General features: G+C 42.0%; 2 protein-coding genes across 4 annotated transcripts; one reads left to right on the forward strand and one right to left on the reverse strand.

Annotated features, from left to right (window-relative positions):
- Positions 1–3,168: 3,168 nt before the first annotated feature.
- LOC115107977 (E3 ubiquitin-protein ligase pellino homolog 2-like) lies at positions 3,169–22,825 on the forward strand. Of its 3 annotated transcripts, XM_065008894.1 has the most exons (8): positions 3,413–3,500; positions 13,904–14,033; positions 14,207–14,308; positions 14,410–14,485; positions 15,114–15,311; positions 17,237–17,422; positions 17,633–17,838; positions 18,062–22,825. In XM_065008894.1, the coding sequence occupies exons 2-8, from the start codon at positions 13,909–13,911 to the stop codon at positions 18,477–18,479; spliced, it is 1,311 nt and encodes a 436-aa protein (XP_064864966.1). In that variant the 5' UTR covers positions 3,413–3,500; positions 13,904–13,908; the 3' UTR covers positions 18,480–22,825. The 3 variants fall into 3 exon arrangements, with proteins under 3 accessions (XP_029487668.1, XP_029487669.1, XP_064864966.1); XM_029631808.2 differs by lacking the exon at positions 14,410–14,485 and having other exon boundaries at positions 3,169–3,500; XM_029631809.2 differs by lacking the exon at positions 14,410–14,485 and having other exon boundaries at positions 3,169–3,500; positions 18,080–22,825.
- A 32,480-nt stretch (positions 22,826–55,305) lies between these two features.
- On the reverse strand, positions 55,306–57,895 carry LOC115107348 (homeobox protein OTX2-like). The gene is made up of 3 exons (XM_029630745.2): positions 57,722–57,895; positions 57,091–57,242; positions 55,306–56,806 (listed from the first exon to the last, which is right to left on the reverse strand). Exons 1-3 carry the CDS (start codon positions 57,816–57,818, stop codon positions 56,189–56,191), a joined length of 867 nt encoding a protein of 288 aa, XP_029486605.1. The 5' UTR covers positions 57,819–57,895; the 3' UTR covers positions 55,306–56,188.
- Positions 57,896–72,089: the final 14,194 nt, after the last annotated feature.

Raw genomic sequence — 72,089 nt, forward strand, 5'->3', positions numbered from 1 at the left:
TTTTTACATTGATTTGATTAGGCAAGTCAGTTAAGAACATTAAGAACAAATTCGTATTTACAATGACCAGACGACGACCTAACCCAGAAGACGCAGGGCCAATTGTGCGCCACCCTATGGGACTCCCAATCCCGGGCGGTTGTGATACAGCCTGGAATCGAACCAGGGTCTGTAGTGACGCCTCCTGCACTGAGATACAGTGCCTTAGACCGCTGCACCACACACTTAAGCAGAATGGCTACCACAGCATTCTGCAGTGATACGCCATCCCATCTGGTTTTCGCCTAGTGGGACTGTTTTTCAACAGGACAATGACCAAACACATCTCCAGGCTGTGTAAAGGCTATTTGACCGAGAAGGAGAGTGGTGGAGTGCTGCATCAGATGACCTGGCCTCCACAATCACCTGACCTCAGCCCAATTGAGATGGTTTGGGATGAGTTGGATCACAGAGTGAAGGAAAAGCAGTAAACGAGTGCTCAGCATATCTGGGAACTCCTTCAAGACTGTTAGAAAAGCATTCCTCATGAAGCTGGTTGAGAGAATTCCAAGCGTATGCAATGTTGTCATCAAGGCAAAGGGTGGCTACTTTAAAGAATCTAAAATCTAAAATATATTTTGATTTGTTTCACACTTTTTTGTTTACCAATGATTCCACATGTTATTTCATAGTTGACGTCTTCACTACTTTTCTACAATGAAAAATAGTAAAGAATAAAGAAAAACCTTTGAATGAGTAGGTGTGTACAAACTTTTGACTGGAACTGTATATACAGTGCATGCGGAAAGTACTCAGACCCCTTGACTTTTTCCACATTTTGTTACATTGGATAACACATTTTTTTTCATCAATCTACACACCATACCCCATAATGACAATGCGAAAACAGGTTTTTAGAAGAAAAAAACTAACAAAAAAACACAAGTAGTCAGACCCTTTGCTATAAGACTCAAAATTGAACTCGGGTGCATCCTGTTTCCATTGATCATCCTTGAGATGTTTCTACAACTTGATTGGAGTCCATCTGTAGTAAATTCAATTGATTTGAAATGATTTGGAAAGGCACACGCCTGTCTATATAAGGTCCCACAGTTGGCGGTGCATGTTAGAGCAAAAACCAAGCCATCAGGTCGAAGGAATTGTCCATAGAGCTCTGAGACAGGATTGTGATGAGGCACAGATCTGGGGAAGAGTACCAAAACATTTCTGCTGCATTGAAAGTCACCAAGAACACAGTGGCCTCCATCATTCTGAAAGTAAATTAGTTTGGAACCACTAAGACTCTACCTAGAACTGGCCCCCAAGCAAACCTGAGCAATGGGAAGAAGGGCCTTGGTCAGGGAGGTGACCATGACCCGGTGGTCACTCTGACAGAGCTCCAGAGTTCCTCTGTGGAGATGGGAGAAACTTCCAGAAGGACAGTCATCTCTGCAATCAGGCCTTTATGGTAGAGTGGCCAGACAGAATCCACTCCTCAGTAAAGGCACATTACAACCCGCTTGGAGTTTGCCAAAAGGCACCTAAAGACTCTCAGACATGAGAAACAAGATTCTCTGGTCTGATGAAACCAAGATTGAACTATTTGTCCTGAATGCCAAGCGTCACGTCTAGAAGAAACCTGGCACCATCCCTACGGTGAAGCATGGTGATGGCAGCATCATGGTGTGGGGATATTTTTCAGCGGCAGGGACTGGGAGACTGGATCGAGAGAAAGATGAACAGAGCAAAGTACAGAAAGATCCTTGATGAAAACCTGCTCGAGAGCACTCAGGACCTCAGACTTGGGTGAAGGTTCACCTTCCAACAGGACAATGCCCCTAAGCACACAGCCAAGACAACACAGGAGTGGCTTCGGGACAAGTCTCTGAATGTCCTTGAGTGGCCCAGCCAGAGCCCGGACTTGAACCTGATCGAACATCTCTGGAGAGACCTGAAATTAGCTGTGCATCAACGCTCCCCATCCAACCTGACAGAGCATGAGAGGATCTGCAGAGAAGAATGGGAGAAACTCCCTCAATACAAGTGTGCCAAGCTTGTAGCGTCATACCCAAGAAGACTCAAGGCTGTAATCTCTGCCAAAGGTGCTTCAACAAAGTACTGAGGAAAGAGTCTGAATACTTATGTTAATGTTATATTTCTTTTTTTTTTATATATACATTTGCTAACATTCCTAAAAAACAGTTTTTGCTTTGTCATTATGGGGTATTATGTGTAGATTGATGAGGCAAAAAATAATTTTGTCAATTTTAGCTGTAACGTAACAAAATGTGGAAAAAGTCAAGGGGTCTGAATACTTTCCGAATGCACTGTATATGCCCCAATGCAAACATAGTCTAATAAATTCACATTTTATATACTGTTCATTATCAAATTAATTCATGGTCATATTTATTTATTAGTTATATAACAACATTTCAACCTTGTTTAGCATGATCTAGTCCAAATATGGCATTATTCCACTATTTGTATCAGTTTCAATGGGGGCCTTTTATTTTGAATGCGAACAGGTTTTCACACAGGTGAACTGACCCACAAAATGGGTAACTTAATTTTTTTTTTTTGAATCTGAAATCCATTACATGTCCAATATCCCTGTCTCCCAACCTATGTCAATGGGAATGAGACTGAGTGTACCGATATGCTGGGATTGGTTTAAAAAAAATAAAAGAATGGCTGTCTGACCCACTTCCAAATGAAATCTAAACAGTCAACAAGAGAAGTAGGCACGTTATAATGACTGCCACCAGAGAGACATTGCACAATTATTCAAGCTCTTCTATAAAATTACAAAAAATGTCAATCAAAAATGTGAAATATAATATGCTGAGCCTGGACTACAAAGGGATTGCATTTCCTTCAGAATTTGAAACCGCTTTATTTTATTTTACATAATAGTCACTACTAGCAAGCTGCTCATCAAGACCTCGACAATCTGCATGGTTTTCAAAGGGAGATTGTTGGTCACTGAATTGAATTTTAAGAAAGAACAAAATGATATGTCAGTGTTATTCCCACACAGTATGTCTGATTCAAAACAATACGTACGAAAAAAATCGATTGCGATCTTATGGGGAATGTATTATTCGTTTTTGTTTATTTTATTTTATTGTCCTCCCCTACAAAAGATGGGTCAGTCGACTCCCTCTGCCCGCGAGCTGTTTTTGTACACTCTGCTACAGAACAGTTTTGTGTCGCGCGGGCCTTAAATTAGTAGCTTTTTCTACATTATTTTCAAAAGATGCTCGCTCACGGAATCAAAACAATCAAACGAAGAACAAGAATTCTCAAGAAACTCTTGCCTCTAATCAAACTCGGATAGAATTCAAATCAAGAAACTTCCACGTAGTTTGAAGGGTGTATTTGTGATTTTATTTCACTACTATCGCTCTCGATCGTTTACAAGACCAAGCTCGCGCCAGTCTGATGAATTCGCCGAACCAGGACGAAGATGATGTGCCCGTTAAAGACCCGGTGAAATACGGCGAGCTGGTCATATTGGGGTGAGTAACAGTAGGCTAGACGGATAAATAGTAGTTGATCGAAACTGATCAAATAGTCGTGGTAGCGCGATTCGGTTACTACTATTATATTCGTGTACTACGAAAACAATTGAAAGGATGACTGTGTGAGTCGATTTGAGTTCGGTTGGTTTTGTTCTACACAGACAAACGTTATCCTTTATTGCTATACAGAAAATGTAAACTTATTTATATTTCGCAACAAATTTCCCCCCAACAATTTTGGGGAAATTATTGTGAAGTTGCTATAGAACGAGCGCTAAGTATAGTAACGTTGCAGTAACTTTGTAACACTGGGGACTGATTTGATACATTGTTACTTTGTAACAGCGCCCGAATATAATTGTTATAATAAGTAGTCTGCCACATCAGCATAAGCCCACACTGAAATGAGTAAGGAGGATGTAGGCTTTTTTCTTCAATAAAGATCAGTCGGTGTAAAATCAGCACTCGATTGCTCAGGCTGAAAATACCTATGATGTCATACTATTCTGGAGCTGTGATGATCGCAGAAAGTGGGACACTGGATTGAAACCAAACCAACCGGTAAAACACAGCCTAGCATATCCCACCACAATTGATGTGTGTATATATAGCCTACGTTTGTGGTTCACTTAGGGAATTAATCAACAACCACACGCAGGCCTATTGGATCATTCACAAATGGTGCCTGCATGTTGGCTAACATATTTTCCCCACACATACCAGACAGGATGTGCATAAGAGAGACAGACATTCAGCATTTCCACCTCTGCCCAGTCTATAGTCCTGAGGATCTTTGGCTTAACTACGTTCCCATGCACTCTCTCATTCTCAAACTTCCGTTGTGCTTCAAGAGCATCCTGCATACAGGCCTGTGATGCAGTGACTCCATGACACCACTCTTCCTCTCTCCACCCCTCCTGAACTAGACTACGGCGCAATCCCAAATCAACCCCTAGCCCTGATCTGGGCACAGATATGAAAATATTGGATATATATGAGCAATATAGTTATTATAGCTAGCCTACCTCTTGTCTGGAGTGTTTTGGCATGTTGCATGTACCTCCAATACACAAGTAACAATGCATAAGGGTAGGGGCTAATGGTTTATCCACAGTCTTGTGTTAACACTCCCGGCTCTGAACACACTATGCTTCTCCCTACCAAAGACCGGGGTTCAATCCCTGCATCCTCCATTTTCACACTTGACTGTCTCCCCCTCTTGTTTCAGTACTGTCTCAATAACATGCAAAAAAATATGCAAGAAGAGTGGAATTCTGACTGACACCTCAAGTGTAGTAATAGTAATGTGTTCGCAGTAGCGATCGACCGATTATGATTTTTTTAATACTGATACCAATTTTTGGAGGACCAGAAAAAGCAGATACCAATTAATTTCTCTTTAAAAAAATATGTATATTATTACAATGTCTTTTTTATATGATATATATATATATCTATATCATATAAAAAAAGACATTGTAATAATGCCAATTACAACAATACTGAATGAACACTTATTTTAACTTAATATAATGCATCAATAAAATCAATTTAGCCTCAAATAAATAATGAAACATGTTCAATTTGGTTTAAATAAAGCAAAAACAAAGTGTTGGAGAAGAAAGTAAAAGTGCAATATGTGCCATGTATAAAAGCTCATGTTTAAGTTCCTTGCTCAGAACATGAGAACATATGAAAGCTGGTGGTTCTTTTTAACATGAGTCTTCAATATTCCCAGGTAAGAAGTTTTAGGTTGTTGTTATGCAGGTGAGTGAGGACCCAAAAGCGGTTTAACAAAAACAAAGTCCTTTAATGTCAAAACACAGGGAAGACATAGATCCTCTTCAGATGTATTGAATAGCAAAATAGACAACCCGCAGAGAGGGCGACAAATAAATCATAAAGTCCTTCTGATATTACAGAAAAGTCCCCTTAGCAGCAGAGGAGAATAGCAGGGTTAGCGGCGACAGACTGCTGGTCTCTCTGGGTAGGCGCGGGTTGTAGATGACAGAGGTACCTGATCGCACGTAGCATCAGATGAACAGGCAGATTCCGACAGGACGAGACAAGGGTGAAGCAAACGTGACGATAGTTTGGTTCTGGCATGAGAAACTCAAAACGAGAATCTGACAAAGACAGAAGGATCAGAGGGAAAAAAGGGAACAGGTGGGAAAAGGGTGAAAGAGGTAGTTAGAGAAGATCAGGAACAGCTGGGGGAAGGAAAGGAAGAGAAGGTAACCTTATACGACCAGCAGGGGGAAACTAAGTGAAGAGAAAGAACAGGAACAAGACATAACATGACAATACATGACAGTTGTAGTTATTATAGGAATTATAGGACTATTTCTCTCTATACAATTTGTATTTCATATACCTTTGACTATTGGATGTTCTTCTAGGCACTTTAGTATTGCCAGTGTAACAGTATAGCTTCCGTCCCTCTCCTCGCCCCTACCTGGGCTCGAACCAGGAACACATCGACAACAGACACCCTCGAAGCATCGTTACCCATCGCTCCACAAAAGCCGCGGCCCTTGCAGAGCAAGGGGAACAACTACTCCAAGTCGCTGAGTGAGTGACGTCACTGATTGAAATGCTATTATCGCGCACCGTGCTAACTAGCTAGCCATTCCACATCAGTTACACCAGCCTAATCTCAGGAGTTGATAGGCTTGAAGTCATAAACAGCTCAATGCTTGAAGCATTGCGAAGAGCTGCTGGCAAAACGCACAAAAGTGCTGTTTGAATGAATGCGTACGAGCCTGCTGCTGCCTACTATCGCTCAGTCAGACTGCTCTATCAAATATCAAATCATAGACTTAATTATAACATAATAACACACAGAAATACGAGCCTTAGGTCATTAATATGGTCGAATCCGGAAACTATCATTTCGAAAACAAAACGTTTATTCTTTCAGTGAAATATGGAAGCGTTCCGTATTTTATCTAACGGGTGGCAACCCTAAGTCTAAATATTCCTGTTACATTGCACAACCTTCAATGTTATGTCATAATTACGTAAAATTCTGGCAAATTAGTTCGCAACGAGCCAGGTCGGCCCAAACTGTTGCATATACCCGGACTCTGCGTGAAAATGAACGCAGGAGAAGTGACACAATTTCAGTCATGCAACGATTGTGCTTTTTTCGCAAATGCGCTTTTGTTAAATCATCCCCCGTTTGGCGAAGTTGGCTGTCTTTGTTAGGAAGTCTTCACATAGTTCGCAACAAGCCAGGTGGCCCAAACTGCTGCATATACCCTGACTCTGTTGCAAGAGAAGTGACACAATTACCCTAGTTAAAATAAATTAATGTTAGCAGGCAATATTAACTAAATATGCAGGTTTAAAAATATATACTTGTGTATTGATTTTAAGAAAGGCATTGATGTTTATGGTTAGGTACACATTGGCGCAACGACAGTCCTTTTTCTTGAATGCGCACTGCATCTATTATATGCAACGCAGGACACGCTAAACTAGTAATATCATCAACCATGTGTAGTAAGGTTGCAAGATTCAATCCCCGAGCTGACAAGGTAAAAATCTGTCGTTCTGCCCCTGAATAAGGCAGTTATCCCACCGTTCCTAGGCCGTCATTGAAAATAAGAATGTGTTCTTAACTGACTTGCCTAGTTAAATAAAGGTGTTAAAAAAAGGTGTCCAAAAATACAGATTTGTTATGAAAACTTGAAATCGGCCCTTATTAATCGTCCATTACGATTAATCGGTCGACCTCTAGTTAGCAGTATGGTCAAATCTCCACCTAACCCTCGTGGCTATGCTGTCCGTATGCTGCTGACCATCATGGGCATAGTCAGGCTGCACTTGAATACTGATTAGCCGCATTCTCCCCCCTGTAGCTAAAGGACATACAGTGGCAGAGACAAAACAGCCATGCGTGACACTACAAAGCACGCAGTCCTCTGCAGAAATGCTTTTAGTATCTCCCTCTTTCCTTTGTAATTATACTGTAATGATTTAGTCATTACATGAAATCTTGTTCACACACAGACTCAATGATGTTCTAGGAAATGCTGAATGTTCTTCCCAGTTCCCTAGCTGCAGTATAACATTGAGGAAATCTTGAGAGAACCCTCTCCTCGTCGCTATCAGACATGTATATTTTGACTATAACTAGCCTATGTTAGTTTTGGGCTGGTAACCGAAAGGTTGCTGGATCGAATCCCAGAGCTAACAAGGTAAAAATATTTTTGTTCTGCCCCTGAGCAAGGCAGTTAACCCACTGTTCCCCGGGCGCCGATGACGTGGATTTCGATTAAGGCAGCCCCATGTCCCTCTCTGGTTTAGAAGGGTTGGGTTAAATGCGGAAGACCCATTTTCAGTTGAATGCATTCAGTTGTACAACTGACTGGGTATCCCCCTTTCCCTTTTATGCTGCGATGGCATGATTTGCCAGATCCACCTTAACCATCAAATGTTCGGCAGGCTCGGTCGGTATCTCAGTGCAGGGCATGTGATGTGATTGTTCTGCAGTGAGTCCCTGTCTGCTATCTGTCATTCATTATCTTAGTTAGGCTGAGTGGGCTCTGGTTCTGTGTGCTAGCCAGGGCCCGGCTCTGCAGCTCACCCCTGCCCTTCTCTCTCGCGCCCACTTCTCCTTCTCTACTTTCTATCTTTCTCTGTCTTACTCCTCCCCCAGTGCTGTTTGCTGACTCTCTGAGAGAAGCAGCCCTTAATGGCACTTCTGCCCTCCACAAAAATAAGGCTGGTGTCAGGGGGCAGAGGAAGTGAATATTTCATACTGCGTACAGCTGTTGGGCGATGTCAACCTTTTTCCTATTGTGATTATGTCCTCATAAAACATTGTGATTTGATGGTATTGGCCCCTATTTTAATAGCGCCAAATCGCGGCTACAACTGGATGAATCATGATGAAAGATAATGTTGCTGAAAGTCTGGGCAGAGTCTAAGTGCAAGCAAACATTTTATAATATACCTTTCTGGTGGAGAGTCAGCATGGAACAGGTGTGTCTCGCGCACATGATGCAGCAAAGTGACTGTCAACTAATAAGGAACGAGCGGTCATACCGTAGTGAATTAGGTTATAACTCATGGGCTGGATAAGCAAGTCTACAGTCTTCAGAACTGGATAATAATTACGTTGCCTCATCCTCGTTCTCTCTCTCATAAAGCTGTGATTGAGAATAGCCTATGCCTAGGCTTATAGACTCCAACATTTGTAGTTGTTCTTTTTGCAAGAGGAGACTTTAGGACAACGCCTTCTTAGGCAATTCGAATATTTGGGAAATAAGCTACTGTTTGTAACTTTAACTTGCCTTAAAGCTTTTGTGATAGGCCTAGTAGGAGGACAGGTTATTGGCCGTTTGGTTTTTGACCTCGCATGGAGGGATTTTTCCGCCCCGCGTGGGTCACTTCTTTCATAATAAGCTTGAACTTATCATTCAATTTTTCTATAGGCTATTGATAATGTTTGTTCTCTCTCATTATTAGTCCCCTGGCTACCTTAAATTTGTATGCTATTCAAACAACCTTTTGAGGTGGAACTCCATTAGATTAATATATTGTTTGATCAGGAGAGAAACCATGCATGTGTAAAACGATGAAAGCCCAAAGTCATATTCCATATCGAATGGAGAAACGAGGGAATATGGCCTACGTTTTTTGAAACCGCTAGACGAACAAATACTGAACAAAAATATAAACACAACATATCAACTGTTGGTCCCATGTTTCATGAGCTGAAATAAAAGATACCGGAAATGTTCTATACTCGTAAAAAAAATGCTTATTTCTCTCAAATTTGTGCACAAATTTAGTTAGTGAGAATTTCTCCTTCACCAAGATAATCCTGACAGGTGTGGCATATCAACAAGCTGATTAAACCTGATTAATAAACACAGGTGCACCGTGTGCTGGGGACAATAAGTAATGTTGACTGCAGGACTGCCCTTTTGTTGGGAAAAATTCATTCTGAGTGACTGGGCCTGGCTCTCCCCAGTGGCTGGGCCTGGCTCGCCCCAGTGGCTGAGCGTATGCCCTCCCAGGCCCACCCATGACTGCTCCCCTGCCCAGTCACGTGTAATCCACAGATTACCGTAATTTCCGGACTATAAACCGCTACTTTATTCCCAGGCTTTGAACCTCGCGGTTTATACAATGACACGGCTAATTTATGGATTTTTCCCGCTTTCAAAAAAACTGAGCACCGTCACATAATGCCGTGTTTCGTTAAAGCCTATTTATTTTTGTTTACAAGCCATGTTTCGTTTAAAGGCTGTGTAAAGTTCATTTGTTTCAATGTACCGGTAGGCACCTGCGGCTTATAGACATGTGCGGCTTATTTATGTACAAAATACATATTTTTTAATAATTCAGTGGTTGCGGTTTATATTCAGGTGCGCTTAATAGTCCAGAAATTACGCTAAGGCCTAATGAATTTATTTAAATTAACTGATTTCCTTCTATGTACTGTAACTCAGTAAAATCTTTGAAATTGTTGCATTTATATTTTTGATCAGTATAGTTAAGGAATGTCTTATATATATTTTTTAATGAATAGGTTTAGGCTTTAAGGTGTGTGTGTGTGTGTGTGTGTTTTCTGACTGGACATTTTGCGCCTCTTTGGTGGAATTCTCCGCTCTGTCTAGTCTACATTCCTCTCTTGCGTTCTGTAGGCCTATATAACACAGGCTATAGCAAATGGAAAGGAATAGGCAGATTACTCTGAATGTCACACGTGTGCTGCCCTGCCGTCCACTGGCCAACTCCATTCTTTTCTGCGCAGCGCCAGTCAAGTTCAAATAGGCAAACCATCGCCTGTCACATTACGATGTCGTCACCATTGACCATAGCTGTCAGTCATTGTTGATCGACAATACTATTGTAATATCGCCAAACCCTACTGTTTTGCCTGGCCAGTTCTGGTCCATCTGCTTCCCGCATCTCGGCCCTTTCATCACTTTCTGTATCCCTCTCTTCCTGACCTCTGCCCTGCTCTACTCCTGCTCTCTCCCTCATGTTTACCCCCTTTCTCTCTGCCCTCTCTCCCTTTATTTATCTGCCTTGTCTTTCTTTCTGGTCTACCTCTCCTCAATGCCCTCTTTCCCCTTACACCCCCCCCCCTCCCTCCTGCCTGTTCAGCTCTGTCCTGATGTGACACAGGGTCATTGTACAGGTAGCAGTGGGTTCCCTTCAGATCTCCTCTCCTTAGATCTCATGACCGGGCTTCACTACTGCACTCTGTTCCACCACTGTGGAAAGGGAAATATCTTGGCTTGTCTGGTCTGGACTAACATTGTGAAAGGGAAAGATCTTGGCTTAGGTCTCGTTTAGAACTGTGGAATGATGCTGATCGTCCAGGAAGAGCAGCTGCAGCTTGGCATAGAGAGGCATAGCTTTGTTAAAAGAGGAGAGCGAGGGCTGGGAGAAAGGAGGAAGGACTAGAGAGGGAGAGAGGAGAGGAATAATTTGATTTGAAAGCAGGGTTGATGTCCCCTCAAAGGGCTCTGTGTCCACTGGGCATCATCTGAATAGTGTTTAATAGGTACCATGCCCAGCTGATTAGCTGAAAGCAGGCCTCACCATGAACTCTTAGCGTGACAGTGCAGTTCTTCTCAGTTGCCCAGCAAACTAGAGACAAGAAAGAGTTTAGGTTTGAACAATCAGCTGAGATGACCACACAGTTCCACTTAGGCTAACGCTTACTCGTTCTTTCTCTTTTTCTCTTCCGTGTCTCTCGCGGTCTCTTTCGATGCTGACACACACTAACAAAGATATATATATCACACACACACACACACACAGAGAAAAGTGCCCAGAGGAGAGGTTAAGAAGGAGTTGAACCTACAAGTATTCAGAGCCCCATATTAATTCAACCATTGTTATTCAGGCATTTGCTGAATACAGTTTAATTGGCGTTTCAGTGTAAAGAGGGTTCGCCCAGTAAGCGCGCTATTCTGAGGTTTCAAGTGGCCTGTCAGTGAATCGGACTCAAGTGGTACTTATCCGTATCTATGAGCGGGTAGTTGTACATTAGTTGTCTGTGAGGAATGAGTGGTGGAGGTGATAGGCCAGCATTTATGAAAGGGATGTTTCATTCTGTAGCAAAGTAGGCCCACAGAAACCAACACCGACGGGAGACCGTCAATTTGGAAGAGCCAAATGATCAGCAGGGATTTGCGACATCTCCAAAGATCAAATGAGGTGAATAGGTCGACCGATTAGTCGGAATGGCCGATTAATTAGGGCCGATTTCAAGTTTTCATATAACAATCGGAAATCGGTATTTTTGGGCGCCGATTTCCGATTATTGAAAAAAAATATATATATATATATTTGTATACCTTTTTATTTAACTAGGCAAGTCAGTTAAGAACACATCTAACCATTGCACTCCACGAGTAGCCTGCCTGTTACGCGAATGCAGTAGAAGCCAAGGTAAATTGCTAGCTAGCATTAAACTTATCTTATAAAAAACAATCAATCATAATCACTAGTTATAACTACTAATCCAATTTAGAAGGCAATATTAACCAGGTGAAATTGTGTCATTTCTCTTGCGTTCATTGCACGCAGAGTCAGGGTATATGCAACAGTTTGGGCAGCCTGACTCATTGCGAACTAATTTGCCAGAATTTTACGTAATTATGACATACATTGAAGGTTGTGCAATATAACGAGAATATTTAGATTTAGGGATGCCACCCGTTAGATAAAATACCGAACGGTTCCGTATTTCACTGAAATACTAAACGTTTTGTTTTCGAAATGATAGTTTTCGGATTCGATCATATTAATGACCAAAGGCTCTTATTTCTGTGTGTTATTATGTTATAATTAAGTCTGAATTGATAGAGCAGTCTGACTGAGCAGCAGCAGGCCCGTAATCATTCATTCAAACAACACTTTCGTACGTTTTGCCAGCAGCTCTTCGCAAGCACAGCGCTGTTTATGACTTCAAGCCTATCAGCCTAATGGCTGGTGTAACCAATGTGAAATGGCTAGCTAGTTAGCTGGGTGTGCGCTAATACTGTTTCAAACGTCACTCGCTTTTAGATTTGGAGTAGTTATTCCCCTTGCGCTGCATCGCTGTGGAGCGATGGGTAACGATGCTTCGAGTGTGACTGTTGTCGATGTGTTCCTGGTTCGAGCCCAGGTAGGGGCGGGGAGGGGGACGGAAGCTATACTGTTACACTGGCAATACTATAGTGCCTATAAGAACATCCAATAGTCAAAGGTATATGAAATACAAATGGCATAGAGAGAAATAGTCCTATAAATACTATATTAACTACAACCTAAAACCTCTTACCTTGGAATATTGAAGCCTCATGTTAAAAGGAACCACCAACTTTCATATGTTCTCATGTTCTGAGCGAGGAACTTAAACGTTAGCTTGTTTACATGGCACATATTTTACATGGCACATGTTACTTTCTTCTCCAACACTTTGTTTTTGCATTATTTAAACCAAATTGAACATGTTTCATTATTTATTTGAGGCTAAATTGATTTGATTTATGTTTTATATTAAGTTAAAATAAGTGTTAATTCAGTATTGTTGTAATTGTCATTATTACAAATTTAAAGAATCGGCCGGTATCGGCTTTTTTGGTCCTCCAATAATCGCTTTTGGCGTTGAAAAATCCTAAATCGGTCGACCTCTACTACATGGCGTATTCTCTTTCTTATTTATTTTCAGATGTTGTTATTTAAAGCAGGCAGACCGGCATCAAGGAATTCAGTTACTGTTCGATTGAACGAGTGGGCAAAATTAGTGACCTAAGTGACTTTGAGCATGGTATGATCGTCGGTGGTTCCAGTATGTCAGAAACAAAACATCGAGTCAGTGGCAGTCCTGTGGACGAAAACTGTTTGTTTATTAGTGGTCGAAGGAGAATGGCAAGCCAAAAACGGGCAAATAACGGCACAGTAGTGGTGTGCAGAATGTCATCTGATAGGTCCTTGTCACAGATGGGCTATTGCAGCAGAGGATCACTCCTATCAGCTAAAAACAAAAAGAAGTGGCTCCAATGTGCACACGATCACCAACTCTGGACAATTGAGGAGTGGAAAAACATTGCCCGGTCCGACGAATCCCGGTTCCTGTTGCGTCATGCTGATGGCTGAGTCAGGATTTGGCGTGAGCAGCATGAGTCCATGGCCCCAACCTGCCTGGTGTCAACAGTACAGGCTGGTGGCAGTGGTGTAATGGTGTGGGAATGTTTTCCTGGCACGTGCGTGTTAGGTCCCTTGATACCAATTGAGCAAGCTTTCCATTCCCTGAAGAATTCAGGCTGTTCTGGAGGCAAAGGGGTGGGGTTTGACCAAGTACTAGATGGGTGAAAAACATTTAGCATGTAATTTATTTAATGTAGAATCTAATGAATTGAATGTTATGTGTTTGCGTTCTCTAGGTACAATGGCTCTCTGCCCAGTGGAGACCGGGGGAGGAGGAAGAGCCGCTTCGCTCTGTACCGGAGGACCAAGGCCAACGGAGTCAAACCCAGCACTGTTCACATCCTCAACACACCACAGGACAGCAAGGTGTGTGCGTGAGAATGTGATGTTGCCGCAGTCTTCCTATAGTGGGAAATGCTGTCCTCATGGTAGGCCTACAGTAACGGAGTGTGTGTGAGAGGATATCGCAGCAATATGAGGATGTAAAGGTCTACCCTAAACTCTCCTCTCCTGTGGTGGTGGTGTTGTTGTGATTGCAGGCAGTCCACAGCAGGGGGCAGCACAGCATCTCCTTCACTCTGTCCCGCAACCAGACAGTGGTGGTGGAGTACTGCCACGACAACGACACTGACATGTTTCAGGTAAACAACACAGCAATGTTTTTTTTTTTTTTGGCTAAACACAAAAATAATGCCTGCCTGCATATCTAGGTAATACTGAGTTCTTTGTCTTCCAAAAACAGGAAGAACAGAAAGAGGATAGCGACTGAACACCCAGGTGTTGCTACCACTTTTTCCCTTTTTGGACGCTTTTGCTGTGTGTGTATACACCCTCCTCCAGAGTTTGTTTAACGGATGCTTTATTTTGGCTCATGCGGGGAATACTCTCCACCGTGTGTGTGTGCCACTGAAATAACAATTCAATCAGCCAATCCCACACCAAACCCCTACTGTATTGTATGAGTAAGAACCACACCAGCAACCTTCCACAACATCTGGGGGACGGGATGAATATTCAATCAGTTCTGAAATAGATGTCTGGTGGCCAGCTTAGAACAGGATCCCGGATACATTCAAAGCACGAAGAGCATTGTAGAACTATGAAATGTATCTTAAGTGGGTTATCACAGGTGGTTAATTTACCGTGAGTAACTGCACACAGCCTGAAATGAAATGTAGCCAGATGTTACTGCTATTTGTGTGTGAACGATGATACAATTGTGGCAAGTAATAAGCACAGCAGGATCCCTCAAGTCCTGGCCTAATTAACAAGCTAAAGAAAAGCTCAAATCATCACCATCCATCAATAAAACCAAATCATGGCCTGACATAAATATGACTTTAAAGGGAGCAAAGGACCTTAAAAATTATTTTCCCATCGAACCCTGTTCTGAACACAAGACCGTACCCATGTAATGTTTGTCTCTCTCACTCGTTTCCCCTGCAGATTGGGCGCTCCACAGAGTGTCCAATAGACTTTGTCGTGACGGACACATCAGGAGAGGGGAAGGAGTGCGAGGACCCCTCAGTGGCCCCCAGCACCATCTCCCGCTTCGCCTGCAGGGTGGTGTGTGAACGCAACCCCCCCTACACTGCACGCATCTACGCCGCTGGCTTTGACTCCTCCAAGAACATCTTTCTAGGGGTGAGTGTGTAGCACGGGCTCTGTAGAGAGACCAAATGGAGAGCTCTAAATGGATGTCCGTTGAAGAGTCACACTTCATTAGGCACAAACGGAAGACAACAGTGTGTCCTTATAGGACATGTTCAGGTAGTACCCACTAGAGGTCGACCGATTAATTAGGGCCGATTTCAAGTTTACCTAACAATCGGAAATCTGTATTTTTGGATGCCGATTTAAAAAATATATATATATATATATTTTTTTTTACAACTTCATTTAACGAGGCAAGTCTGTTAAGAACACATTCTTATTTTCAATGACGGCCTAGGAACGGTTGGTTAACTGCCTTGTTCAGGGGCAGAACGACAGATTTTTATCTTGTCAGCTCAGGGATTCAATCTTGCAAACTTACGGTTAACTAGTCCAACGCTCTAACCACCTGCCTCACGAGGAGCCTGTCTGTTACGCGAATGCAGTAAGAAGCCAAGGTAAGTTGCTAGCTAGCATTAACTTACCTTATAAAAAAACTATCAATCAATCATAATCACTAGTTAACTACACATGGTTGATGATATTACTAGTTTATCTAGCATGTCCTGCCATTGCATATAATCGATGCGGTGCGCATTCGCGAAAAAGGACTGTCGTTGCTCCAACGTGTACCTAACCATAAACAAAAGAAAGGTTAGTAGGCAATATTAACCAGGTGAAATTGTGTCACTTCTCTTGCGTTCATTGCATGCAGAGTCAGGGTATATGCAACAGTTTGGGCCAACTGGCTTATTGCGAACTAATTTGCCAGAATTTTACGTAATTATGTCGTAACATTGAAGGTTGTGCAATGTAACAGCAATATTTAGAGTTAGGGTTGCCATCCGTTAGATAAAATACGGAACAGTTCCATATTTCACTGAAAGAATAAACGTTTTGTTTTCGAAATGATCGTTTCCAGATTTGACCATATTAATGACCAAAGGCTCGTATTTCTGTGTGTTATTATGTTATAATTAACTCTATGATTTGATAGAGCAGTCTGACTGAGCGATGGTAGGCACCAGCATGCTCGTAAGCATTCATTCAAACGGCACTTTCGTGCATTTTGCCAGCAGCAGCTCTTCGCAATTTTTCAAGCATTTGTGCTGTTAATGACTTCAAACCTATCAACTCCCGAGATTAGGCTGGTGCAACCGATGTGAAATGGCTAGCTAGCGGGGTGCGCGCTAATAGCATTTCAAATGTCACACGCTCTGAGACTTGGAGTAGCTGTTCCCCTTGCTCTGCATGGGTAACGCTACTTTGAGGGTGGCTGTTGTCGATGTGTTCCTGTTTTACTAAAGTGCCTATAAGAACATCCAATAGTCAAAGGTATATGAAATACAAATCGTATAGAGAGAAATAGTCCTATAATTCCTATAATAATTACAACCTAAAACTTCTTACCTGGGAATATTGAAGACTCATGTTAAAAAGAACCACCAGCTTTCATATGTTCTCATGTTCTGAGCAAGGAACTTAAACATGAGCTTTTATACATGGCACATATTGCACTTTTACTTTCTTCTCCAACACTTTGTTTTTGCTTTATTTAAACCAAATTGAACATGTTTCATTATTTATTTGAGGCTAAATTGATTTTATTGATGCATTATATTAAGTTAAAATAAGTGTTCATTCAGTATTGTTGTAATTGGGATTACAAATTTAAAAAGATTACACTTTTTTTTTTAAATAAAACGGCCGATTAATCAGTATCGGCTTATTTTGGTCCTCCAATAAATCGGTATCGGAGTTGAAAAATCATAATTGGTCGACCTCTAGTACCCACCTACATTTTCTCCCATTGGGTGGCTACTAAACACAACCAATCCTAGACGTGAGTAACCAAGCTTCGGTTCTTTCTTGGTTTTCTTATTCTATTTCATCTTCTTCATCACCTCCTCTTCCAGGAGAAAGCCACTAAGTGGAAGAACCCGGACGGCCACATGGATGGCTTGACCACCAACGGGGTGCTGGTGATGCACCCTGAGGGTTTCCCAGAGGACAACAGACAGGGCCTGTGGAGGGAGATTTCTGTTTGTGGGGACGTCTATGCCCTCCGAGAGACACGCTCTGGACCCAGCCGAGGCAAACTGGTCAGTACCGTAGGCTACAAGAGGCACAACCAGGGCACCCTATTCCCTATGGGCCCTTGTCAAAAGTAGTGCACTATATAGGGAATAGACACCTGTATGTATTTGTGACGTTTCATTTTCTCAGATTTTGTTCTTTGTGTGCATATGTACTCGTGTGTATTAGTCTGATGTCCTCCCTGTGTGTGTGTGTGTGTGTCTCCTGGTCTGTAGGCGGAGGGAGAAAGCAGTGCCTTGCGGGATGGTTCTCTGGTGGACCTGTGTGGAGCCACTCTGCTGTGGCGTACTGGGGAGGGCCTGCTCCACGCTCCCACCCTCCGCCACCTGGAGGCACTGCGACAGGAGCTCAACGCTGCCCGGCCACAGTGTCCTGTAGGCCTCAGTACTCTGGCATTCCCTAGCCTGCCACGCAGCCACAGGTGGGTAGCTACTACACAGTGACCGACAAGGAGCTACACCACAAGGAGGTAGTATACATGAGTTGCCCCTATCTACTTGGACAGTGGTCGGGGAAAATTCAACATGCCTCGATTACAACTGTTTTTATCCCTTGTAGTCTATTTAAAAGCTATTTTACAATACAACTACTACCAACAAAATAAATGGTGCTTTGAGTTTGAGGTAAAACTTAAAACCTAGTAGTTTTCCTTTTCTCCCCAGTCTGGAGGAGCGCCAGCCCTGGGTTTACCTCACCTGCGGACACGTGCACGGCCGCCACGACTGGGGCCAGCGCCCCGAGCGCCGGGAGGCGAGAGGAGGAGAGGGGGAAGGAGGGATCTCCACAGTCCGCCGGGAGTGCCCTCTATGCAGGAGCGTGGGGCCCTACGTACCCCTGTGGCTGGGGTGTGAGCCCGCCGTGTACGTGGATGCTGGAGCACCTACGTACGCGTTTGTACCCTGCGGCCACGTGTGTTCAGAGAGGACAGCCAAGTACTGGGCGGATACCCCGCTGCCCCATGGGACCCACGCCTTCCGGCCCACCTGTCCCTTCTGCTCTGCCCCTCTCAGCAGCACCCCACAGGGCTGGACACGCCTCATCTTCCAGGGCCCCATCGACTAGCCAGGGCCTCCACGGATGCATTCCACAACTATTACGCAACAGTGGAACCAACAAAGTCACTAAACCAAAGGCCCAATCCTAACTTGAGATAATTGTGTATAACTAATATGAATATTTCTCCAATTTACACTACATCCATGGTGATGTTAGACAAGTGTGTGTATCTCAAACATTTGTGTAATAATGTGTTAACGTCATTTTAGGATCTGTGCTGTAGTTTGCATTAGGCACATTTCTCTCAAGTTAAGATTTGGCCATAACAGAATCTCCCTTCAAAAGCAATAAGAACATTTACATTACATTTACATTTAAGTCATTTAGCAGACGCTCACCACTATAGCGAAGCATAGTTTTTAGATAACCTAGTTTTTTGGCTAGTCATCCATGTCTCCAATTCTGTCTCTCTTCAGACATGGCTGAATGTTGTCTGCAGCTCAAGGGCTAAACCTGAGGTGTGTTGAAGTCACTGGATGTTCATGATTGCTGGTTTCCTGACAAAATCATCTCAGCCCAATTTTGAACCAATAATGTAATGATGCTACTTCAGTGTTTGAGTGAATATTCCCTTTGACATATATGAATTATCTGGAAAACATAACATTGTAATATTTTGCGAAGCGGTTCAACCCCACAGTACCAGTAACTTACTCTACAGTTGCAAATATAAGTGATGTTGGTGAACATTCTGCAGGTTGACCACACCTCAGGTTTGTGACCAAACAGACAGACAGGGTCCGTGTCATGAGACATAGCAGAAAGGTCAGAAAGCAACCTCATAAAACATTTTTTTCAAAGAAAATATAACTATTTTATAAAAATGGGTGGTGTTTGGGGTGGGATGGGTTGGGATTTCATTTAGATGTTGAGTGTTAAGACAACTATTTTTCTATCTTGAGTATTTAGTTAAATGTGATTTCTCAATGTATGCGTTTTCTGTAAGTGTATGATGTATTATGTGTGTTCGATGAAACGAGGAGATTGAGAAAAAATTGCCAACACTGTGTCACATGTTACACGACCATAAACAATTGCCCAGACAATGAATGTAGCCAAATACTCAGGCTATACTAGCTTAGCCTGCCCAGGTGCTTGTATTGAATTGCTCTATATTATGCTACTACTATTTTTTTATCTGAACGTTGTGATATACAGTACCAGTTGACACATCTACTCATTCAAGGGTTTTTCTTAATATTTTACTATTTTCTACATTGTAGAATAATAGTGAAGACAACTATGAAATAACACATATGGAGTCATGTAGTAACCAAAAAAATGTATTTTATATTTGAGATTCTTCAAAGTAGCCACCCTTTGCCTTGATGATAGCTTTGCCCATTCTTGGCATTCTCTCAACCAGCTTCACCTGGAATGCTTTTCCAAAAGTCTTGAAGGAGTTCCCACATGCTGAGCACTTGTTGGTTGCTTTTCCAGGTGACTACCTCATGAAGCTGGTTGAGAGAATGCCAAGCGTGTGCAAAGCTGTCATCAAGGCAAAGTGGCTACTTTGAAGAATCTCAAATATAAATATGTTGATTTGTTTAACACTTTTTTTGGTTACTACATGATTCCATGTGTTATTTCATAGTTTTGATGCCTTCACATTTATTCTACGATGTAGAAAATAGTAAAAATAAAGAAAACCCCTGGAATGAGTAGGTGTGTCCAAACTTGACTGATACTGTAGCTTGAAAATGTCCAATTGTTGCAGGAAGATGAACACATTACACCCACATGTGTAACATGAACATACACTCACGTCTTGCACTGTGGATTGCCAAACCGTGCATTTGTGCTTAATTGTGCACCGTGTGGCATGTTAATTATACAGCCCTAAATGCCTCAAATGAAAAGAAATGTCAGCAAAATGAGCAGTCCAACACAAATCTACAATTTAAAATCTTTCCATATAAGAAAAATACACGCGTACTCAAGCTTCTAATTAGGGGCCAGAGAGCAATATTTCTTATTCTGGAGGGTGCAACATTACAGAACGTTCAGATAGAAATGTTTGGAGTAGAACTGAGAATGTCTCTATTTTACATTTCTATGCCCCAGATGCATTAACTACTTCAGGTTTACAGCCGTTAGGCCTCTACACAGTGCCATGCTGTATTTCATATAATGGGTAATGTTACCAATGGGTAAATATAAAACCACTTCAGGATGTCTTCCAAGTCCCCAGTTCAGTTAGAAGAGCAACCTTATCTTCCTCAGTACCAGTGTTTTCACCAAACCAATTGTCTATTAGCTCAGGTTTAGAATACTCAGAGTTTGCCCCGAGGGTAGCACAGGACACTGAGCTGCAGTAAGCTTGTAGTAAAATATTTTAGATGGTCATTCATTTCATGGCCGCACTTAAGGAGTTGCATCGTTACAGAACATTCGGATAAGAATGTTTTTTAGAACCAACATGATTTTCTCTCATGGAAAATATTGAGTCATGTCAGCTCTAAAGTCATTTTCAATCTGAAACATTCTGTAACATTGTTACCTCTTAATAGGCCCCACCCAGCTAGCACATAATGTTCGGTGAACCATATGTTTCTGAGAGCGTGGTTGTCCTATTGTTATTTTGCATGCAACCTCCTGGGAATGGTGCAGGATAGCTGCTTTGCTTTGGAACATTCTCAGCACATTTAAGGAACTTGACAAAAAAACTTTGTTGAAGTAATGAAATGGCAAGAAAATAATCTTTTCCTAATAGTTCTAATATGGTTACATGTAATTTCAATTTTAATAATGCTCTAGGAACATTCTCCAACTTTTTTTTACATTTGTTGACATCAAATAGTTCAGAGAGCGTTAAGAAACAACGTTCTTCTGTGGGAAATGTTTCCTAATTGTTCTATTTAAAGGCATGTTCTCAAATTGTTCCAAGAATGTTAAGAACTTTCCATAAAAAACAAAAAACGTTTAGCATTTTAAGGCTAAAACATTTACATTCTCTTTTCAGCATCAACAAAACTCTTATCCTCTATCTTGTTAGTGTGTTCAGGGGTGTTGGCTGCGCCCACTGATTGGCCACACCTGGTCTTAATGAGTGCTTGTTTCCTTTTAAATGGGGTCTGTTTGAATAGACTAAAATGAAAAGGTTTGTATGCGTAAAAAAAACATGGCATGCTAGCTCCATCCTGGTGGTGCAGTGGACTAATTCCACAGATACACAACAGAAAATGATAGGTTTGAATCTCACTGATGTTGTGTCACAACAAAAAGTTTGCATGATTAAGCCTACGGACCCCCATTTCCATGTTTCCTAGCTGTGCTTGAAGTTCAAAAAATGTACCCAAAAATAAGCTAGCATTGTTATTAAAAGTCTTACTGAAACGTTCAGTGAAGGTTTTAAGGAATTTATTTAAAAACCTCCAAATAATCGGAGCGTTAATAAAACCACCCAGGAAAACTTTCAAGGAACCAGAGTAAAATGTTCTCAGGTCTTCCCAGGCAACCTAAAGATAAAATGTTCCCATAACAGGCAAAATGTTCACTTCTGTTCTCAGAAAATTACATTTTTTTCTCTGTTTTACCACAGGAAATGTATGGCTTCGTTCCCACAACCAATGTAAAACCATGAAACTTCGTTCCCACAACTTCCAAGGAACCAAAATGTGCTAGCTGGACTGTACCATTCAGTATTCCCCAAGTCCTCAGTACCTCAGCCAGATTAGCTCAGAGCAGGTCTGAGATCAGTTTGATGACACACTCCTCCATATACAGTTTGTAGTATAGTTGCCAAGTCCCTCGGGTTGGGGTGGAACTAGTCAGGTTCAAACACAGTACAGAGTTTTTTTAAACATTTCAGTAACATTTCTGTTACCTACCCCATTACGACAGCCAAAATCCCCACTGGTCCAATCCATGGGATATCCTGCTATTGAACATGCCAATTCTAAAATGTATTATGATATAGCAGGTGAAATGAAATGATGTTTGCCAAATTGTTTGGCTCATTTAGTTTTTTATATTCTTTGTTGTTTTGGACCTTTTATCTGTTTCGTTTTTATCCTGTAATTTATTCTCCCATTGAGTCGGTAGAAGTTGCCCCTAACCACTGATTCAGAGTCAGAAATAGTTTCATTCCGTCTAATGGTTAAGGTTAGAATTGGGTGAATGTAATCTGATCCTACTATAGATCTGTGGTTAGGAGGAACTTCTACTTAAACCATTATTTTATCCGGTTGACTCCCACATCACAGCTGACCTCTGACTTGTAATAACCTCACAGCAATCACATTCCTCTGGAGCGACCAAAACGCTAAACGCTGATTGTTTCTCACCTTTCTGTAATCCTGGGGTGCACAGACAATCACTGTACACACATCAATAAACCTGTTTTAAAACTAGCCTCTTTGTCTGTTCACTGGCTGGAAGGGGATGGGATTGGATGAAGGTTTGGAAATAGCTGTTTTCCCCTACTTTTAATTTACATTTGATTTATTTAGCACATTTGAAAAGCATTCTTTGTTTTAGTCTCTTCTCACATGGGGCGGAGCGAGACTGTCTTTATATTAATGTTTTTTTAATTGAATATTAAAACATACTATTTACTTTCAGTAAAGCGGCTCAACATTTATTTACATTACATTGTCATCTAACAGACTCCCATTCAGAACGACCCAAAGAAGCAACCTGGGTCAATGCCCTGCCAAGGGAATGTTGATAGATCTCCCACAAGGTCAAAACAGGGCCCCGAAGCAGTGACCTATCAGCCACCGGCCCAAGCTCCCAATCGCCAGGCCACCAGCTCTCCAAGACACCCCCTCCCCCCCCACACACACACACAGTTCCCCGAGAGCTGCCCCTCAACCATCCAAGAACCCCGCCCCCAGAAAAAATAAGAATAATTCCATTACCCACCCCGAAGTGCCCCCCCAAGCCCACTTGCACCAACAACCAACAAAATGAAGAACAGAGAAAAACGAAGGAAAACAGAAAACAATGCAAAAACAAAAGACATCAAGGACAACAAATACATTTTGAGTGCATGTATGGCACTATTTACATGTGCGTGAGTGTGTGAATATGCATGTGTACACGTAAAAACACCTGCACGGCGTCAGCCTAAGGCAAACAGGCATTAGATGTAACAACGTTGCCCATCAGTGTCATTCCAACTAACTAACTTGTCTCCAATTCCACATCCCAACCCTCAACTTCCCTCAGCCCATCCCAGCTATCTGCTGGCCACCCTCTTCAGATTTCTACGCGCCATATATCTTTCAACTATCCTAGTTTCCTGGGACTTTAATGCAGGTAAACTTAAATCAGTTTTACCAAATGTTTACCAGCATGTCACATGTGTAACCAGAGGGGAAAACAACTCTAGACCACCTTTACTCCACACACAGAGATGCATACAAAGCTCTCCCCCGCCCTCCATTTGGCAAATCTGACCATAATTCTATCCTCCCGATTCCTGCTTACAGGCAAACACTAAAGCAGGAGGCACCAGTGACTCTCTCAATACTACATAAGTGATTAGACTTAATATAAAACTTGTGTAATCGGCATACATGTACACCTTTCTTTATAGGCCTTGGATTTCTAATCCTTGAATGTTGTTATTTGATCGGATTTTAAAAGCTAGCATTTCGATAGCCGTAACGAATAGATATGGTGACAGTGGACACCCTTGTTTAACTCCACTTGACATTTCAAAAATCTCTGAGAAGTAGGCGCTGTCTACTATTTTAGACCTGGGGTTGCTATACATTACTTTTACCCATTTTATAAGGGACTCCAGGCATTTATTTTTAAAATCAAAGGCCTTTTCAAAATCCACAAAAAATACCAGGCCTGGCTTCTTAGACGTTTCATGTTGTTCTATTATTTCTAGGTGTATAATATCTGCAGTGTATCGTCCATGTAAAAAACCTCTCTGATCATGATGAACAATACATAGTAAAATATTTTTAATTCTAAGTGCTATTCATTTCGCTAGTATTTTTGCATCACAACATTAAAGTGTAAGAGGCCTCCAGTTTTTTAGATGGACTGGATCTTTTTTTATTTGCCATTTGGGTCTTGTTTTAATAATAGTGAAATCAGACCTTCCTTCTGAGTACCTGACAGACTACCATTTATAGAGGAGTAGTTAATAATAATAATGTAGCTTTGAGTATATCAAAAAATGCTTTTAAATTTAACCAGGCAAGTCAGTTAAGAACAAATTCTTATTTACAATGACGGTCTACACCGGCCAAACCGGACGACGCTGGGCCAATTGTGTGCCGCCCTATGGGACTCCCAATCATGGCCGGTTGTGATACAGCCTGAATTCAAACCAGGGTGTCTGTAGTGATGCCTCTAGCACTGAGATGCAGTGCCTTAGACCACTGTGCCACTCAGGAAGCTTGATATACCTCTAATGTTATGCCATCAAGCCCTGGGGGGTTTTCGAGACTGAAAGGATTTAATAGCCTCAAAAAGTTATTCCTCATCGCACTGATCTTTTTGTACATTTGGTAATTTTCAACAACAAAAAAAATATTTGGAAAGAATTCCTTACGGTAATCCTCATTCAGAGGGTGAGGATGAGATGGAAAAGAAAACAAATATATGCTTAAAATATTTGGCTTCCTCTTTTAAAATATAATTTTCCTATCTTTGTCTGCACTGATTATATTGATTAGGGAAATGGGAGGAGATTTCTAGAATAAAACTATGTAAATGTGAGTTGACTATTAAGAAAATATTTTATGATTTGAATCAAGTTTGTGCTTGATACATACAGTGAGGGAAAAAAGTATTTGATCCCCTGCTGATTTTGTACATTTGCTCACTGACAAACAAATGATCCGTCTATAATTTTAAACAGTGAGACAGAATAACAACAAAAAAAATCAAGAAAAACACATCACGTCAAAATATGTATTTGCATTTTAATGAGGGAAATAAGTATTTGACCCCCTCTCAATCAGAAAGATTTCTGTCTCCTAGGTGTCTTTTATACAGGTAACGAGCTGAGATTAGGAGCACACTCTTAAAGGGAGTGCTCCTAATCTCAGTTTGTTACCTGTATAAACACATCTGTCCACAGAAGCAATCAATCAATCAGATTCCAAACTCTCCACCATGGCCAAGACCAAAGAGCTCTCCAAGGATGTCAGGGACAAGATTGTAGACCTATGCAAGGCTGGAATGGGCTACAAGACCATCGCCAAGCAGCTTGGTGAGAAGGTGACAACAGTTGGTGTGATTATTCGCAAATGTAAGAAACACAAAAGAACTGTCAATCTCTCTCGGCCTGGGGCTCCATGCAAGATCTCACCTTGTGGAGTTGCAATGATCATGAGAACGGTGAGGAATCAGCACAGAACTACACGGGAGGATCTTGTCAATGATCTCAAGGCAGCTGGGACCATAGTCACCAAGAAAACAATTTCTAACACACTACGCCGTGAAGGACTGAAATCCTGCAGCGCCCACAAGGTCCCCCTGCTCAAGAAAGCACATATACATGCCCGTCTGAAGTTTGCCAATGAACATCTGAATGATTCAGAGGACTGGGTGAAAGTGTTGTGGTCAGATGAGAACAAAATTGAGCTCTTTGACATCAACTCAACTCGCCGTGTTTGGAGGAGGAGGAATGCTGCCTATGACCCCATGAACACCATCCCCACCGTCAAACATGGAGGTGGAAACATTATGCTTTGGGGGTGTTTTTCTGCTAAGGGGATAGGACAACTTCACCGCATCAAAGGGACGATGGACGGGGCCATGTTCTGTCAAATCTTGGGTGAAAACCTCCTTCCCTCAGCCAAGGCATTGAAAAATGGGTCGTGGATTGGTATTCCAGCATGACAATGACCCAATACGCACGGCCAAGGCAACAAAGGAGTGGCTCAAGAAGAAGCACATTAAGGTCCTGGAGTGGCCTAGCCAGTCTCCAGACCTTAATCCCATAGAAAATCTGTGGAGGGAGCTGAAGGTTCGAGTTGCCAAACGTCAGCCTCAAAACCTTAATGACTTGGAAAAGATCTGCAAAGAGGAGTGGGACAAAATCCCTCCTGAGATGTGTACAAACCTGGTGGCCAACTACAAGAAACGTCTGACCTCTGTGATTGCCAACAAGGGTTTTGCCACCAAGTACTAAGTCATGTTTTGCAGAAGGGGTCAAATACTTATTTCCCTCTTTATCAATTTATCAAATCAATTATTACTTTATCAAATCAATTTATAACATTTTTGACATGCGTTTTTCTGGATTTTTTGGTTGTTATTCTGTTGTGATTCTGTTCAAATAAACCTACCATTCAAATTATAGACTGATCATTTCTTTGTCAGTGGGCAAACTTACAAAATCAGCAGGGGATCAAATACTTTTTTCCCTCACTGTACACATCAAATTGTGGCCCTAGAGTGTGGTTTCCTCCTAGCCCACCAGGGGGCAGCCTCTGCTAATTTAGACCAAGGCTAGCACATCATCTCTATCATATCAGGGGTTGCTCTCATGTTGCATCACCTCTTCAACTAATTTCACTGATTAGAATGAGTCATTCTGGCTGCCTTGAAAGTACGCAACCCAAACCAAGATAAGATGCTACGCTACATTTCTCGTAATAATAGAACTACCCGAGATTAAGAAAAGGGTTTGGGAAGAGTTGAGACGGTTGCTTCTCTGCAAAGTTCTCAAGATGTCAAAAGACTCAGAAAGAAAACCTGCTGACTGCAGTGTTATTTAAAAGTTTGTTCAGAAATTATTTCACTCTACAACTGAAGAAGAGAGAGGTTTTTTTCTCAAAGAGATTATGAAGCCTATTTCATGGATATCTTAGTGACACAGAGTATTTAATCTCTTCCTCCAGAGAGAGAGAAAGAGAGCGAGAGAGAGTGAGAGGAAACGAGAAAGCGGCTGTATCTGTGAGACCCAAAAGAGCTCTTCAGAGTTTGTTGGTGAGACATTCAGTGGGAAATGATAGAAGCAGCATGAGTACACACTAACAACGACTATAGTCTATTAGGCAATAGAGAAAATGGTCACACAGACACTCATGCACAGTCACACCCACTGCCTGAAATTCAGATAAATGGTACAGTATTTGTAAGTATCAAACAATGTATATAAAGCAACGACTGTAAATTCCCAATATGAACTCAAGTCAAAACATTCCAGGAGAGGGCCATCTTCCCTTGTCACTGTGTCTATAAGCATTGTTTAACTGAACTGAGCTGAGAGAGCAGTAGGGTCTAACATTTTATTAATACTGTAATACAAAGTGCAAATACAGACTCAACTCATTTTATTGTATAACAGTAACAATATATAATTGCACAGTAATTACCTTAATTTTTCATGAAAAGTATTGATGGTGAGAAATTAACAGACTGTGTGTATGCCAGTAATTGTCAGTAATTCCTTGCATGTGTGTCCCCGTCTGTTTACACAGTATCTGTGTTTGTATATGTGTGTGTGTGTGTGTGTGTGTGTGTGTGTGTGTGTGTCAGGGGAGCAGGGGTAGATGATGGAGGAAGGGCTTAGTGAAACAGTTTAAACTCTGAGGAGGGATTTGCAGGTTTTGATCCTGGCTAATTAACGTGGAGCCCTCGATGGGACGACTGGGTATTTGTGACAGGGAAGTTTGAAGGGGACTCTTGTGTGTGTGTGTGTGTGTGTGTGTGTGTGTGTGTGTGTGTGTGTGTGTGTGTGTGTGTGTGTGTGTGTGTACATCAGCGTGTGTGTTTGTGTGTGTGTGTGTCTCAGTGATAATCACTTGGTTCTATAATCATCTCTTCCTCTCTGTGTGTCCCTATGGTGAGATGATCAGAGGAGCGGAGGGCATCCACTCTATTGTTCAATCAATTCACTCATTAACTCACAACATTAGGAAACTTTAATTAAGCATGGGGCCTGCCACGATTAATTAACTTTGAGACTACTTCCTTTTTTCTTTCCCGTACACTTATTTTACTAAGTCAGGGAAGCTACAGAATGCACTAATTTAGCCACACAATTTACAAATCCAATTAAAGTCAATATTAAGGCTTCACAAGCTGTCCCATGCATAGTCTTAGCTATAATACTATCCTCTTTTGTGGTTAGAACAGCCAGGGTGTGTATGTGTAAGCCGGAGAATAATGTATTAAATAGGGTTAGCAGTTATAATAAGTTTGGTTATTGAAAAGAGTTTATTATGCTGTGTTATCCTGTTAGGGAGGTGGTGTTGTGGCACTTTATTGGTAATCCTGAGTCTCCCATCGCTCTGAGTGGTCTCTTTTACCCCCACCCTGTTCCAGTGTCTGTGTGCTTTCCCTTTTCTCAAAAGATCAGTGTCCTCTGTAGACCTACCCGATTGACAAGACCTACATATGTGACTGGTCACATCTAACTGGGCACAAGTCCATTTTTTGTTGATTTTCATATTATGACGATAGTAGGACTAAAGTGAGGTACACATATTACTTTCAACAATACAGAAATGACACTTGACATTAGTATAGGCAACCACTTGAACACAGTTCTCTCAAACTTGGCAACAATTAGCCTAGAAGACTAACTCTGCGTTTACACTAGGAAGCGGCTTCGCTCAGTGAAACATCGGAAGCCACTCACTTTCAATGAAAGGAAAGCGAGAGAAGCGGGAGACCATTGAGGCGGGGGGACCGTTGAGCGATGCGAGTATGGGCGAGGGAGCTGAACAGGGCGGGACTAAAGTTGGTAAAAGCTGAACTTGGTTCAAATCCTCCGCCATATCGAGACGTGAGGGATCAATCGATGCTCAACATAGCTTCCAACCCCTACTGGATTGGCTGTCAATGGCAGTTGACACGTAACACTACCCAGCGTGCTTAGCACCCACATGAGGGCGAGGCTAGAGTGGCTAGGCGAGTCAAAACAAATAACGTTTTATTTGTCACATGGTTCATAAACAACAAGTGTAGACGAACAGTGAAATGCCCTTCCCAACAATGCAGAAAGAAAGAAAATAGATAATAGAAAAGTAAAACACATAAGAGCGTCTGCTAAATGACTTAAATGTAAATGTAAACTCACCCCATTCCGTACAAATGTGCGCAACCGCAACATTCAAACGAGGCTACAAAGAAAACTAATGGGACTGTGTTGACTTCAAAATCGGGTGTGTGAACTAGGTTTCTGTTCAAGCGTTGATCGACATGGTAAATGGCTCTATAGTATTGGAGAAAAGTTTAAAAAACGGACCCTCCGTTACATCTAGACGTGTCATGTCGTAAAGTATAGCAGGCATACAGCAACTATTTCTGTCTTACAATCTCTCTCCACCAGGTGTAGCACTTCTCTCATCCTTTAAAAACAAGAAATGGACAGTGACGGAGTAAAGGGGGATACCTAGTCATTTTTTGCGATCATCATTCTCAAAGTCGCTGTTTAGCACCGCCCTAGAAAACAGATTCAAATTCGACACAAACCTTCAAATAGGTACGTAATGACACATTATATAAACTCTTTATAGTGTTTTATTTACATTTTAGAGGCGATAAGCTGATAAGTTGGACAGATAGAGTGAAAAAAAGCAATTTCCCCAAACGACATCTCCCCTTCTCACTATCACGCATTAGTTTCGCTTCCCCACCAATATTTTTTAAAAGACCCGATGGGGCTCATTGCCTGCTTGAATTATGCAGAAACGGGCAGCGTTTAGGTAATGTAATTGATTATGTTAGAAAGGGGAGAAATTGTGCTTTACAATGGTATTGACATTACAGTTGATCTGGAAGTATTACATTTTTGGGGCGCAAAAATGAGGGCAATTGTACGGACCAAGGCGATGTACGTGAGTTTACGTTGATAATAAAAGTAATACTAAATACACGATGAGTAATGATACCTTGTACCGCTACACAAGTTAATTGAGGTAGATATTGTATGTACATATTACTATGAATAAAGTGACATAATAAAACAGTAGCAGCAGTGTATGTGATGAGTCAAAAAAAGTTAGCGCAAAAGGGGTAAATGCAGATAGTTAAACAATTATCTACCCAGACTATTTAACTAATTATTTAGCAGCTCTTATGGCTTGGGGGGGCAGAAGCTGTTCAGGGTCCTGTTGGTTCTAGACTTGGTGCATCAGTGCCTCTTGCCATGTGGTAGCAGAAAGAACATTCTATGACTTGGGTGGCTGGAGTCTAACCATTTTTTCGGTCTTCCTCTGACACCGCCTGGTATAGAGGTCCTGGATTGCAGGGAGCTCGGCCCCAGTGATGTACTGGGCCATACGCACTACCCTCTGTAGCGCCTTGTGGTTAGATGTCAAGCACTTGCCATGCCAAGTAGTGATGCAGCCTGTCAAGATTCAATGGTATAGCTGTATAATGTTTTGAGAATCTGAGGGCCCATGACAAATCTTTTCAGCCTCCTGAAGAGGTAGAGGCATGGCCGTGCCCTCTTCACGACTGCATTTGTGTGTGTGTGTGGGCCATGATATATCCTTAGTGATGTGGACTCTGAGAAGAGCGTCTGCTAAATGACTTAAATGTAATGTAAATGTAAAGCTCTCGACCCGTTCTATTACAGCCCTGTCTATGTGGGTGACTGTGTGCTCGGCCCTCCTTTTCCTGTAGTCCACGATCAGCTCCTTTTTCTTGTTGATGTTAAGGAAGAGGTCGTTGTCCTGGCACCACACTGCCAGTTCTCTGACCTCCTTCCTATAGATTGTCTCATCGCCGTCGGTGATCAGTCCTACCACCGTCGTGTTGTCGGAAAATGTAATGATGGTTTTGGTGTCATGCGTGGCCACACAGTCGTGGGTGAACAGGAAGTACAGGAGGGGGCGGACCCGTAAGGGGTCCACGTGTTGAGGGTCAGCATGGCGGTTGTGTTGTTGTCCACCCTCACCACCTGGGGGGCGGTCCGTCAGGAAGTCCAGAATCCAGTTGCAGAGGGAGGTGTTCAGTCCCAGGGTCCATAGCTTACTGTTGAGCTTGGAGGGCACTATGGTGTTGAACGCTGACCTGTAGTCAATGAACAGCATGCTCATGTACAGTAGGTGTTCCTCTTGTCCAGGTGGGAAAGGGCAGTGTGGAGTGCAATAGAGATTGCATGATCTGTGGATCTGTTGGGGCGGTATGTGAATTGGAGTGGGTCCATGGTGTCTGGGATGATGGTGTTGATGTGGTCCATGACCAGCCTTTCAAAGTATTTCATGACTACAGATGTGAGTCCTACAGGGCGATAGTCATTTAGAAAGGTTACCTTCGCATTCTTGGGCACAGGGACTATGGTGGTCTGCTTGAAACGTAGGTATTAGAGAGTGGGTCAAGGAGAGGTTGAAAATATCAGTAAAACACTTGCTAGCTGGTCAGCTCATGCTCTGAGTATGCGTCCTGGTAATTTGTTTGACCCTGCGGCCTTGTGAACGTTAACCTGTTTAAAGGTCTTACTCACATCGGCTACGGAGAGCGTGATCACACAGTCGTCCAGAACAGCTGGTGCTCTCATGTATGGTTCAATGTTGCTTCTCTCAAAGCAAGCATAGAAAGCATGTAGCTTGTCTGGTAGGCTCGCATCACTGGGCAGCTGGGGGCTAGGTTTCCGATTGTAATCCGTGATAGTTTACAAGCCCTACCACATCCGACGAGCGTCAGAGCTGGTGTAATAGGATTTGATCTTAGTCCTGTATTGACTCTTTTCCTGTTTGATGGTTCATCGGAGGGCGTCGTCCAGATTAGTGTCCCACTCTTTGAAAGAAGCAGCTCTAACCTTTAGCTCAGTGTGGATGTTGCCTTTATTAATACATGGCTTCTGATTGGGATATGTACATGCTGTAACTGTGGGAACAAAGTCGTTGATGCACTTATTAATGAAGCCGTTGACTCATGTGGTAAACTCCTCACGCTCAACCACCCAAAGTCGGGAAGCAAGTTCAGGGAGTAGTGAGTGTTTTAATAAATAAATGAAACATAATACAAAACAAGAAAACACGAACAACGCACAGACTATTAACAGGAACAGAAACAATAACGCCTGGGGAAGGAACCAAAGGGAGTGACATAAATAGGGCAGGTAATCAAGGAGGTGATGGAGTCCAGGTGAGTGTCATAATGCGCTGATGCTCGTAACGATGGTGACAGGTGTGCGCCATAACGAGCAGCCTGGTGACCTAGAGGCCGGAGAGGGAGCACACGTGACAGCGGTTTATGTACTCGCCAAAGTAGTTTAGTCAGGGTGCCCGCACATTGCTGATATAGTTTCAATGGCCAGTATGAGAGATTATATTCAAAATAAAGTACAAATTAAGATGGTGGACCTTATAAGCGTAATAACAACCATCTTTTATTCCCCACCATCTCCACAACACAGTGTTTTGTAGCATGACCGATACAGCCCTCAGGGACCACACCATAATACACAGTAAATGACACCCAATTAAAATGTTCGTCATTAGTGTGTGTGTGTAAGTGTGTGCAGATGCTAAGCACATGTGTGTGCGTGCGAGTGTGTTGCGCGCACGCCGCACCCACCACAAACTTAACTCGGCCGCGGGCCAAGATTCGCTCCACTTGTGTTAAATATTTCATCTCTCCTCCCTTTCTTTTTGACTCTCCTTCTTTGTTGAGCCCTGCTTCAGAATAGGTCAAAGATAGTGTCGTCCCCAGAGAAGATATTGGCACTCTGCAGTGAGGTGAGGCATCAGCTACAGGCTCAATGAGCATATTAGACAGGTCGGCGTCCTAGGCCTATGAGTCATTTGAAAACATTTCTCATTACACCTTATCATGGCAGCACTGGAGGGTTACAAGAGGGAAATGAGAGTGTCTTAGAAAGAGAGAGAGGGGGAAGGGACATCAAAGTGGTGGTCTATTTAAATTGACTGATCTTTTGTGAAAGAACTCCCAACATAAAAGATTACTCCCCCCCCCTTCCTCCATACCTAATATCACATACTGCATACCCTTGGATTACGTGTCAAGGGTTAATAACTATACGGATGAGGATATTGGGAGGGGGGGGGGGCAATTGTGTGTGTGTGTGTGTGTGTGAGAGAGAGAGAGAGAAAGAGATAATGAGAGAGACTAGAAAGACAGAGAGAGAGAGGAGAGACTCCAACCTCTTGACTGACACATTACAAATCCCCTGACAATCCCATATCACTGTCCCAACTGGCAGAGTGAAAAGCCAAGGTTGGTGAATGGGGAGAGAAAATAAGACGGTTACAGGAAATAGGAAAGTGTGTGTGTGTGTGTATGCGCGAGTGCGTTTCATCACTCTTTCCTTTATATGGCATTTTGGTCACACTTTATTTGGATAGTCCGGATAGTCCATCTGTAGATGCTCTACAGATAGTCATGCAATCTGCTTGCTAAGGTTACAATTAGGGTTAGGTTTAGAATAAGGGTTAGGGTAAGAGTTAAGGTTAGGGCTAGAGTTAGGGTAAGGGTTAAGTTTAGGGTTAGGATAAGGGTTAGGGTTAGGGCAAGGGTTAAGTTTAGGGTTAGGATAAGGTTTAAGTTTAGGGTTAGGATAAGGGTTAAGGTTAGGGCAAGGGTTAAGTTTAGGGTTAGGATAAGGGTTAAGGTTAGGGCAAGGGTTAAGTTTAGGGTTAGGACAAGGGTTAAGGTTAGGGCTAGGTTAAGGGTAAGTACTTTTTCTCTCCCTGGATGTCTCCATCTTAACACAGCTCCTTTTGTGGCAACCAGGGCGGGAAATTATTTTGGTGTGTGCGTTCTTCCATCCCACCCGCCAGATTAATGACGTCATCGGTTACCACTCTCTCTCTCTCTCCCGCTCCCTCTCTGATAACAGCCCTGTGCGCTTGCCTCCTGCCTGCCGCTCGCTGCTCCTCGCACTCAATTTCAGATAACACTAATGGAATCTGTCCCGCGCGATTGTAATGAGAGCGAGACTCATTTGCCACGGAGCTTGGAGTTGTCAGCTTGGCGGGCTGTGGGGGGGCGAGAAGAGAGGAAAGGGTGAAGGAAAGAAAGCTAGGAGATGGGGGTAGATGAGGACTGAGGAGAGGGAGAGGGGTTTAATAAAGAAGAAGAGAGGAGTGTGTGGAGTAGGGTTGGTTGTATATTGCTGGGGCAGGCGGGAGCTAGCACCAGTGTTGTTTTGGCCCATAGTGTGTATCAGGAGTGTGTGAATAGACCAGGCCTTCTCTCCTCTCCTCCCTGCCTGTCAGTGAACTGATAGTCTGCAGAGGACTCTCTAAGCTCCATCACACAATAGAGAGAGCTCTCTGCCTCGGCACACACTGCATAGACACACCATTCAAAACACACACACACACCCACACACTTATGCACACAGCCACGCAAAACAAACAACAAAGGCTTTGGGATACTCACGCTGTCTGGTCACATGAGAAGAGTAAATAAATAAACAGGTACATACTTTAGGATTGTTTAGATGCTTCTCTCTTGAGGTCATCAGTTCCCCAACTGGTGACCAGGTGGTTTTATTTAGCCCCCCCATTCTACAAATTATTAGTAATTATGTTTATATTTTACATTTGAGTTATTTAGTAGAAGCTCTTATCCAGAACGACTTACATGAGTAATTAGAGTCAAGTGCCTTGCTCAAGATGTTTCACCTAGTTGGCTTGGGGATTCGGACCAGTGATTTTTCCAACACTCCTAACCGCTATGCTAACTGCAGACCCTGCCTGTTCCAGCCCCCCGACCGTCCGCTCAAGAACAAATTAGCCCGCGGCTGAATCTAGTTAATGATCCCTGCTGTAGGCCTTATACCAGTGTCCTGCAGAGGGCAGTATATGCTTGGAGAACTATCCACTGCAACCAGAGGACCACACTGACCCCAGACAACCACACAAGGATTATAGTTTGGGGTGCATGCATGAGGGTTATGAATTACGTCTTGGAGGTGTTGAGGGGTTGGTTGAGAATGAACATGGGAATTGAATGGAAAGTAACAGAGTAAGACAATGCATCACTTCTCTCTCTCTATTTATTTTCTGTCTAATCCCCCTCTACCTTTTTATGTCTATAAATCTGCATGTCTCTTTCTTTGTTTTTCCTCTCTTTCTCCCTCTATTTCTCTCTCTCCCTCCCTCTCTCTCTGTTCAGATTGAGGGGTAAAGGAAAGCCTATGTTTTGGCTGAGGGACAGGCCAGGGATTACAGTGGTGCTAGCATTTAATCTGGGACAGATTGTCCCAGACTGTGTGTCTGCACTTAAAACAGCCCAACTGACTATCCTGTGTGTGTGTGTGTGTGTGTGTGTGTGTTGTTTTTGTGCCCTGCCCAAACCCAGCCTCGTCCCACCGTGTTAAACTAAACACTGCTCGGGCTGATTAGGCTCTTTTTAAACTGGGTCCAAAGCTCATATTAAGGGCTTTATGGTCAGCCAGACACCCCATTAACACCACTCTACCCCCCTGGGTGGTGTTCAGACTGTACATACTGTACCCTCTCAGGGCATAGCCAGAACCATAGGACATCTATGTAATGTAACATGCTACATCATATCTACGTGTCTGTTTTTGGATGGTGATACCCAAACACAATTGGCCACATTGGGATGCTTAGACAGACAATCATGCAGACAGACTGGTCTAGCAGAGCAGGCTTATAGGCCCCTATAGGCTTTCCTAGTGCTGGCGAGTGAGACTTCACTGTCACATGCACAGACGTAGAAGTACAATCAAAACAAAGGGCTCATATTTACACATGCACGTACACCCACGCGTAAACCCGAGAGGAGGCGAAAGAATGAGAGTGAGAGACAGGGACAGAGAGAGAAATCTAGTGCATATGCTTAATCACCACTGGAGTCTCCCAGGAACTCAACAAGCCTCTGTGGATTAAAACCCTCAGAGCAGAACATTAGAGAAGTGCACAGTTCGGCTCCCACTGAAAAGGCAAATGATTATCTTTCCTCAGAGAGAAAGAGAGAGAGACAGTGTTAGAGAGCAAGTGAAGGGGGAGAGAACGACAGAGGTTGAGGAAGCCACAGAAGGATGCAGAGGGTGAGAAAAATGGGGAGACAGGCGAGATAAACAGAGAGAAAAAGAGCGATATACAGAAAAAGGAGAGCGAGAAAAAGGGGGCCACAAATTGGTGAAGAAAAAGTCAGCCTCACTCTGCTTTGCATTTCATTTACATGCCTGGCCGTATCGGCCAATCGGATTGCAGAGCAGAGCCCGCGGCTTAGGAAAGGGAATAAAGACTCCAAATGCCTTCACTGCTCTCATCCCTCTCTCATAATACCCTGTCTGCCTTTCTTTTCTCTCTCTCCCTCTCTTTCTCTCCCCACTGTCATAATACCCATTCTCTACCCATTCTCTCCATGCTGGGGCACTGCTATAAGTAGACCCTGGCCGATGTGATAGAGGCAGGAGAAGGATGGAAGAAGGGAGCGGGGAGCGGGGGAAGGAAGGAGAAGGGGAGGGGGGAGCTGCAAATATGACTTTAGTTGCTACCCGCCAAGTGTGAAAAGGGTGTGTGTGTGCCTCTCTAAGTGTGTGTGTGTGTGTGTGTGTGTGTGTGTAAGTGAGAGGGCAAGTGAATGAACTTGACTCATTTCTAAAAGCCTCTTACCTGTCTTGGGTCCCAGTGGTGCCAACCTTCAAGCATGGAGTATTTGTAAGTTAACACCATAGGGGTATCTGTTTAGCTGAGAAAACCCTCACATGTACCAGGAAGACTGGTACTACGGTGAGGCTGTGCCACAACTCAAGATCAGGACTTTGAAACCTTTTAACCAGGATGCACGAAGCCAAATGACCTCTTACCTCTCCTTCCATCGAATTTGTTCCTCTTCCTCTCTTCCTCCCGCCTCCTCTTGCTTCTCCTCTTTCTCGCCTCTTCATCCTTCTGCTCTACTTCTATAATGGGAAAAGCGTCTGCTCAGTGCCCACCATCGACACTTTTTTGACACACTATGATGCACTTGAACATTTGCAGTCTCGCTCCTAATGCACACACTTAGATCTATCTACAGCTCTGTGATCAAATCTCACATGTTGTGTGGAGCACCACTGCGTGAGCATCTCAATTGAATGTGTGAGAGAAGGCTAGTCAATGCACGTGCACACACACTTTCTGATGGGCGATAACCACAGCGTGACTTCCTCTCTGATGTCATGGGCAGCACATTTCCTTGCTGACACGCGACACACACACATTACATTCAGTACACTATCACTCCCTCTCTCTCTCGCATACAACACACAGCCTAGATTCATTTGAATAATGGACTGTAAACACACACATTAGGCACCGTCATGGACAGCCACAGGCATTTCTAACAGGGGTTCCACACACACACATATATACAGCAAGGTCCATAAACACACAATAATATTTATTTCACAAGAAAATGGGCTGCAGGGGGAATGTTCCGGTTTGCCATATTTTATAAATATTCCTGGTTGCTAGAGTGGATGTTTCTCCCGGTCAACGTGGAGCTCCTCTCAACACCTCAGGAGGGTCATTTTGTGCCACATTAGATGATATAGCTACACTCCATTCAGAGCAGTTTCATCATTCTCCTTCGTCCTACCTTATATTATAGTGTCATATGGAAGGAATGAATATACAGTGGGGCAAAAAAGTATTTAGTCAGCCACTAATTGTGCAAGTTCTCCCACTTAAAAAGATGAGAGAGGCCTGTAATTTTCATCATAGGTACACTTCAACTATGACAGACAAAATGAGAAAAAAAATCCAGAAAATCACATTGTAGGATTTTTAATTAATTTATTTGCAAATTATGGTGGAAAATAAGTATTTGGTCACCGACAAACAAGCAAGATTTTTGGCTCTCACAGACCTGTAACTTCTTCTTTAAGAGGCTCCTCTGTCCTCCACTCTGTATTAATGGCACCTGTTTGAACTTGTTATCAGTATAAAAGACACCTGTCCACAACCTCAAACAGTCACACTCCAAACTCCACTATGGCCAAGACCAAAGAGCTTTCAAAGGACACCAGAAACAAAATTGTAGACCTGCACCAGGCTGGGAAGACTGAATCTGCAATAGGTAAGCAGCTTGGTTTGAAGAAATCAACTGTGGGAGCAATTATTAGGAAATGGAAGACATACAAGACCACTGATAATCTCCCTCGATCTGGGGCTCCACGCAAGATCTCACCCCATGGGGTCAAAATGATCACAAGAACGGTGAGCAAAAATCCCAGAACCACACGGGGGGACCTAGTGAATGACCTGCAGAGAGCTGGGACCAAAGTAACAAAGCCTACCATCAGTAACACACTACGCAGCCAGGGACTCAAATCCTGCAGTGCCAGACGTGTCCCCCTGCTTAAGCCAGTACATGTCCAGGCCCATCTGAAGTTTGCTAGAGAGCATTTGGATAATCCAGAAGAAGATTGGGAGAATGTCATATGGGGCGGCAGGGTAGTCTAGTGGTTAGAGCGTTGGACTAGTAACCCGAAAGGTTGCAAGTTCGAATCCCCGAGCTGACAATGTACAAATCTGTCGTTCTGCCCCTGAACAGGCAGTTAACCCACTGTTCCTAGGCCGTCATTGAAAATAAGAATTTGTTCTTAACTGACTTGCCTAGTAAAATAAAGGTAAAAAAATATGGTCAGATGAAACCAAAATATAACTTTTTGGTCAAATCTCAACTCTTCGTGTTTGGAGGACAAAGAATGCTGAGTTGCATCCAAAGAACACCATACCTACTGTGAAGCATGGGGGTGGAAACATCATGCTTTGGGGCTGTTTTTCTGTAAAGGGACCAGGACGACTGATCCGTGTAAAGGAAAGAATGAATGGGGCCATGTATCGTGAGATTTTGAGTGAAAACCTCCTTCCATCAGCAAGGGCATTGAAGATGAAACGTGGCTGGGTCTTTCAGCATGACAATGATCCCAAACCCACCGCCCTGGCAACGAAGGAGTGGCTTCGTAAGAAGCATTTCAAGGTCCTGGAGTGGCCTAGCCAGTCTCCAGATCTCAACCCCATAGAAAATCTTTGGAGGGAATTGAAAGTCTGTGTTGCCCAGCAACAGCCCCAAAACATCACTGCTCTAGAGGAGATCTGCATGGAGGAATGGGCCAAAATACCAGCAACAGTGTGTGAAAACCTTGTGAAGACTTACAGAAAACGTTTGACCTCTGTCATTGCCAACAAAGGGTATATAACAAAGTATTGAGATAAACTTTTGTTTTTGAACAAATACTTACTTGCAAATAAATTCATTAAAAATCCTACAATGTGATTTTCTGGATTTTTTTTCTCATTTTGTCTGTCATAGTTGAAGTGTACCTATGATGAAAATTACAGGCCTCTCTCATCTTTTTAAGTGGGAGAACTTGCACAATTGGTGGCTGACTAAATATTTTTTTGCCCCACTGTAATAGACAATGTATGCATATAATAGACAATTATATGGATTGTCCCAGAAGTAGACGTATCATCCTTCAATTGTACATACATAATTTGCTGTTTGGCATTCTACTTCATTATCATCATCGTCGTCGTCATCGTGATCATCAGCATCATCGTCGTTGTCATCTCCATCATCATTATCGTCATCTAATATTTCTTAAATGCGCTGATGATGTTGATATAGTTGCTCAGTAAGGTCATTAGCTAAACAAAACTACTAATAAAGTAAAGTTACCTCCCATTCTCCTCCTTCCCCCTCAGTCACACACCTCCTTCCCCACTCCCCCAAACATTTCCCGTGTCATCACCAACCCCATGCAACAGGACCCAAAAGGGGGAGAGAGATACTCCCCGCGGCTATGCCGTCATCATGAGCCACCAGCCCTTACTTTATGCATTAATTCAGTACGCTCCTCCTCTCAGGGGAATTGTCTTGTCATTATAATCCAAATTTGCCTTGGCTCAATACAGTGTCAAGTTACTTTTCAATGAGTTCCCCAAAATCCGACTTTGTCATCCACACAAGTAGCACACGCACACAGTTAAAACAACATTATAGCTGTGCGCAGTCAAAAGATAACCATCCCAGCTAACTTGGTTAGAACTAAGTATATCATTTATTAGGTGGCTCTGAAAAGAGCCTTTGGGTGTGTGGAGTGACAATGCAAGTGGCGGTGAGTGTGGTGGCGTGTACGACTGTGTGCGTATTGCTAGAACAGCGGAGGGACCATCTCTCAGACTCTCAAGGGAGAAAGAGGTCATTGCCCTCATCCGTGAGATGCACGCCATCCATACAGTACTGCCCAGGGACACAGTGCTTTATGGCGGATTGTGGCATACGCCTGTCACAGAGAAATGCAAGCTAGCCCGTGTGGAACTGACCATTTACTTATGCCAATTCAAATGCATGCAGTACTTAGCACACTATCAAGACTTAAGATGTATATTCTGTTCCATATCTGTGAGCACTCCCAGTCCCACCTGTTTTAATATTTATAACTTAAGACATGTGCTCTTTTACTGGAGTTGCTTGAAGTTTTGTATTGAAGGATTTAACTGTTCTGCCTGTGATTATTATTATTTGACCATGCTGGTCATTTATGAACATTTGAACATCTTGGCCATTCTCTGTTATAATCTCCACCCGGCACAGCCAGAAGAGGACTGGCCACCCCTCAGAGTCTGGTTCCTCTCTAGGTTTCTTCCTAGGTTTTGGCCTTTCTAGGGAGTTTTTCCTAGCCACCGTGCTTCTACACCTGCATTGCTTGCTGTTTGGGGTTTTAGGCTGGGTTTCTGTACAGCACTTTGAGATATCAGCTGATGTACGAAGGGCTATATAAATAAATAAATACATTTGAAAAAAATCTATTTGATTAAGAGCACCTATCCAATTTCCGATATGTAAATATGTCTATAGTTTTTCTTAAGAATATTGTACTTTTCTGATGATTATTTTTAAGGGTGTTTCTCAGCAGTTTGTTATTTGTTGCAGTGTTTGTATCCATTACTCTTGATGATCCACTGCGTCATGCAGGCTTCTCTGTTCAATCCCAGTGCTGCCACACCGGATTCTACAACTCAGCTGTTCACCGAGACCATGAATAGTAGAATCCGGTGTGGTAGAACTGGGGCTTGAACACAAAAGCCAGCTTAAACCTATAGCTTGTCAAAAGATATCGTGGCCAACCCTGAATAGTATTTACAAAGTTGACTGTATCCGATGAATGCACATTTGGTTGTAAATGTTATAGTTAGTGATAACTCACATTTGTTTACAGGTAATGTAGTACTAGGCCTTTCTTCAGTAGACTATAAGGTACATTTTCATGTAAATAGTTCATGCGTACACGATTGTGTGTATTTTCCAGGAGCTTGCTCGATTGTCTTGAGAGATCAGGGAAAACATTTCCAGTTTCCTCTATATTGACTTAAAATGGGTTTCTGGTTTTTCATTTCCCTCTGGAAAAAAAAAATCAGCTGTTAATATTAAATAAATACTAACTACATTATTTCAATTGCCATTTATCAAGTTTACTTTTGCGGTAAAATAATATGGCATAATCACCGTCCGGCGTAAAACCCATGGATATTTAAAACTAAAAACAGTTAAGTGAGAATAGGCATTGGTCTGAAGCTGAAAAATAAAGGACATTCACATGAGCACCACAATGCCTATTCCACCCATGCTCTACCAAGGTTTTCCAGTACACAGCTTTGACCTACTACAGTAGCTATGTTGGTATTGTTCTTCAAAGTATGTGTAGGCAGATTGTTTAGGATTCAAACCTTCTCAAACAGCCTAATTCTATAAGGGCACAAGGCAAGACCCAGATGCAGATAGTTTGAGTCTTGATATTTATTAAACAATCCAAAAGGGGTGGGCAAGAGAATGGTCGTGGACAGGCAAAAGGTCAAAACCAGTTCAGAGTCCAGGAGGTACAGAGTGGCAGGCAGGTTCAAGGTCAGGAAGGCAGGTATGGAGTCCAGAAAACAGGCAAGGGTCAAAAACCAGGAGGACTAGCAAAAGAGAATAGAAGCAGGCGTACGGGGAAAACCGCTGGTTGACTTGAAAATAATACATGACACCTGGGATAATAAGCGACACCTGGGGGGGTGGAGACAATCACAAGACAGGTGAAACCAATCAGGGTGTGACAAATTCATACTTTTCAGAGGGATAATGGACTTTACAGTGTCCTGCTATTCAAATGATATATATATATATTGATTGTACAAAACATTAAGGACACCTGCTCTTTCCATGACATAGACTGACTGAGTTAAACCAGGTGAAAGCTATGATCCCTTATTGATGTCACTTGTTAAATTCACTTCAATCAGTGCAGATGAAGGGGAGGAGACAGGGCAAAGAAGGATATGTTAGCCATGAAACAACAGACATGGATAGGGCAAGAGGGTGAATCGGCAAGACAAATATTTAAGTGCCTTTGAACGGGGTATGGTTGTAGGTGCCAGGCGCACTGGTTTGTGTCAAGAACTGCAATGCTGGTGGGTTTTTCACGTTAAACAGTTTCCAGTGTGTACCAAGAAAGGTCCACCACCCAAAGGATATCCAGTCAACTTGACACTGTGGGAACGCTTTCAACACCTTGTTACTTAATATTAAGGTGGTGTCCTTAACGTAATTTGGCAGTATGTATTTTTTAGATATTAGGTCTACTGTAAATGTGTATTATTGTTGCGTCACCATCTTTATTGCAAAAAATAAATACAAGTACAAACATTACTTTAAGCTACACATTATTTTGACAGAGGTAATGAACTGTCCATTGATCCGCACAGCAATTGATAAAACAGGACCCTGTTTGAAACACAAAAGGTTCTGAGTTGAATTGAATATCACACGGGGAAGCTAACAGTTCCAGCAATCAGTAATGCAGACATGCTCTATCTGAGCGACTGTGTGCAACACACCACCACCCGTTGTTATGTTGGGCACCTACTGATGTGCTAAACTAAAGGCTGCAGTAAATACAGGCATGTGCCACATTACTACAAGACAAAACAGCTCAGGCCTGATGTTCTCTTAAGTAGAAAAACAAAGCTTGCTTTCATTTAATAATAAAAAAAGCTTGAGAAGGTAGCGTAATGGCATTATGTCTTACTGTGGTGCGTGAAGAATCCAATACTTTACCTTGTATGTGCAACAAATCACATTATCGTGGAAGCACCTCCTCCAAGAGTATGAACGAGGCTGTTTGAAAGTATTTGAATCCTAAGCAACCTAACTACACAGTGTGAAGTACCATACCAACATAGCTTCTGTAGTCGGTCAAAGCTGTGTGATGGAAACATTGGTAGAGCATAGGTGGAATAGGCATTGTGGTGCTCATGTGAATGTTATTTTTTTGGGGGGCTTCAGACCAATGCTTATTCTTGCATAAAACACTTTTATTTTATTTTATACATATATATAAATAAATATCTGTCTACTGAGTGAAGAGCCACATGCATCACTGCTTTCTTGTCATCTCTGGTCTCTAGACCTCTCATCGCCACAGAGAGGGCCCATGGAGGACATCCTGGGTGGGCATGGGATGAGGTTAGGATGACCCTTGCCATTACATGATAGTGGCGCATGAGGGACACGACATCACAGTAGGCTAGCTCGGCCTACTCATTGTCCATAACAAGTGCTCTGTAGGATCGACACACACTGCACATGGCTGATCAAAGGTGTCGTTCAAATCACTTGTCATTGCTGCTTATTGTGTGGTTGCTGTTGTCTTTTTCTATTATTGTTGTTGAGTTTATTTCTTCACTTGACCCTCTTCTCCTGGGTCCCACTAGCCTGTTGGTTCCAGGATGATGATGTCACAGTGTGTTGTTGTTGGTTAAACTAGTGGAGGCAGCGGAGTTGTAGTGGGTCCGAGTAAGTCCTCTCCTCCCTCCCCGCGCGGCAAAACATGCCCGTTGAAATACAAACACACTCCCACAAACCCATTCTCTCGCAGATAATATACCAGATCGTATAGGTTCAAAACATGACGCAAGTGCAAACACGGGATTACACAAACACAAAAACACACAACACAATAAAAAACAGAACATACGCACTCACGTTAGCCACATCTCACATGGTGACTACGAACTGTAAACAACGTCATGCTATTGAATACAATCCACAAGTGCTATCCTCACACAAATACATTGGGTCAACACTAGCACAGGGGAGAGTGGTACGTTGGGCAATTGTTTCTACATTCAGCATCACTCTGTCAAGGGAAATATAGCATTCTTTCTAACACGGTATGTACATATATTTCAGGTTGCTGTGGAAATAATCAGAATTCATATGAACGTTACAGATTTGAAAGCGTAGCTTGTCCAAAAAAAGTGGTCTCTTGGCACAACTTACCCTGGGTATGGGCTACGTTGAGCCGCGGGACAGGGTAAGTTATGCCGACTACAAATGTCTGTAGTCAATTAAATATTACCACTACCCTTAAAACCATGTCTATCTTTATTTCCCAAACGTAGTCAATTAAATATTACCACTACCCTTAAAACCATGTCTATCTTTATTTCCCAAACACAATTCAACACAATCACAATCACTTTTTTGTATTTTAATCATTTTCATGGTAGACTCAGCAAAACGACGTTGCCACGAGCAACACCGCAGATATTGCGACGAGTGAGATGTAACGACTTTGTCTCTCACACAGGTCACACACAGTATCGGCGCATGTGCACAGGTTCACTTTACGCTGTTCACAGTGTGGTAGCCAGGGCACCAAAACAGCAGAGAAGTTGGGCCTCACGCTTCAACACTCTTAGTTGTTGCGAAGGTTGACGCACTGTGCTGTTTACTTTCTGTACGTACGTCATATCGCGGTCTACCTTCAAGCATCTTTTAACACAGGCTTAACACCTAACAAACACTTTGTACTTTTTTTTAACACTGTCAACATAGGCCAGGCTCTGTTGTTACCACATATCCCAGAGATAATGCCTTGCATTACACCTGGGAAGAAAACATTTGCATGGCTCAACGATTGGCTCAATTTACCAAATGGCCATTTGCTCAAGGCAAACATTTTTACTATCAGCCCACACAGCAACAAGGATAAACATATTAGGACCTCATACAGAGACCCCAACTGATGCATAGAACCATCTTAAAATGATCTACTTTGTTTTAGATGCAAGCATCATGAAACCACTAACAAACACCTTGGTGAACTTGTTACCACTTCCTCCATGTGGTTTCTTCCTTCACAAGGTCCATGAAATGATGACCTCTTCCTAAATATTTGTCAACTATCCATTCTGCTCAACTTACCCCACTCTCCCCCACAGTATCTAATGTCAAACGTTGGCAGTATATGCTATTGTTGTACTTATGTGCTCAAGAATCTTCTCTCCAGTTCAATACAATAGACCAGTGAATTGTCTCCTTATTTAAAACTAATGACAATGCTCAAAGCTATAGTTGTTGTGGGGTTATGTTGACAGGCGGTGCTGTGTGTCCTTTGTTGTGCGGGTGGTGTGGGGTGTATTTGTGTTAGTGTATCTCCATTGTGGCGCGTGTAATCCACATGCTCCCTAATCCACGAGCAGGTGGCCAGACTGGTCAGGTGGCCTTGACTGATGAAAGCTATAGTGTTCTGGTAGAGTGTTAAAACACTTAGAATCATTGATGCGAGCTGAGAGATGGTCTACAGGTCATCATTGTGACCAGTTACGTTTGGAATGAGATGTCCCTTTGTGTCTCTTTGTGGACTCAGGGTGAGATGGTCCCAGTTGTCCAGTACAGAGAGGGATGCTATGTAAGGTTGATTGGACCATATCTAGTGGATGGGGGACATTACAGTACTGAGGTGGATGAGCCTCCAAGTCCCTGCGCTGTCTGATTCAGTCTTACAGTAGTTAGCTAGGACGCCAGGAGGTAGCTGACAGCTGGGGTGGCCACCTGACCACTAACCTTCACTCTGGAGAATGATTAAAACATAGTTTTTGGCCCTTAGACACTGATCTAAATGGCATCTACACAGTAACGGAAAACTATAATTATCAACAGTAAAATACTCTGAAACATTTTACTGCGGCATACTGTAAATGATGGTGCGTTGTGGAAAAATGTTGTGGGCGGGGAAAAATGCAACGATCTACAAGACTTCAAAGAGGACCAGCCCACATTGTGATACAGAATGAAATGATGTGTAATGAACCTATCACCCATAATAAAGCACAATGGACTCTCCCGAGTTGTGCAGTGGTCTAAGGCACTGCATCTCAGTGCTAGAGGCGTCACTACAGGCCCTGGTTCGATCCCGGGCTGTATCACAACCGGCCGTGATCGCGAGTCCCATAGGGCGGCACACAATTGGCCCAGCGTCGTCCGGGTTAGGGGAGGGTTTAGCCGGGTTTGCATTCATATCGACAATATGGCCATAGTCTATAACCAGAATGAATGTTGACTGAATCATTTGTTTTCTGCTATTTAATGAAAGATAGGACTCGTTCCTATAGAAGAAGCCTATTTCAATTCTTAATTTCTTAACTAACTCATCAACATGCTTTATGAAAGATAGCTTTTCGTCAAGCCCGATGCCCAGATATTTATAAGCGGGGACACGATCAATGAGGGCACCATCCATAGCATGTATGCATAAATCATCAGATTCATATTTATGTGATTTGGAAAATAACATGTACTTGGTTGTACCTGCAGTATTAAGTACAAATTCAAGTTCAACAAAGGCTTTCTGCTGGGCAATAAAGGCAGATTGAAGCTCTGACAGAGCCTGGTCAGCTGTGGGACAATAGCATATACCAAAGTGTCATCTGCATAGAGGTAAAAGTATATATTTTTTGTACAGATAAACCAATATTGTTCATGTAAATAGTGAAAAAAAATGACCAAGAATCGATCCCTGTGGGACACCCATTGTTATGTCCAGAAAACCTGATTTAACACCATCAGTAAATGCACACTGTGTTCTGTCCTTTAAATAATTGTCTAACCAGCGTGTAGCTGGTTAGACAAAATGATGAAAGCCTCTTCATAAGAAATTAGTGATCCACAGTGTAGAATGCTTTAGACAGGTCAAACAAAAGGTCCGGACTGTGTTTCTTCTTATCCAAACAATTAAGAACATAATTTAAAAGCAAAGAAGTAGCCAAAATGGTGCTATGACCTGCTCTGAAACCTGACTGCTGTTATGTATTAAATTTGAGTATTTATCAAGGATTCTGTTAAGGCCTCTAGAAGTAAGTCGCTCTGGATAAGAGCGTCTGCTAAATGACTTAAATGTAAATGTAAGTACAAGTGATTTAAAACACCAAATATTCATTAATATGCTCTACTGTGGAAATACTTTACTTAGCAGCCAACCTGCTTGCACCAATCCCTTGTAATTACGGTAAAATACTGTGAAATACAAACCCCTCTCCTAAATTAATTTAATTCAGATTATGGTAGCGTTTACTTTTTTTTTTTTTTTGTATAATACAGTCAGTTTTACGGTATTGTACTTTTTGTCATTACACAGTACTTGCCTTGATACAGTATTTATATTACAATAGGTATACTGTAATATGAAATACAAAATTTCACTTGCCACTGAGGCAGTAAGTTACTGTAAAATTCTCTGCAACCCTTTTACAGTGTACCCATAATGATACAAACACTAGTCAGAGTCAAGGGCCTCCTGACTTCTGTCTTCTCTCTGTCTCTTAGTACTCATTGTAGTTGTGTGAACAAAGAAACTGCTGCGTGAACAAATAAACTGTTTGCGACTCGCTCAATTTTTCCATCTCTTGCTGTCTCTTTCTCTCTGATTGCGTCCCAAATGGCAACCTATTCCTGATATAGTGAGCTACTTTTAACCAGGGCCCTAAAGAGAATATGATGCCATTTGAGACACAGCCCACTCTCAACTGAGTCAGGTGACATCCTGTTGTATTATAAGTGACATCGTCACACTCAAACACCTGACCGGTGGGCCAAAGAGGTTCCATCACATGTCCCAGTCACCATAGAGAGATGTTCCACCCTTCTAGGGACATTGTGCCTGACAACACACCACCAGTCTACCAGCCATTTCAAATTCCATTCCAAATGCTTTTAGCCTCACAAAAAGCTTATGAAGGCTTGCAAATTGTGCCATTAGATGCATGTAATCTGTTATTAATGCATCTCCATGTTGCTCTTAAGGAGATTTGAGATTTTTTTTAATACTAATGGTGTCGTTGGTATAAAGACCGGGGTGTTTTGTTGGCTAGCTGTACTGCAGTCTGTCTGTATAATCCACGTTGAAAGGTCTCCAAGCTAAATGGACGCTGCATTTGAAAAAATAACTAGGCATTAACATGCAGAAAGCCCTGATACTCAAATGTCTTTTAACATTTATTTATTTTTTATTTTTACATATGTCAGAATATTAAAAACCTGTTAATCAGCTTTCAGCTTTGTGAGGTTTTTTCTCTCTGGAATAAAGAAGACAATGTTGATATATTTGGCTGACATTTGTAACCCCATCAATATGGTTAAAAAAGCCATGCAAACCTAATTCTAAACAACTAAACCTAATTCAAACAACTAAAAAGTCCATTCAATTTACAGTCATAGTTATCTACACTTACACACTATTTACTTATATAAAGTTAATTGTTATTGGGGAGATTTATGTACAGATTACCATAACGTTTTCTAAGAATTGAGAGAAAGGCATGCCATTCTTGAGTATATTTTATTATATTTCCAAGAAAATCTATTCACTAAGGTTAGAATATTCCTTCTCTCATGTAAAAAGTGTCACCAAAACCACCACACACAAACACAAAGGTTTATTGAAAAAACAAGCATCAGTTTGACATAAAAGATTGTTTTCATTTTTTATACCTAGCATAAGTATGACATGTGAATGGTCACACATGAATCCTTGGACCACCCCTGAGTATGGTTGGCTCTAGGTTGCCTGAAATAGCACCAACAGAAGGTACACTGCTATCATTTTGAACTACACTGAGGAAGTGCATTTTGGAACTCTCGGACCCTTACAGAATATGCAGCAATATTCCATTTACAGCACCAAGTCACAGTCAAGGGGAGAAAACGTGACTGGGGAACTCCCCTGTAGTGCCAATCAAACCAAACTATGAGTGGGTTTTGTGTGTATAGCCTATCCTACCTGTTGGTTGAACTTTGTTATGGGGCCATGGAATTGTAGTTTCAGTCATGTCACACTCAAATATGACAATTGATCAGTCTCTTATACTACAGATAATGTATAGTACCTTGTTATGTCACACATATTATATTTCATCAATGAATGTGTAATGTAAAAGGCATTTCCTTCACAATTAATTACAACCAACCTAACCAATCATTCATTTTTCACTGTTTTGTGCAGTCGCTGTTTTTCTCCTAATGTTCCCTATTTTGCACTTTGTCTTATTAAAGCATCACGTCACATTCTGTCACATTAAAATAGGCATTGAATCGCATAAGTGTCTGTCTGTCTGTCTGTCTGTCTGTCTGTCTGTCTGTCTGTCTGTCTGTCTGTCTGTCTGTCTGTCTGTCTTTCTCTGTGTGTGTGTATGTGTGTGTGTGTGTGTGTGTGTTGCCTGTATCATGGTTATTAACCATTTACCATATTCCCCAACCGTCAAATAGTACGTCCCATATACAACACAGAGACACTATTGTTTAATGAAGTCAAATTAGATTCCATGTTTGTTGATGTAGATGAATGGTGTATGTTGATGTGATGCTGTCACTGCCTGTATCCCTATTGTAGGACAACATAAACAATAGTCTTTAGTTTAGTTCTCACAAACAACAAGGTTGTTCATTTATTTTTTAAAGAGGTTCTATTCTATATAAAACAACACTTGTATACATGTTTTAACAGTGTTATTGTAGACACCTGCGTTTGCTGCATGAATGGGAACTGGTAGATTTTCTAATTAAAAAGAATGTTACAATATTATGGTTTATGGGGGGGGCTATACAAACTAAATACTGATGATATCATTGATTATCAATGATTGATTTAATATTGATAGCTCACATGGGAGAAACTAGGCTAATACTTTTCCCAATTCCGATATCAGATGTCAGAATATTCCTAAACCACAGTAGTCTTTTTCACTGCATGGATGAATATCACTGCAGCAGAAAATAGAAAAATATAACACCTTTGAGATTTTTTTCACATTTTTATTGTCAAACCATGAAAAGATGCTCAAATTCACAAAACCCATAAAAGTGTTGACAAAGCTTCCTAACATAGCCTATTTTATTTTATTGCAATGCTTGTAAAATTCCCTGGACGCGCGGCTAAGTGCCTGTCTGCCTGATGTCGCTGAGGGGAAGCCCTATTTTGCTTCTCGAGGGCCGTTAGTCCAGCCAAGAGAGTTGGGCCTCGTTTCCCAGTTGAGGTGTGATTTAAGCATTACGATGATGGTACCAGTTGCATCGTTATTTACGAGTGTTTCCCAAACAAGCACATAGAGAGAAGTTAGCTAAGTGCGTCGTTGGTTAGACCATGTGTTGCTACTGACAGAATCTGTCACTCCCTGATCTGTTTCACCTGTCCTTGTGATTGTCTCCACCACCTCCAGGTGTCGCTTATTATCCCCGGTGTATTTATCCCTGTGTTTCCTGTCTCTCTGTGCCAGTTCGTCTTGTCCGTTCAAGTCAACCAGCGTGGTTTTCCCCTTGCGCCCTCTTTTTCCTATTCTATTCTATTCTATTCTCTTCTCTTGCTAATCTTCCCAGTTTTGACCCTTGCCTATTTCTGGACTCTGTACCTGCCTGCCTGACCAAACCTCGAGCCAGCCTGCCACACTGTGGTGGCTACTTTGAAGAAACCCAAATATACAATATATATTTTGATTTAACACTTTTTTTGGTTACTACAGGATTCCATGTGTTAATTAATAGTTTTGATGTCTTCACTATTATTCAACAATGTGAAAATGTAGGAAAAGCCCTGGAATGAGGTGTCACAACTTTTGACTGGTACTGTATATTTCAATCATATTGTGTTTTGTTTTGTCACTAGGCTACTGTCTGTCATTTTTGCTTCAGTATGTTCCCATGAAATAAGGACAGAGATACTCCTCCCCCTCCCACCACCCCCTCAGACGATCCCACAGGGGAAGAAACCAGATGTGGAGGTCTTGGGCTGGCGACGTTGGGAGGCTGTTTATGGTAGAAAAAATGACATCAAATTATCTGGCAACAGCTCTGAAGGACATTCCTGCATGCAATGTAAGACATCTGAGGCATTGTTGTGAGAGACACAACTGCACATTCTAGTGGCCTTTTATTGTCCCCAGCACAAGGTGTACCTGTGTAATGATCATGCTGTTTAATCAGCTTCTTGATATGCCACACCTGTCAGGTGGATGGATTATCTTGGCCAAGGAAAAATGCTCAGTAGCAGGAATGTAAAAACATGTGGACCAAATTTGTCAAATCTTTTTGTGTGTATGATTGTTTTATTTTAGCTCCTATATATATATATCCTATATTTTTGTTCAATGTAACATGTTACGTTTGGTATGGTTACTTAGTGCAAAAACTAAAGGAGGGTGGATGGGTTGGCGTATAAGGCGAACGTCTAGCTACCCAAAGGCTGCGAGTTCGAATCTCATCGCTAATTAGCAACATTTCAACTACTTAGCATGTTAGCTGACCCTAACCTTATCCCTTTAACCTCACTAGCTAACCTTAGTCACCATGCTATAATGTGTTTTGCAAATATCTAAAATATAATACAAATTGTAATTTGTAACATATCATACAAAATGGGTGATGGACATTCACAAATGAATACATACCATATGAAACATATGATATCATACTAAATGGAGTGTCTCGGATTTACATAGCCTACAGAATAATATAAAATGCTCCAAGACCAGGTTGCCCCCACTTCATCTACACTGATTGAAGTGGATGTAATAAGGGATCATAGTGTCACACCCTGATCTGGTTCACCTGTCCTTGTGATTGTCTCCACCCCCTCCAGGTGTCGCTTATTATCCCAGTGTATATATCCTTGTGTTTTGTGTCTCTCTGTGACAGTTCGTCTTGTTTGCCAAATCAACCAGTGGTTTTCCTTGCTCCTATTTCTTTCCCCAGTTGCTGTTTGTTTCTAGTCCTCCTGGTTTCGATCCTTGCGTGACCTGACTCTGAACCCGCCTGCCTGACCACTCTACCTGTTCTGCATACCAGCCTGCCTATCCCCTTGTACTGTTTTTGGACTCAGATCTGTTTCTGACCCCTGCCTGGCCTGACCTTGAGACTGCCTAGTGTCTGGTACTGTTTGGTCTCTGACCTGGTTTATGAACTCTTGCCTGACCTGCTTTCATCCGGATTCACCTGGTCAGTCTGTCACGAAAAGAGCAGGTGTTCCTAAAGTTTTGTACACTTATAGCCTATTTATCTTTAATGTAGTCATCTCGGTTTTAATCTGAAGCATCGTTTTATCTTAAAGTTATTTGTAACAATTGCAAATCGCAACTTTGTATTTGTAGTCAACTTCGTTCTGATATCTGCGGTCAGACATACCTAGAATCAAAATGTTTAGGCTATGTTTAGCAGACATCATTGTGAATAAAGTGACGCGGAAGGGCGAAACATCTAACAATGCAATTTGGCTGTGCATCTCTCAGGTGTGCGAAAGTTTTTTTAAGATCAACGTGAGTGAAAAGGCTCTGGGGAAACAGATCGGCTACTAAAGATGCATTGTAATATGGTTCTAACAATTATATTAACGGTACGAAGGCTCTGGGAAATGAGGGCCAGGTCCTCACTCCGCAGCAGGGGCCAAGGCAGGGTTTTAAAACTGAGTGCGAGGCTCTTTATTGCCATCCACAAATGCGATGAGGGGATTAATGAAGCGTCTGCCGGACCCATATGTCCATTCATGCCGCGTGGAGCTTAATTAAAACCAAAAGCCTAGGAATGGCATGTTGCCGGAATTATAGGTCCCTCGTCCTGGGATCCTGGCCTGGTCAAAGGAAGTGACTTGCTAGCTTAGCTACACGGTTTTAAAACATCAAATAAATCCGATGTCATTTCTGAGATGTATTGTTTCATTGTTGACAGATGGTTTTTAATATTTTTCGGATATAGTAAGCCTAGCCAAATTGATTGCTGCAAAAACATGTGGTGTAGTAACATGACGACAAAAAAAAGATGGGTCATTCATTAGAATAGTTCTACAATAATTTGAATTATGAATTATAGCATTGACAATTAGTTTGATATTTTTTTCATAATCAAAGCTGTTCATTCTGCTGTCTACTAATCTTGCCAGTAGTCTCACCAAAGTTCAACATTCAGTTGAAATTCTAACTTGCTGCACGATACATTTTTTCAAATCGTTTGGATAGCCTACATTTCCTGATGATTGACTCAGAAATAGGTGTTAGCCTAACATTTAATAATCTCAGCAGCACCGGACAATATCATTTTGGGATATTTCTCAAATGACCAATTTCCACACACAATCCACCTGCCACCCTGACACCTTCTACAATGCTAAACTAGTATGGAATTTTCTAGACGCAGTGCAGACAATTTGATCAACAGACTTGGGCCATTGATTAGGCCTACTGCTATTGATTGATGTTGACTGCATTGTCTCTCCTGCTTTCAACAAGTAGCTAATTGGCTTCAACAAGTCATGACAGCACAAGCATCCCAATTCTGAAGAATTTCCTAGCTCTTTTTCCAATAATTGGGCAAAAGATCAGAATTGGGCTACCTGTGTAAACGCACAAGCACATATGTCCTGGATGTGAGGCACATCTGATGTTTTAGATTGAATTGAAATGCATTTAAATAAGTTTTTCCCGTTTGATAGGAATATACTCATTTTGTAAAATTATACAATATATTGATCTATCATCATATCGTGTTCATGCAGAAATAATGCTGTAAAATCGATTCCTTTGTTGGTGTTGTCTTTTTACTGACCAATGCATGCTATGATTATAGACGAATTTGTTTTTTCTTCTGTCCATTTGTGGATTTAGACCAATAACACATTGGTCCCCGTTGTAGTCCTACATTGGGATTTTATAGTTATCCACAAAAATAATGTAAAAGGTGAATTTCCCTTTTCTAAAAAAATAAATATGTTCTCATATTTCTCTCATATCTTGTTTTTTCTCAAGCCGCTAACGCCACCAATTAGGCCTTTCTAACCTCGTGGAAAATAGAATTGCCCCTGTCGATTGGTGCTAATTCAAGTTCAAACTGACAACAAAACCGTTCAAACCAGCAACAGCATAGAGTGACATTGACATGGGTCATACAACTCCAGAATGTATGGTTTATACTGAGTTTGTTTTCTCCCTTCTGAAAGACCTTAGCCAAGCGGACACTTTCCTTTCGTTTTTATAACCAATAACAAAATGCCCGTCTGTTTGATTTTAACAGGACGTGTTTTATATGAAATGTAGGCCTAAAAGCCCGAAGTGTTTTTATACTGCATTGTGATTATTTCTATATCTGGTGAATGTAATAGTTACAATTCTGACAAACACATAAGGCCTATTTTCAGATGGGAAAAATTTTGCTGACATCCAAGGCGGGATTTTTGCAAAGCTTTTAAAAACGTAGTCCTTTTTTTAGCAGACAATTTAGTGGGACTGTGAATGTTGGTTAGTGATTAGGGGCTTCTTGGAAAGCCGCTTCATGTGAACTGGACAGTGGTTAGCTGCCCTCTGAACCAAACAAGGCCCGTCAGTGAAATGTTGGATTATCCTCCCGGAAAACGGGATTAGCATAGTTTTCCCATACTGCACATTCCTGCTACTGACACTTTAAATTGTGTGTGTGTGTGTGTCTGTGTGCTCCGAAAATTTGCTTGGTTTGATTTAAAATAACATTGTTGAAATATGCATCATGTTTTATGTAATATGAATAATTTTCACTGAAACTCGAATGTTGCGTTGACAGAAAAAGTAACAACATCGAGGCTTAAAAAATGTACATGTTTTGATGAAGTTAAACAGGCGACACGGGATCAGTTCAAACGGTCTTTATTTGTGTGCTTGGCAGTTTGGCATAACAACCTTGAGCTGTATTTGGTCATAGACGGACACTGATGTTTCAGGCAACGTTGCTGTTCATTGACTCCGCCACTCACACTGTTTGAGAACTCCCTATTTCAACTAATATTTCATCATAATAACTTATCATTTGAAACACTTGGACATTTTTTTTTTTGTTATCCATTCACAGCTGGGTGATCGCAGATGGGAAACTCAGAATTGCATACAAGGAATCACAGTCTCAAAAAGCTAACAATGATAGAGAAGATGAAAAACACGTAGTGGGACATTTATGAGCACACGAATACTGGTTGATTGTCTCTTGGAACTAGTCTTATAAGCATTTTTCATAAATTAAATAGTGCATCCAGGTTCGCCTCAAAGGCGCGCGCACAGAGATGTGCGGGTACACACACACATACGCACGCACGCACGCACAATGCTTTGATCAAAGGGCCCCTTTAGCTTGCCAACCAAGAGGAGAGGGTCGGGGAGTCGTAAGAAGCTTATGGAAAGCTGACCAATTCCACGCGCTTAACCGAGGTTTGGAACTTCTCTTGATCATTTTCTTCTTGGGTAACAATTTTGTTCCATGTCCTTGATCAAAGTTAAACAGAGTTCACTCTGAATTTTCAATAAATTAACCCAACAGGTGTGACGCAGTCAGACAGACAGACAGACAGAGCGGCAGCTCCCCTCCTCTCCCACTGCTGCTGCTGGGGTAATAGTTTGACAGACACTAAGGCCCAGTCGTTGGAAAACGTTCCCTTTCGGCGACTCATTCACTGCCAACCTGGGCCCACCGGATTGACTGGCCTTTATTTCACCACATTGTGAAAAGATAATGTAATTCACTCATTCTTCTCACAACACCTGAAATTTCCAAGACGACTGGTCTTTGTAATCCAAACAATCCGCGTTGAAGTTGAGTTTCCAGGCCGCGGCCTGGTCTTTGTAATCCAGGCAGTCTGTGGGACCGCTGAAGCCCAGTCCCGCTGCCCCATAACCCTGCGTGGCGAGGGAAGAAGCCGGGCTCAGGTGGCTGGATACCCCATTGCTGCCCATGGGGCTCATTGTGGAGCCCGCGGTGGAGAGCTGGTGGTGCATAGGCGCCAAGTAAGACCCGCAGTCCATCCCGCTGAAATACGATGAGGATCCGGTGTAGCCCTGGCTGTATCCGGACGCCTGGGTGTAGGTCATCGGGTACGACCGTTGCATACAAGAGGAGGAGGAGGTAGAGAGTGGGTCAGAGAGAGGAGAGATGGAGGCCGGGCTCCAGATGGACACGGGTGCACTGCTGCTGCTCACGGCCGGGATTGAGGTGCTGGGGGGCGGTGTGAACTGTCCGCTGGCACCGCTCTCTGAGCTGGCTTCTCTGATGGGGGAACTTTTCTTCTTGACGGGTCTGGTCTTGCTCTGCGCGCCGCTCTGTGACTGCTGTGCCTGCTGGCGACACTTCGCCCTTCGGTTTTTAAACCATACCTGAAAGAAGGATAAATATAAAAATAAAACAATGTGTTATAGCGTTTCCTTCATGTTTTATTGCAATACAGTCATCTATACAGTGGATGCAAAAGAAAACACTGGTAGGACTATTCACTGGGAGATGAACACTCCATCAAAGGAATAGAGTGGAGAAGACACTCACTCTCTGAAGTGGCGTCTGGGTGCTTGACTTCTCAAGCCCAAATTAATGAGCTGTGTGAGTGGCCTTCTCTCAGAATCTGGATGGACGCGTGTTTTTACGCAAAGGCCCAGGAACTTACCTGAACACGAGACTCGGGTAGGTTGATCTTCAGGGCCACTTCCTCGCGCATGAAGATGTCTGGGTAGCGCGTCTTGGCGAACAAGTTCTCCAGAATGTCCAGCTGAGCACGCGTAAAGGTCGTCCTCTCGCGCCTCTGTTTACGAGGGGTGGCTGTATGAGGAAGAGTAAACATTCATTATAAGACTACAAATACAAACATGTTATGGCTTTAGAGGAAATTTCAGACAGGGAATATTTGTCCGTTGATCAGACCCAATTTGCATAAGTTTTACAATAGTTTTACATGACTCTTGTTAGTTTAGGACCATTGCTGGTAATAATTTACATTTACACCCACAAAGACCATCAGAAAATTAGTTATGATCCCCTGATAGTTTAGATCATTCACTATAGGTCTAAGCAAAATTATAATGTTTATAAAGCCAGTCGAAATGATTGATTTAAGGCCAATGATTTAAAAAAATCTAACTATACATTGGTTTATTTTATTTAGCCTGCTTTAGCGTATCGATCATCATTTCGAAATAGACAAGACATTTCACAAAGACAAGCTATGCAATAAGCCATTTTACGTTATTTGACTATTTAATGGTTATTTGTAAGAGATGTGAAGTATTCCATGTCCTCACCTGGATAGCCGACAGACGGATGGAGTAGGTCCATCCCGGAGGCAGACAAACTCAGGCCGTTGACTGTATAAGGTGGCTGCTTCAGATAAGACATCATTCTAGCCTCCGATCGAAGGGCAAAGTTGGAGAGAATTTTGAAAACAGAAAGTTCTAGAAAAATACCCGTTTAGTTGAGTCCTCAAGTGTTGGATTCTTCTCAATTATTCTGTCCAATACCTGAACAGAGCACGACAGGAAAGAGAGAAGGTTGTTTTGGTTAGACGATAAGTCCTTGGTTTTTCGCTGGAGTCGTTACACACTCTTTACACAACGAGGTGAATTTAAAAAATGAGCGTCGCCCTGTGCGCCCAGCGCTCTTAAAGCAGACCGGAGACCCCCAGCTGTCCTTGTGGACTGAGGATGCTCTGTCTGTCTGACAAACGTACTACCCTCTCTCTCTCTCTCTCTCTCTCTCTCTCTCTCTCTCTCTCTCTCTCTCTCTCTCTTTCTTACACACACACACACACACCACTACCCAAAACATCCAATAATTTCATCATGCCTTCTCGGAGAACAAAACATTCTCGTTAAAATGCGCACACACATTGGGCCAAACAAGGCAAGGCGCCTATTAGCATAGTACCCACATGTTAGCATCAGCCAATTGTCTCCAGAATAGACGGCATGATTGGGGGCCATTTGCAAAGACAAAGCCTGCTGTTGACCAGATAAATAATGCTGATAACAAAATAGCCTTTGGCGACAAACAAAAGAGATAATTCTGTACACCCAGATCTCTCCATTTTCAGGCATTGAAACTAGCACGGCATCTTTAATTCTATCCATACGGCCTTTTGTCTGCTAAAACTGTTAAATCTCTTGTGGTGAAAATTAAAATGTGAACGGCAATTTAGCAAAATAACTAGAAACTTGGGGGAACTCTTCCATTATTGTAATTCCATCTGACATTATTGACACTCCCTGGGCGATTTCCACGTAATTAATAGCTCCCGATAATTAGATTTAGGTGGTGAGACTATGGAAGAGTGTTGATTAGCAAAAACTACTTCATCTTAATCTAAACATACACCGCAATTAAGAGCCGATCATATTTCTCTCATTCGGTGGAGTCTCCTTTTTAGAGAGCTATTTCTTTTGGCATTAAAACGGTTCTACACGAAATTACATTTTTCTCTACATAAACGCTACTAAATAGAATTCCATACCTAATGTACCCTACAATGTAAGGGTTAATACAGCAATCATTAGGTGAGTTTGTTTGTAATGAATAGGAACCAACCAACAATCTAGCCATTCCAGATAGGCAACAATGCCTTTGCCCGCTGCATCCTCCTGAAGTGATGTGGATATATATATCATAGTCCCTAACGGTGAAAAATATGTATACATATTGATAGTACTCATAGAACAAGGCCTACATTTCATCTTGATCTTAAGCACTTTCATTCAACATTCCAAACAGGCCTACATTTCATTTTTTGTTGTTGTCATTTAACAGAGGCTCTTAGCCAGAGCGTCTAAAGGAGCAATTAGGGTTAAGTGCCTTGCTCAAGGGCACATTGATAGATTTTCCACCTAGTCGGCTCGACGGACGCGGTTAATCCCTGAGATACCAGCTACCCCATTGGAATTCTATTTTGACTTTGGCCTATAAAAAAACGACAAAATACAAAAATGCAAACACAAGATCACAGGGTGAAGTGCATTACAACGTAATAACTAAGGATACATTTAATGTTTGTTTATGAAACGAATAGGCAATAACAATGTGTGGCAAATCAAAAGACTACAGTTATCAAAGTTGTTACATTCAAGTTGATCGTGGAAATGTTCGTTGTAGGCCATGGGCTCCTTCCTACATTACAATCATTCTGCACCTATCTGTAGAATCGAAGTTACAACTTTGAGTTCCCTCCTCTCGTGCACGTAGTCAACCCTAGGATACTTCATGTGTATATAACCTATATAACGGCCACCGGGCTCAATCTGTCACTTCTTTTACCCAGACCCCGTCTACAGGTTGCCCCACACCCGTTCAATAATAATTACCCTGTCCAATAATTAATTATTATTGCACACAAGTTTTTTTATTTTATTTTTTATAAGAATTTAACGAGATAATCCGGACGGCACGCGCTGCCCTGATTAGGACGCTAACGGCGACTCCGCGCGCTCCGCATTCGGGCTGATTAATTTTCTGCGTCACGAAAATAAAACAAAGGCTGGCATTGTGTTTATTAAGCCAGCTGACTGTCAGACAACCTGCTCCAACCCTCACTCACTTTCCCAAACTGATACAGGTCGCATACTAACAATAATAATAACAATAATAATAGTAGGCTAAGGTAGGCTATATAGCCTAATGAATAACGGCTAAATCCTTAGGGCTATAGTCTATTGAAACAGTGAAAAAATGTGTTATCTTTATAATTCATTTCGAAAATTCTGTTCAGACAACTTTTTGTGATGTTTTAACTGCAAATTCAAGACCTTTCTACAGTTCACGTCCGTAGGCAGCAAACTATAAAACCAAGACAGAGTGCACATTATTCACAATCAACATCATATTTCCTCCTCTTGTTGAATATAGGGTTACAGAATGTGTTTGGCTCCGTCCACAGCCAATTATGCTAGTGGCTTTATAGCCTCCAGTGCAGCCGGCATGGCCAGAGAGGTGAGGGGTGGAAAACGTTTTTTTCTTCATTTTTTTTCTTCCAAACACGCCTCCCCAATTATCGCTCCATGCAAAGGCATTTCCATCACAAAGAGCACTTGATGCTATTGAAAAGGAGGTAAATACACGATAGAGATGCTTGGAAATTACTAGCACTGTTAGCACAACATTTGCCTTAATTAAAGAATGCAAGAGAGGAAAGGATTACAAAAAATACATAAACCAATGCGGTTCTGTGGATGGATGAAACTGTATAGAATGTTACTCTGGCAAGCAGAATATGCATCTTACACCGAGCAATACTGATCAAAGTCTTTCTAACCTATTATGCAGACTTGACACTTGCCTGGTATTAATGATTCGTCCGTCTCTAAACTTTGAAGGAAATAGTATGAGAGATAGAAAGTTTAAACCAATTATATGACAACGTCGTGATGTTTTCGTGTTTTCAGAAAACGTGAGCGAGTGTTGCTCATTTTATCCAGGGGAAGATTAGCTAAATAACCTTGACAGCCAATGGAATAAAGCGAGGAAAATGATAGGGAGTTATGTTGAACCTTTCCACGCGACGTAGGCCTATTGAAATGCGAATGGGTTGATTAAATGTGTTTTGGATTTGTTGTGACTTTCGTCACCGCAGCCCATATCATATACGGGAATGTAGTTTATATCAATGCTATCAGTGTCATTAGATCACCTAGGTCTCCCGAAAAGAGCTCGCGTCCTAGATGAGCGATCAATTGACGTGTCCCCCCGGAGCACACCGCTGCGCTGTGATTCGTGGCAAAGGTGACCATGACGCGCGAAGAGCAATCAAACGATTAATTATGCCAATAAGTGTTTCACACACATAAACCATGTCTCCACGGTATATTAGAGTGAAGAGCACTACACGAGGTATCGTCTTCGGTCGTTCGTGCTTTAATAAGTTTAGTTGTTTTTGCTCCATTTTATTTAAACTCAGTTTTACAGGCTCAAATTACAGGCTAGCCGATATTTCACCACCACGAAATATCAAACATGTTTTGATTATTTTGTAAATAATGTTTGCAAAATCATTATGCCTAAACGAGAATAAATGTTTGTTGGTCGACTGTACTGATTTAGAAGTGGTGAAGTTCTAGCTAGGCCTCACCGTGAGGAAGGGGATTGGGAATATAAATTATTGGGGACCTGACTGTCACGGTTTGGTAAATGTAACCCTCTCAGAGAGATTTAAAAACTCTGGCACATGCAGCACCCCCTCATCTCTCTCTCTCTCTCCCTCTCTCCCTCTCTCTCAAACAACCCCCTTCTCACACATCTACAGGCTACTCACATCATGCTGCTATTCCCTCAGAAATAATATCCTTCATCCTACTTTATTTTACTGAAAAAATATCTAGATGTTTCAATTTTCAGCAGAAATATGACAATAGCATTACGGTTTTTTTTTTTGGGGGGCTGACAAAATATATTTTTAATGTCTTACTGTCATTTTGAGCTTTTTCAATTTCGAGAGAAAATAAATATTTTAGGATATTTCAAAATGCTTTTTCAAGAACGAATTCACCCAGCTTGTCTGTGAATACAACCGCTACTTTTTGTTTCCTTCACACACGCCTCCCCCTCCCTCCTCCCTCTCCCATTTCTGTCCTTGGGGACAGGTTGAGTTTTTGGGATTAGCGTCTGAATTTGATTACCCAGCAAGCTAATTGTTACCAGTGCTCTTTTCAATGTCTAGTTGTTATTGCATTGGTAGAAGCCTACTCACTAGTTTAGGTGCTAAATCTTCTGCAAAATAATAGCCGTGTCCTCGTAATTTCTCTCTCCTTTCTTTTTATGCACCTATACGGATTCTCTTTAAATGTTGCAATTTGATTGTGGTTTAAAAAAAGGAATCCTCGAAAGGTTCATATTAAAAAGCAATGTTCTTATGACGTTTATCTTGTGCTTATTGCTTATGACCATCTGCTATAAGAATACATGGCCCAAAGGTCAGGCCCCCGAACCAAGCCTATTTTGTAAGTGTTTGGTCTATAGAAACTAAAAAGGCCTCAAAATTGAAGTTTTCAAACGCTTTCAAATTTAAGTGAAATTTGGAATGCTATTTAAATTAATATCAAATAGCCCACAGTGATAAGTCTTTCGACTTCATAATATTTTCAAGAGAACCCTAAATGATTAAATAAACAACTAATATCTCTAACATTTCGTTTCCCATGTCTCTCAGAAGCGTGAAGCCCTTATGCTCATGGCTCGTGCTGTCGCCTTTCATCTCGAGCTCTGATACATAATTCATCGGTAAATATCGCATAGCCCCGGGGAGCGCTCGCGCTAAACGGGGCTCTGATTGTAAAAGGTGAACGCGCTTGTTAACGTCAGTGACAATATGCCCTCCCTCTGACTCCCGGCCAATTGAAGGAGTCATGGTTTCTCCTGCTGCTAGGGAGACGAATTGGAGTCTTTAAGAATCGTGGGACCGGAATAGGCTCACAGTAAAGGTCCATACATGCACGATAGGGTCCCTGTTTGTAATGTATTACAACTATAATAATAATACTACTAATAATAATTGTAATAATAATAATAATAATAATAACAACAATAATCATAATCATAAGCAAATAATAAAGATAATTGAACTTATAATAATAATAATGTCATTACAGTGTCATTACCCATTACTAAAAATAGAGGGATCAAATTATTGTTGTTTTATAGTGTTTTTTTGAATACACTCAGTATATTGTATACTAAATCCAAATCAATGATGTCATAGTTCAGTTCAATGGCATTCAGCTGTCCAACCCAAGGTCAGATCAATGTCTTGGCCCACTCACTCACCCCCATCTGTCACACACACACACGCACGCACGCACGCACGCACGCACGCACGCACGCACGCACGCACGCACGCACGCACACACACACACACACACACACACACACACACACACACACACACACACACACACACACACACACCATCTGCACCATACATCTACAGTGTTATGATTGTTTTGATGAGCATGTTGGCGACATATAAGTATTGAAGATGGCATCGATGTTGAGCCATCATTACAACTAGACAATACAGCAGGTGGTTACATTCAAAAGTAGCAGTTATGAAGCTAAGCCCGTTTCTGTTTGCCTCATTCTACCATTGTCCACTTCACTGCAACTCAGGTAACCTCAGGTGAGAATGTGTTCGTACCTGGTTCCTACCATTGAGACTCTTCTTACATTGTCAAATTACCTGTTAAAAGTAGAAAAGTCGTCCATCTTTCCCCTCCTTGTAGTCTTCAGTACCTAACTACAGGGGCCGAGTCATATGATTGACAGAAGGGCCCAAAGGACTAATTTAAACTACTATTATTAGGGGATCAGTTGGGGGATGGCAATATATGAAATCCTATAGCCACAACTCTCAATATACAGAAACCTACATATACTCATACAATAACTACAGTATGTACTGTACATATACAGGCATCTGAACAAAGGGCATATAGATAAACATGCATACACTGTAAAAAGTCATTTGAAGTAATTAGTTCTGCTAAAAAAAAAATGTTTGTTTAGAAACCTGTTGCCTAGAACCATTTGAGTAACTCAACTCATAGTATTTCAGTGTTCAATACCTAAAGTAATAAAGTGACATCACCATTATTTTTTAAGTTGTAAATACTTAAATGTTTTGTGTTTTGGGAACTTTTTTACACTAAATTGCATTATGTTTATTGAACTATAATGGCTGAAGTTTCTTGAACATTGATATTTGTTGAAGAAAACATATCAATTTAGGGTCCCTTCAACTTACCTGTGTTACATTTCTTTTTCAAGTGTAAGTAGTAAGTTGTTCTGATTAGTAATTTTCAGTGGTCGTGTCTTAATATTTAACATTGTTATACGTGTTTGCAGCCACCTTGTTGAGCACAGTGCTCATTCCTCTAAGCACAGGTATTCCCAAACTGGGGTACGCACGGGATATGCCGTCAGGGGTACACCAAAAAAAATGCGATTCACATTTAAAAACTACATATTTTTTAATTTTTTTATTTTTGTAAACAATTTCAAACAGTATTTTCTATGGGGCAATACATTTTGGTGAGGTTTTTCGCTCGCCAGAGCAGCCTTGTTTCACGGCCAAAAATAAAATGAAACCATCTAGTGTTCAGTGAAATAACAACACAATGTCAAATACAGGTAGCCTAGTCAAATAATGAACATCCAATCACATTAACCGTTACTCTCTCGCGGGAATTCCACTAACGGTCCGTAGCTGCTGTTCATTCTGTTTGCTCTAAAATGGATAAATGGATAAAGAAAGTAAGGCCCGCATCCATAGAGACACATACCAGCTCTACTGGTAGTACTGCTACTACCAGCAGTACTACACCTGCACATGTTGACGACACAAGTTGTTCTGCTTCCACAAGTACATCCATAGAGACACATACAAGCTCTACTGGTAGTACTTCTACTACCAGCAGTACTACACCTGTACATGTTGAAGACACAAGTTGTTCTGCTTCAACCAGCACATCGAATGCTAGCATCAGTAATTCTACATCTGTTGTTAGCCCAGCTAGCATGGACACTGACAGTTGTGAATCTGATGCAGCTGAAGAGCTATTCCTCCCAAACAACAGACAGGGATGTTGGACCATCGAAGAGATGCAAATATGATGAGAACTACATTGATTTATGGTTCACTTATATTGGGAGTAGTGCCTTTCCTCAGCCACAGTGTGTTATATGTGCAAAAGTACTTACAACTCGATGAAACCTTCACTCTTGTGCAGATATTTAGAAACAAAACATGCCCATTTGAAAAATAAGCCACAAGAGTTTTTTGAGCGAGAGTGAAGATGACTTTAGAGTAGTAAGACATGTATAAAAGCAACAGATACCATTAATAAGAAGGGGCTAGAAGCGTCTTATATGGTGAGCTACCGAGTGGCTAGGACAGGCAAGCCCCGTACTATTGTGGAGGACTTAATTCCTCCTGCTGGCGTGGATATGGCTGGGACAATGCTGGGGGAAAGGCCAAAAAAGCAATACAGACAATGCCTTCATCAAACAACACTGTTTCATGACGCATCAGTGACATGGCAGGAGATGTTTTGAAACAGACGTGGCGGGCCTGGCACAGCTTCTGGTATATGTCTGTTACGTTTATGAGGGGTCAATTAAGGAAGACATCCTCTTCTGCAAACCACTGGAAACCAGGATAACAGGTGAGGATACATTTTTAAAGTACTGGACAGCTTTGTGACATCAAATTGACTTTGGTGGTCAAGATGTGTTGGTATCTGTACTGATGGCGCAAAAGCCATGACAGGGAGACATAGTGGAGTGGTAACGCACGTTCAAGCAGTTGTTCCCGAAGGCCACTTGGGGACACTGCAGCATCCACCAAGAGGCTCTTGCTGCCAAAGGAATGCCCGAGAGCTTGAAAGACGTTTTGGACACTACAGTGAAAATGGTACCTCTTTTACGCTATACAGGAAGTGTGCTGGTTATCAAGGGGCAAAGTATTGACTCGTTTTTGTATTTGAGAGATGAGCTTAAAGTTTTCTTTACTGACCATAATTTTCACTTGTCTGACTGCTTGCATGATGACGAGTTTCTCACACAACTGGCCTATCTTGGGTGAAGTTTTTTCTCGCCTGAATGATCTGAATCTAGGATTACAAGGACTCTTCGCAACAATATTCAATGTGCGGTACAAAATTGAGGCTATGATTAAGAAGTTGGAGCTCTTCTCTGTCTGCATTAACAAGGACAACAGACAGATATTTCCATCATTGTATGATTCTTTGTGTGCAAATGAACTCAAGCTTACAGACAATGTCAAATGTGATATAGCGAAGCACCTGAGTGAGTTCAGTGTGCAATTACGCAGGTACTTTTCCGAAAGTGCCCTGCCTCCAGTCCACTTACTGACATCTGAATTAGAGAGCCTCATCGGAATTGGCAAATCGCGCTGTTAAGACACCGATGCCCTTTGCAACCACGTACCTATGTGAGAGTGGATTCTCGGCCCTCACTAGCATGACAACTAAATACAGGCTCAGACTGCGTGTGGAAAATGATTTAAGACTGAGACTCTCTCCAATACAACCCAACATTGCAGAGTTATGTGCATCCTTTCAAGCACATCCTTCTCATTAACCTGTGGTGAGTTATTCACCATTTTCTTTGAACAAATAAGGTTTTAGATGTAAGATGGTGAAATAAAGAGCAACATTATTGATTATTATTATATTATTACTTGTGCCCTGGTCCTATAAGTGCTCTTTGTCACTTCCCTCGAGCCGGGTTGTGACAAAAAACTCACACTCATTCTTATGTTTAATAAATGTATCGTATAGTGTGTGTGTGGCAGGCTTACAATGATGGCAAATAACAACATTTGAGAGTGCGCTGACACTGGTGCTAGAGGGGGTACACAGCCAGAAGTTGAATGTTTGAAATGGTACGGGACTATAAAAAGTTTGGGAACCACTGCTAGCAGTAACTAGAGGTAGAGCTGTAACCAGTTATCGTTGAGCACTGTGCTCACTCGTCTAACAGCAACAGGAGGTAGAGCTGTGACCAGTCATCGTTGAGCACTGTGCTCACTCATCTAGCAGCAACTGGAGGTAGAGCTGTAACCAGTCATCGTTGAGCACTGTGCTCACTCATCTAGCAGCAACTAGAGGTAGAGCTGTAACCAGTCATCGTTGAGCACTGTGCTCACTCATCTAGCAGCAACAGGAGGTAGAGCTGTAACCAGTCATCGTTGAGCACTGTGCTCACTCATCTAGCAGTAACTAGCAGCAACAGGAGGTAGAGCTGTAACCAGTCATCGTTGAGCACTGTGCTCACTCATCTAGCAGCAACAGGAGGTAGAGCTGTAACCAGTCATCGTTGACCACTGTGCTCACTCATCTAGCAGCAACTAGAGGTAGAGCTGTAACCAGTCATCGTTGAGCACTGTGCTCACTCATCTAGCAGTAACTAGAGGTAGTGCTGTAACCAGTCATCGTTGAGCACTGTGCTCACTCATCTAGCAGTAACTAGAGGTAGAGCTGTAACCAGTCATCGTTGAGCACTGTGCTCACTCATCTAGCAGCAACAGGAGGTAGAGCTGTAACCAGTCATCGTTGAGCACTGTGCTCACTCATCTAGCAGTAACTAGAGGTAGAGCTGTATCCAGTCATCGTTGAGCACTGTGCTCACTCATCTAGCAGCAACAGGAGGTAGAGCTGTAACCAGTCATCGTTGAGCACTGTGCTCACTCATCTAACAGCAACTAGAGGTAGAGCTGTATCCAGTCATCGTTGAGCACTGTGCTCACTCATCTAGCAGCAACAGGAGGTAGAGCTGTAACCAGTCATCGTTGAGCACTGTGCTCACTCATCTAGCAGCAACTAGAGGTAGAGCTGTAACCAGTCATCGTTGAGCACTGTGCTCACTCATCTAGCAGCAACAGGAGGTAGAGCTGTAACCAGTCATCGTTGAGCACTGTGCTCACTCATCTAGCAGTAACTAGAGGTAGAGCTGTAACCAGTCATCGTTGAGCACTGTGCTCCTCACTCATCTAGCAGTAACTAGAGGTAGAGCTGTAACCAGTCATCGTTGAGCACTGTGCTCACTCATCTAGCAGCAACTGGAGGTAGAGATGTAACCAGTCATCGTTGAGCACTGTGCTCACTCATCTAGCAGCAACAGGAAGTAGAGCTGTAACCAGTCATCGTTGAGCACTGTGCTCACTCATCTAGCAGCAACTGGAGGTAGAGCTGTAACCAGTCATCGTTGAGCACTGTGCTCACTCATCTAGCAGCAACTAGAGGTAGAGCTGTAACCAGTCATCGTTGAGCACTGTGCTCACTCATCTAGCAGCAACTAGAGGTAGAGCTGTAACCAGTCATCGTTGAGCACTGTGCTCACTCATCTAGCAGTAACTAGAGGTAGAGCTGTAACCAGTCATCGTTGAGCACTGTGCTCACTCATCTAGCAGTAACTGGAGGTAGAGCTGTAACCAGTCATCGTTGAGCACTGTGCTCACTCATCTAGCAGCAACAGGAAGTAGAGCTGAACACAATACAGGATGCTGCATTAGCCTCTGTCATTAAGAATGGTGCACATGACCTTGTTGATGGTGGGAATGGCTTGTCTTGTTATTGAACATCAATTTGCCCGACGGCTTTGATATTGTGTTCCTCATGATCAGTTACAACTCATAGCATAACATACTGCTTGATACTATTTTAGAAATATACTTTTCTTTCTTCAAACATGCATACAACAGTGTAGAAGTATCATGAAGTCAAAACATTTTGAAGTACATTTTAAGTATTCAAAACTTGTAAAAATCGAATAATTATGTATCAGCACAACACAGATGAATCAAATGTGTTTTACTCAAATATCAATGTGTCTGACTACGACTTTATTGTTTGAAGTAAAGATGTGAAACATATTAGAATCAAGCAAAAATAACTTATTTAATACATGTTAGATTGACTTTAAAATATTAAATAAACATAACTTCTAAAAACTAAATTACTTTAGATTAGCAGAACACAAATAAATGAAGTTATATTTACCCAATAAACCTAATGTTTGTTAACAATAGTCAGAAACATTAAGTGCTAAGAAATCTAATTCATACATGAGTTAGTATCACTATTAGGATTTGAGTTCTACCGACCATTGGAGTAGCGGCTACTCAATTTCTTTAATGAGTTCCTTTTGAAAGTGCACATAACTGAGTGTCTGTGGGAGGTTGGAGTGCCTCGTCCCTGCTGGTACCTTGTTAACCTCCCCAACTAGCTCTCACAGTTTCACTTCAGATTTAGAAGTTCATCCCATGTTTTTCAAACGTCAAATTTCAAAATTGTGGCAGACGTCAAATTTCAAAGTGTTCATGGTTAAATTTAGGCATTGACTCCGAAATCTAAAAGTTAGGCATTAACTCTGAATGGTTAAGTTAAGGGTTAAGGCTTAAACAAAGGGTTATAGGCTTAAAACAAACATTCTAAAAAAGAAAATCAACTTTCTATTACTGGATTTGAACTTGCAACCTTTGAAATCAGGGGCTGAGGATTACACCCGTGCTCCATCCCGTTCCACAATGCCCAAGCAAATCCAAAATCTACTTGAAGGTAACAGTGCTTACTGTTGCCCCTAGTGGTCAGTTTCCACATCGTCTCCTGACATCCTCAGAAATGGATGGACGTCGAATACTGACTTGTATCACAGGGTGACCTGGCTGAACCTCCCAGGGCCTGTGGGTAGTGTTATGCCAACGAGAGGCCTCCAACCTGGACAGTACTTTTCAGGCTCTGGTCCCTGGAGGGCCCAGACCCCCACAGTGAGAGGTAGGGGGAGGGATGGAGGAGGGCCAAACAAAAACACACCCTGTGATCCAAACAGCAAACAGCCCACCTACTAACGCTCAGCATCTGGAGGCAATGACACACACACACACACACACACACACACACACACACACACACACACACACACACACACACACACACACACACACACACACACACACACACACACACCTATTCACATTCTGATGTCACTGACCGCCCACACAAACAAACACACACACAGGTTCACAAACGGATATACACACCTATGTACACACATGCCCATTCACACAAACACAGTACTCACATACAGTGTAACTACCAACAGGTTTTATTGATTAAAACACTAACTTAGAGTTGCATATAGCTCACGTGTCTGTGAAAATGATATGAGGTTATAGGAATTTAAAATAGTATATGATGTGTTCACAGGACATGGAAAAGTTTTCCATTTGAGTTTAATTCTATTCAGAAATGGATCAGTGAAATCAATCTCAAACGGCTTGTGAGCTATCGGCTAAAGCATTGAATCCAAAGAAACAGATTTAGAATTTGGCTAATACAGTGTCCTTTGTGTATTTACTTAAGATAGAAAACAGAGGTAAAGAGAAAAAAAGACAAAACAAAAACAGATGAACAAAGTTGGAAAAAGAGCAGGGGAGCAAAACAAAGATGGAGAGGGTTGGAAGAGGAGGAGTGGAAAGTTAATCCAAGCTGAATCGTTGGGTCCGGCTTCAGGAGTGACACTGAAAACAGTTTTTCTTTCTTTTCTTTCTTTTCCGTCCAAATTTGCTCTCCCCTCTCCCTCTCTTTTCTCTTCCTCCTGTGCCTCTCGCTATTTTTCAGCCTCCTTATCCTTTTTAATTAGAGGGGCTATTCTGCAGCATTGAAGGCCCTAATCCCCTACTGACCAACAATACAAAAAGGCAGCCTTTGAACAGCCGACCTGCATCCCCTGCACCCCCTGCCCCTGCACCCCCCACCACTCCAAACACTACCCAAGCACTCCAAGGCTCCCACCATTTGGAAAACCAGACATTGCCTATTTTTCCAACTTTTTCCAATTTTTGGACAAAGCGCAGAGGGTACCAAGTGCAAACTGAAAGTCTCTGAAAGATGTCAGAGTTCTGCCAAGACGCAAATGTCAGAACTTGGATAACGTTTGGATGAACACTGTTTCCAAGAATTTTGACACTATTTTATTGAGTTTCTTCACTGTGAACATGTTTAGCTTTCTGTAACTACCAAGAGACTCGAAAGTCCGCATTACTCTATTGCAGTGGTTCCCAAACCTTTTATAGTCCCGTACCCCTTCCAACTTTCAACCTCCAGCTGTGTACCCCCTCTAGCACCAGTGTCAGCGCACTCTCAAATGTTGTTTTTTTGCCATCATTGTAAGCCTGCTACACACACACACTATACGATACATTTGTTAAACATAAGAATGAGTTTTTTGTCACAACCCGGCCCGTGGGAAGTGACAAAGAGCTCTTAAAGGATCAGGGAACAAATAATAATATAATAATAATCAATCATGTTGCTCTTTATTCATCGGAAATTGTGAATAACTCACCACAGGTTAATGAGAAGGGTGTGCTTGAAAGGATCCACATAACTCTGCAATGTTGGGTTGTATTGGAGAGAGTCTCAGTCTTAAATCATTTTCCACACGCAGTCTGAGCCTGTATTTAGTTTTCATGCTAGTGAGGGCCGAGAATCCACTCTCACATAGGTACGTGGTTGCAAAGGGCATCGGTGTCTTAACAGCGTGATTTGCCAAGGCAGGATCCTCTGAGCACAGCCCAATCCAGAAATCTGGCAGTGGCTTCTGATTAAATTCAATTTTCACAGAACCGCTTGTTGCAATTTCAATGAGGTTGTCTTGTTCAGATATCAGTAAGTGGACTGGAGGCAGGGCATGAAATTGATAACGAATCTAGTTCTTTGTGTCATCCATTTTGGGAAAGTATCTGCGTAATTGTGCACTCAACTCACTCAGGTGCTTCGCTATATCACATTTGACATTGTCCGTAAGCTTGAGTACATTTGCACACAAAAAGAAAATCATACAACGACTGTGTGTTGGCCAGTTGTGTGATAAACTCGTCATCATGCAAGCAGTCAGACAATTGAAAATTCTGGTCAGTAAAGAAAACTTGTCTCTCAATTAAAAAAAAAAAGTGTAAACACTCTGCCCCTTGATAACCATCGCACTTCTGTATGTTGTAAAAGCGCTACATGGTCGCTGCCCATATCATTGTATAGTGCCGAAAATACACAAGAGTTCAGGGGCCTTGCATTAACAAAGTTAACCATTTTCACTGTCGTGCCCAAAGCGTCT

This window comes from Oncorhynchus nerka, linkage group LG24, assembly GCF_034236695.1.
Source record: "Oncorhynchus nerka isolate Pitt River linkage group LG24, Oner_Uvic_2.0, whole genome shotgun sequence".
NCBI classification, from domain to species: Eukaryota; Metazoa; Chordata; class Actinopteri; order Salmoniformes; family Salmonidae; genus Oncorhynchus; species Oncorhynchus nerka.

Bases quoted from the DNA above. Each gene is read 5' to 3' on its own strand.
- LOC115107348 (XM_029630745.2), bottom strand. From the start codon at position 57,818: ATGATGTCTTATCTGAAGCAGCCACCTTATACAGTCAACGGCCTGAGT. The intron at 57,243-57,721 runs GTGAGGACATGG...TTCCTCATACAG, and splicing joins TCCGTCTGTCGGCTATCCAG to CCACCCCTCGTAAACAGAGG. The intron at 56,807-57,090 runs GTAAGTTCCTGG...TCCTTCTTTCAG, and splicing joins TACCCGAGTCTCGTGTTCAG to GTATGGTTTAAAAACCGAAG.
- LOC115107977 (XM_029631808.2), top strand. From the start codon at position 3,424: ATGAATTCGCCGAACCAGGACGAAGATGATGTGCCCGTTAAAGACCCG. The intron at 3,501-13,903 runs GTGAGTAACAGT...TGCGTTCTCTAG, and splicing joins GGCGAGCTGGTCATATTGGG to GTACAATGGCTCTCTGCCCA. The intron at 17,839-18,061 runs GTGGGTAGCTAC...AAAACCTAGTAG, and splicing joins AGCCTGCCACGCAGCCACAG to TTTTCCTTTTCTCCCCAGTC.